We start from the raw sequence: 72089 nt of genomic DNA on the forward strand, positions 1-72089 counted from the left end.
TGTGGTATCCACTTTTTTTCAGGTTATTCTAAGAAAAAATGTCAGAACCAATGCATATAAATATACCGGTATTGTTTACAATTACTATAAAAAGGAACTTCAATGAATTTGCCGGCTGGTTAAAAATAATAAATAAATGTGCCGATATAACAGGTTTAACTTCACTCTACGCCCCCAGTATAGGGGTAAGGGCCTGGAGATAATTGAACCAATCACAATAAGCTGGGCAAATCCAACGGAGTAGATACAATGTAACAAATGAAACATCAAATAAATTGGACAACTTGCTTCAAAAGATGCAAAAGATGCCTCAACGTTTGACTTGCCATATTAGGGGTAGGATCTTGAAGTATTAATCCTAAAGGCAAAGAAAACATCCTACAGTTTGATTAATATGCCATCAGCCCAAAAATGACTTACACTGACAGTGGTGTTGCTTTATTCTCCATCACACAATAAGTTCACAGGTCAACAAAATTAACTTACTTTACATACACAGAAATTGATGAGGACCATGTGGGCATCTTAGGTTCTATCGACAAATAAAATGAATGCACTAATTCATTTTGTCCACACACAGACATATGATGATCAGTTACATTTCCAAAACACCTACCTGTACAAACACATTTGTGAAAGAGTGAGAACAGGGGAGGGGGGTGGGGAGGTTTAAGGACAAAGAAAATGTACAAACTACAACAAGTACCAAAGAGCCTATTATTAGTTTCCCGAAAAGCTAAACAAAGGTCCATAATCATATAGAAAATTAACTACACATCTCATCACTACAACAGTGTTCAACATATTTAAAAAGGTGATTTAGTCTAAACATTAAATGACTGGAGCAAGAGGAAAACCAAGGCACTGTTTCCAACATTGGAACCCCCAATTAGCATGATGTACTGACCTTCACTAAACACAGCACGGAAACCCACCTGGACCAAGTTCATTTGAGCCTGTTTTTTTTCTTATATTTATTTTTTAATTCTAAAACAAACTGTCAAATCACTAAGGCTACTAGATATAAAGGTGGATGTGCCCCACGGTGGACCCTACACTGTAGGAGGCTGGCAGTGTGGTCCAGTAGGGACACTGTATTAGAAGACCCACGACCACTACAACCCTGCTGCCAGGAGACGAGAGGGAAATTAAATAGTTAGAATCCATAGAAATATAATTAAAACAGAGGTCTGTTCTCGTAATTTTATTTCTATGGGACCGTCCTTACCCAGGTCCTGGAAAACAGCAGTCTGCAGGGCCTTCAGTCTCAGAGCTATCTGCATAGTTTGAAAAGAAGCATGCCCGTCAAATATCTCCCATCTTTTTGTTAGCTAGTTCATTCAACTGTGATATAAACCTGAGGTGCTGAGGCTACAGATGAATCATTTCCATCAGTGATATTGATCTCCTGACTGAAGGGCATGGTTGGTAGGCCGAAGCCAAACAGTCAGGTACGACACAGGACAAAGAGAAGGATTTAACAGTTACCGCCGGTAGAAGATGCAGAGCTATAGAAATAAATCAACCTCAAAACACGAGGGACAGGACTCTTCAGTGTGCATTTAGTATTTCAATTATGGTTAGTAAGGCTGCTGTGTTTTAAAATGCCCATGAAACCAAAATGGCACACCTATTCCCAACCTATTGCACTAGTTTCAACCAAATCGCCATTAGCCCAGGTCAAAAGTAGTGCACAATATACAGTAGGGAATAGGGTGAAATTTCAGATGCAGCCATGGTGGTCAGGCTATGCAGCAGTTGTCCAGGGGGGGATGCTGTCTGACACTAGAAGAACGTTGCACGTTGCCAGACAGACTACGGCATGTTGCCAGGCTAAACGTCTTCACTAGTGTCAAAAAACTTGCAGCAGCATCAAAATGGAAAATATTTGCATAAATATACATCAACAGCAGGAGAACACAGCAGGACAGGGTTTTCAGTTCGAAAGAAAGGGTAAATAATACTGTGAAGGTCAGAAAAACAGTCCTTTACTTCATAACATTATAAATAAAATCAGAGTGTGTTTTCTTCTTTAACTCTCCTTTCCTGGTTGCATGCAGGTAGGCATCTTGGGTCCATACAGAGGGTAGGAAGATGGAAAGGAGAAACGGAAAGGGCAGCCAGTCCACTGGGTCTGATGAGTAGAGTAGAAAGGTCGGAGTTGACTCAGGAGGTCTGGGATAAAGAGGATGTGTTTGGAGGAATGACGACTTCAGGAGGAAGGGAAGGCGTTTCTTTCAGGAGGTGGACATGGAGAACACGGTTCTTATGGAGGACTGGGGGGTTGGGGTGATCGTGACGACTGACTGGTTTTACCGCTGCAGACACAAGGGGAGACAGAGACATAAAAAGGAAATTTAGTAATAAACCGAAGGACCAAAACAAACTGAAAAAGGATACTGTCACTGATCCACACAGCACAACAATTGGTTAAGACAACAGGTAAAAAAAAGAGAGTAAGTATTAACAAGAGGTTATGGGACTATGTGGTGCCATCAGTAGACAATCGATGTATTTTGCTTGTCTACTTTCTCTAACTTGGGAAACATTCTTGAGCACTTATGCTGATAAAACTCCAAAGTGTCATTGGTTGTGTGAGCGTGATCCTCTGGGCTGTGAACTACAAGCCCTGGCTGGTTGTGGGTGAGGAGGATCACTGGTGACCCTATAACTAGGCCTACTCAAACGACTCTGTGATTCTGAGCCTGGGGCCCGTCTGGTCCTACTGGACTGACTTGGGAGAGAGAGGGGAGTTGCTGTAAGGCACCTTGGGGTTGGAGAAGAATTGGAAGATCTTGTGGACACCACCTCTGAAGAACTTGATTTGTAAACAACGTTTTGTTGTTTTCTATGAACAGAAACCTCCAAGGTTGGCTTCAACACTGGCTTAACAGTGCCCTGTGGGTCTAATATGTTGACAGAAGGGATAAAGAGAGACCTGGAAGAGGCCAGATTCTCTATCGATCTGGAATAGGAAGACTTTACTCTGGAGGGAGAGGACGAGGAGCACAAAGTGCGATTGGTGAAAAAGGTGTCTTCATGATTAGGGCCTGAAGCCCATCTGGCACCCCTTACAAGAGCCCTCCCAAAGACTGCGCTATCCAGGGAGCTGGAAGATCCTATACAGGAGTCAGACTGGGCGTCATCCTGTTCCTCCCAAAGACGCAGCCCTGCTTGGAACACATCAGTGACACTACGACTTCTAATGAACGTGGCATCCCTGGGGAGCTTGGCTGCTCTGCGTGGTCGGGGAGTGGTACGGGTAGAGGAGGAAGGGGTATGTATAGGAGGAAGAGGGTCAGGATGGAAGGAGGTAGTGGTGGAGGAAGACCGGGTTCTTACAGGGCTGGTGTGGAGGCTGCGGGTAAGGGCTCGGAAGTGGTGGCTGGCGGTGCTGGACACACTGTTGGTGAGGACTGGGCTGGAGCGGGGGCTGTTCCTGCTCCGTACGGGGCTGTTGCGCCGGGGGCTCCGGCCCGTTTTGGTGCCCAGCTCCTTGGCCCTTGCGCGGCGAGGGCTGTTGCCGAGGCCGTGGGGGGACAGAGGGGCCTCCAGGTCCTCCAGGCGCTGGGTCAGGGCCAGCTTCTGCTGGATGGCCATGCGGAGCAGGGAGTTCAGGGTCTTCTTCTCATCCTCAGCCGCTGCTAGCTGCCTCTGCATCTCATCCAGCTGGGTGACATACTGGTCACACCTGGAGACACATGCATGTTAGAGCAACACAATCACACACATTTAGTAGACATGTTAGACAGATAAAAGTTACAAACTGTACACACATAGAAAACATGATCTGAATAATGTACTGCTCATCATCAACAGCTATGACAAACACACAGAGGAAGATGACACAGCCATTTATAAGAGAAGACAGACAGTAAAGATCCCATGGGTCAAACCCAAGAGAAGAGAGAAACCCAAGAATATACAAAGAAAGCATTTAATTTCTGAATTTGTTGAATAATAGTTTGAGTTTCTGAGTGTGAGGCACTCTATATTACCACATGATGGCACCATTACAAAACATTACCCAAATCAAATTTCAGTCAGGGCCTCTGGCCGTAGCAGCAGACTGTAGGCTTCTGCCGCACCCTGCATTAGAGGGCCTGTCATACACCAGGCTTAACCAAATGGCAGCTCATTTAATGCCTAGTGAAGAGACAGAGCTTAATGTCTTTCCAGGAAAAAAAGCATATTCAGAGAAAACACTCCTTTCCTTGAAAGCCCTTCTGAGCTTGGAGTACTGAACAATCGCTAAATTAACATCCCTCTAAAACTAACACACAGATACATTAAAAATAACACATCCACATATGGAATCACTACAGTAACAGTAGCTACAGTATTCAATACCGTACAGAACTGTGCAAGCAACGACAACAGACACTATCACAAATAACAAATGCCTTTGTCCCGCCACACACTAGTTTAGGACACACATGCCAACACTGAAAAACATCTGCCTGCCAACAAACAGAGTATCACACGTGAGGCAGGCTCTGCATAGGTTAACTCTGTCTCAGTCCATTCTTGGTTGCTAGCAGCTATCCCTACAGAGACTGTTGGAGGTGGGGTAGAGGGGGAGAAGGGGCCGTTGCGTGGAGAGTCTCCCTGACCCGACGGACAGGTCGGTCCAGGCTGAGGCTCCAAACAGAGCAGTAGCACGTGAGTGCTAACCTGCACGTGAGAGGGATTGTGGCGGACTGCAGGGGGGTAATCTGATTAGATGACACTGTAGTGACGGTAGCTCTAGCATGCGTCCCAAATAGCACACTTCCCTATTTAATGCACTATTTTTGACCAGGGTCCCTAGGGCTCTGCTCAAAAGTAGAGCACTATTTAGGGAACGGGTTCCATTTGGGTCGCATCCAAGCTCTAGTCTACCATGTCATGGAATGTCTGACTGTCTCATCTAAACATGAGCCACAGGAGCACAAACATGACGATTAGCTGCTTAAAGATGGAGAACAATTAGTTCCACTGGAGTGTCTACTGTCCACTGCTAGGTGTAGATCTGTTCACAGCAGCAGAGGGAGGCTAGTCTGTGGATGTGTAGCCGGGTAGAAAATAGGCCTGGAACGCTAATCTCAGAGTAGGCCTAACACAGGAATTTGGACATCATGAAATATGTATATTTTTGATTGCAGCACATCACCAATTGACGCACACAACTGAAATCCTTTTTGTGTTTGTTTTCCTCAGAGACTTGAAATACAGTTTATCCACTTGTGATGCTGATTTCTGGTTTTAAATTGTCAAACAAATAGAGGTTACTGTACTCCTCCAATTCAGGCCTCTAGATTGCTGCTATTCTTGGTGATTGGGAATATGAAAAGGACAGTATATAAATGACTGTACCGGCTGGCGAACATCACCCTCAGTGAGGAGAAGGTGGCAGCGTCCTCCTTCAGGGCCTTAAGCTCGTTCCTCAGCTTCACCATGGTCTCAGACACCATGCTCTTCTCTGTCTCGTACTTGGTCTTCAGGTTGCTCAGAGCCAACTCTGCTGTCTGGAATAGAAACATTAGTATTCATTGTTACAGCTGGGGAAAATACATTAAGTACATAACAGACGGCAAAGTTGACCTCTCATCTGGTAGTGCAATGTAAAAAAAAAAACATTTTTAGCAATGAAAATATCAACCCTTTATTTAAATAGAAACAAGAAATACAGCATCGACCCTGTCTAAGCAAATTACCAACAATTAACTGGCAAATATCTTAATTCTAAAGTGAAAGCGTATGCCCTGTTTACTGTAAATCGCTCAGGAGTGTCTGGTAAATGACTAAAATGTAAATAAAGGCCATATTTACATAACTGTGCGAGAAGGGAACAAAGGTTAACCACACGTTTTATGATAGTAATTTATTAAAATATCATAGTTCTGTCAATCTTTGTGGCAGTGGAATAGAAGAGAGCCAGACATCTGAATTCAGAGGCTAACCCGTGACAGAGAGGCTCGCCTAATCGAGCAGAGATTAGCCTTAGAGTTTGTGTGTGTGTGTGAGACAGAGCGAGAAAGAGGAGAGGAGAGAGAGAGACCGTGAAGGGGTTGACAGAAGAAGGTCAGCCAGGGCTGGAGGCGTACAGAGTAGAGGGGGAGGAAGGAGCAGTGTACTGGAAGATCTCTGGGGAAGACGTCATCATACTCCATCTCTGACTCAGTCTACACTCAGACCGTCCAATCATGTCTCACCTACCCCTTCCCCCCTATTTTTAGGGAATATCATTTGTTTTTCATTGAAAAATATATATAGATCACAAAAAAAGATGAGACAATTGAACAAGGAACATCCCCTTCAGGCAGACTGATGGTTGTAGCAGTCAGAAGACAGACCTTACTGGTGTTGCTATGGGTCAGATACCCAAGGCTTAATTGACAAGCCAAGAAAACAGAACAGGATCCAAAAAATAGAGAGAAAGACCAGAGGAAAAGTCTGATTGAATGTTCAGTTGTTATCGAGTCAGGACATTATCAAGTGACTTTGGTCTGAGGATTACAGGTCATGGACACGTCAGGCTGAGAGTCAGTCAGCCCCAGACCCTCAATGGAAAAATAGATTCAACTTATTTTCAAGACAAAAATAGAACTACACCTGATTGATGCCCATTTGGTAAGAGCAATTATGATAGTGACGTCTGCACATCTTGTTACACAGTACGTGACCCATCTGAGTCTGATGGTTGTGTGAGTGTGTGTGTGTGTGTGTGTGTGTGTGTGTGTGTGTGTGTGTGTGTGTGTGTGTGTGTGCGCGTGTTCAACTTGACGTGTCCATTGCATGACCTTGTTTGTTGTTGTGTGTTACCTGTTTGTTGGCTTTGAGGACAGTCCTGAGAGTGGCGATCTGTTCTCTCTTGGTGCTGAGGAGAGACTTGAGCTTCAGCACCTCCTCCATGAGGGCCTCACTTTCCAGCTCCCCTCCACAGCTGATCCCTCCCGAATAGGGCAGCGTGCCACGGTGGCGACAAAGGTCCACCGCCACCTGAGGGAAACAGGCATGACGAGTGCTTATTGCCCTAGTGATGTTATTCAGCATACTTTCAGTTTCACTGACATGATGGACCACTCAGGAAACACCGGTGTCTGAATAGGTCTTTCAACCGAACTAAAGCAATGTAAAGATTATCCAAAATATCTCTCATACGTAGTATTAGTAGTCTAGTACACTACAGTTCCCAGATATCTACTTCCCAAATAATACCAAGCATCAGACATTGTGCTTAACAGCTTTCTGAAAGAAGCCAAATAATGCATTCTGTACCATGGGACCAGAATTCAGCACGGCATACTATGACAACCTCTTCAGGATCCAACCCTTTTTTTTTTCCAATTTTCACCTAAAATTACATACCCAAATCTAACTGCCTGTAACTCAGAACCTGAAGCAAGGATATGCAAATCCTTGATACCATTTGAAAGGAAACACTTTGTGGAAATGTGAAATGAATGTAGAAGACTAACACATTAGATCTGGTAAAATATAACAAAGAAAAATAAAAAAACGTGTGTTTATTAATACATTCAAGTTCAGAAGTTCATAACTGTACACTCTCCTCAAAAAATAGCATGGTATTCTTTTACTGTAATAGCTACTGTAAATTGGACAGTGCAGTTAGATTAACAAGAATTTAAGCTTTCTGCCCATATCAGATATGTCTATGTACTGGGAAGTTGTTTTTTGTTACTTACAACCTCATGCTAATCACATTAGCCTACGTTAGATCAACAGTCCCGCGGGGGGAGGAACACCGATCCCATAGAGGTTTTAATTAATGAACCCACCATTAAATATGTATGTTTAGTGGAAGACAATATGGCGGTGGCACTCGTACCTGGAGGTGTTTGATTTGGCAGCGGATGACAGCCACCAGGTTACGTACGTTGGAGGGGTCCCTGAAGTCCAGCGTGGGGGAGCCAGGGCAGACTGGGGCAGGGGAGGAGCAGCGTGTCGAGGGGGAGTTGTCACGGGAGTCCTGGGGAGTACCAGGCCTACTGTCTCCATCCCCTCCGTGCACTGCTTTCGCAAACAACTCGTTGGAGCGGCGCTTGTTACGTCCGTGATGGGGGTGCAGGTGGTTGGACCTCCCTCCACTCCCTCCTGACTGGCCCCTGGCCCCGTCGCGATAGTAGTCCAGGGTGACGCGTTTGGGCGTGAGGTTGTTGCACACACAGATGTGGTGGTAGAGGTTGGCCAACTCCTCAGAGAAGGCCAGCAGCTCCTCCTGTGCCACGCTGAGATGACCCTCAGAATCAGTAGCCACTTTCCTCGTCGCTCCAATCTCCTTCTCCAGCTCGCTGATGCGCTCCTGGTCCTGCCGGCTGGACTTGATGCACTGGCGGATCTTCTCAGCCAGCTCATGGGCCTCTCCCCTCCACCGCTCCTTCTCCTGCCGGCAGCGCTGCTCCAGGGCCGAGTAACGTTTCCCTGCCTGGGACAGCTCCTCACGCAGTTTCAGCAGCTCCTCGCCGGCCGCCTTCATCCGGGCCTCCAGCACCTCCGTGCTCTTTACGTCCAGCTCATAGTCGTAGTCATCCGCACCGTTCTCCAGGGTCCTGCTGCTGCCGTCCCCCCGGTCGCCTGCTGCCTTTCCCTGGGGCAGGATGTGTTTCTGCAGCTGCACGGCCTCCAGCTGCTGGGTCAGGGAGCCCACCTTGTCCTCCTGCTCACTAAAGGCCTGCTGGGACAGCTCCAACTGCCTCTGGAGGTCCTGGACAGTGTTGGCCAGACCAGTCTTATCCCTCTCAGCCTAGAGAAAGAGACACAGAGGAACAGAAAAAAGGACTGAAAACCATTTCTTAATTTTTATTTGGCTTCATACTGCTAAATATACACTACCGATCAAAACCTTTAGAACACCTACTCATTCAAGGTTTTTTTTTTCTTCCTATTTTCTACATTGTATAATAATAGTGAAAACATCAAAACTATTAAATAACATATGGAATCATGTAGTAAGCAAAAAAAAGTGTTCAACAAATCAAAATATATTTGATATTCTTTAAATAGCCACCCTTTGCCTTGATGACAGCTTTGCATATTCTTGGCATTCTCTCAACCAGCTTCACCTGGAATGCTTTTCCAACAGTCTTGAAGGAGTTCCCACATATGCTGAGCACTTGTTGGCTGGATGAGAGACTCATCCCAAACCATCTCAAATTGGTTGAGGTCGGGGGATTGCGGAGGCCAGGTCATCTAATGCAGCACTCCATCACTCTCCTTCTTGGTAAAATAGCCCTTACACAGCCTGGAGGTGTGTTGGGGCATTGTCCTGTTGAAAAACAAAGTATAGTCCTACTAAGCCCAAACCAGTTGGGAAGGCTGCAGACTGCTGTGGTAGCCATGCTGGTTAAGTGTGCCTTGAATTCTAAATATATCAGACTGTCACCAGCAAAGCACCCCCACATCATCTCCTCCATGCTTTACGGTGGGAAATACACATGCAGAGATCACCCGTTCACCCACACCGCGTTTCACAAAGACAAGGGGGTTGGAACCAAAAATGTCCAATTTGGACTCCGACCAAAGGACAAATTTCCACCGGTCTAATGTCCATTGCTCATGTTTCTTGGCCCAAGCAAGTCTCTACTTATTATTGGTGTCCGTTAGAAGTGGTTTCTTTGCAGCAATTCCACCATGAAGGACTGATCCACATGGTCTCCTCTGAACAGCTGATGTGTCTCTTACTTGAACTCTGTGAAGCATTTATTTGGGCTGCAATTTCTGAGGCTGGTAACTCTAATAAACTTATCCTCTGCTGCAGAGGTAAGTTTGGGTCCTCATGAGAGCCAGTTTCATCATAGCACTTGATGGTTTTTGTGACTGCATTTGAAGAAACTTTCAAAGTTCTTGAAATTTTCCAGATTGACTGACCTTCATGTCTTAAAGTAATGATGGACTGTCGTATCTCTTTGCGTATTTGAGCTGTTCTTGACATAATATGGACTTCGTCTTTTAACAAATAGGGCTATCTTCTGTATACCACCCCTACCACCTTGTCACAACACAACTGATTGGCTCAAACACCAAGGAAAGAAATTCCACAAATTAACTTAAGAATGCACACCTGTTTATTGAAATGCATTCCAGGTGACTACCTCATGAAGCTGGTTGAGAGAATGCCAAGAGTGTGCAAAGCTGTCAAGGCAAAGTGTGACTATTTGAAGAATCAAAAATATAAAATATATTTTGATTTGTTTAACACTTTTTTGGTTACGACATGATTCCTTCCAAATGTTATTTCATAGTTTTGATGTCTTCACTACTATTCTACAATGTAGAAAACAGTAAAAATAAAGAAAAACCTTGAATGAGTAGGTGTTCTAAAACATTAGATTGGTAGTGTATAACAGAAGGAATTACATATTTTCCAGCTATTTAAAAGTGCCACTTTGTTCCAAAACCATTGCTTAAAACAGGTATTTGCTTCATAGATTGCTAAATGTATAGTAAAAGCAAAACATGGCATTTTTAATTGAGTTTCCTGACAGATGATTTACTGAACCAAGAATTCAGGCGACTGCACTGAACAACACATTCAGCACTAGACAAGTGATGTCAGTTATATATTTCAGCAGGTTGATATTTCTTCTCACTGAGACAAGAGGAGATGTTCTCTCAGATGGTTAACATACATTTCACCCTGGAGTGCCTTTTCATCTAACTGTATTTATTATTCATGTAGTGGAGCAGCACTGGCTCAACCCACTCAAGTACTCTTATAACACCTGCTGGGCCTGTGTTGAGCAACAGCAATACCAACCCCCAGCTAAGTGCATTATACATTTACACAGTGCTGGACTTGAGCAGGAACTCACTGGAACGTACCGGCACCTCACATTTTCTAGTGCTCGAGTCCCTGCACCTCTTACAGAATATTAGCTCAAATGCATTGTGCATAAAATAAACAATACCGGCACTCAAAATGAATGCAAGCACCTATTTCAGTACAAGTCAAGCACGGCATTTATTTACATAATGGAAATAGCAGACCAACGGCAACAAGAGTTCCGAGCAGAGCTATAGGAATGTGTAGGAAAGACTGAGCAGAGCTATAGGAATGTGTAGCAAAGACTGAGCAGAGCTATAGGAATGTGTAGGAAAGACTGAGCAGAGCTATAGGAATGTGTAGGAAAGTGCCAATTTAATGTGCAATACGGTTTTTGTTGAGCCATTTGAACCTTTACTGTCAGTAGTCACGAGAGAGACTCATTGAGTGATCCAATTCTATTTGTAGCAGGATGTGGTCTATAGCCGGAAACAGCAAACATAGCAGGCCTGCCTCTCAGTCATGCAAAGCTAACCTGCCTGAAACCCTCATAATCTCATAGAAAGTACAAGCCCAAAAGACAAGTAGCATAATTAGAGCAGAGCTAAGTCTAGGCATTGACACGTGGTCTACAGGCTGTGTCTGTTTCAATGTGGTTGCATTTAAACAATTCCTCACGGAAAGAAAATGTAAACAGTTGATTCCTTGAAGTGAATTAGTATACATTACATACAGAATGTATGGCTGAACATAATCTTTATAATTCCCTTCTCCCGGCTGCCAATCATCGTGCGCCGAAGCACCTCTCACTCACAAGGCTCTCTAAAATATCTACATTCTTATTAGCCAATGCCCGTAACGTGATCGGGTCCTTCTCACAGGCATCACAGCTCCGAAGCAGGCTACAAGTGAAGACAGAAAACGGGACAGAACTGCAAACATCCCTCGTATTGAAAACCCTAGGTGCAAATTGAAGATGTTAGAAAAACTGTCCACATGTAAACTTCCGACTTTAAATAAATAATAAATAATAAATAATATATATATATATATATATATACACACACAGCATCGCTCTGGACAGGCTGTAGCCAATACACATTGACATTCACCTACACATACGCTAATTATTTATGTACATTAACATACACGTACAATATTTTTTTCTTAACAGAATAGCTAGTGTTTGTCCGTTTTCAAATAAATGTAATTGGCTATTTTGGTTAATGGTCTTGGTGCCCTAGGAGATGACCTCTGTGTCCTAAAAGATTTTTTTACCCTTATTTCACCAGGTAAGATGACTGAGAACACATTCATATCTACAGCAACGACCTGGGGGATATTTACAGGGCAGAGGCAGGTATGAAAGAACCAATTGGAAGCTTGGGATAATTAGATGGCCATGATGGTATAAGGGGCCAGATTGGGAATTTATCCAGGGGACCAGGGTTAACACCAGTAATCTTACAATAAGTGCCATGGGATCTTTAGTGACCACAAAGAGTCAGGACACTCGTTTAACGTCCCACATGAAAGATTGGGCACCTCTTGAAGCCCAAATGGCACTGCCACTAAAATCACGAAATTCTAGGCCTGCATATAGTAATTTAATGGAATCTCTGTTGATATGAGCCCGTTGTGTACCTGCATGAGCTGCTGTTTGAGCTTCTGGCTGTCTGAGAGGTGCAGCTCACTGAGAAGATCAGACACCAGGCCAGGGGCAGGCCTCAGGAACACATCACTGTTCCTGGGGGTGGAGAAGCGCTGGACGTGCCCGTTTGCCTTAGGGTTAGGATTAGTAGGAGCGCAACCAGACCCTGGGCCATTGTTGTAACCGCTGTCCTGGTCGTGCTCCTGGTCCTCAGAGCTCCTCTGGCCCCCTCCGCTGTCACCACTGTCATCCAGCTGCTCCAGGTGCAGCTCCAGGTTGCCCACAGAGTCAAAGGGGTTGAGGGCCAGGGCCGAGAGCTCCCTCCTCAGGCTGTTCTTCTGCTCCCTCTCCTCTTTCAGGGCCTCCAGGGCCTCGTCCAGTTGACGCTCGGCGATCTCCCTCAGCCGCGCCGCCTCCTCCAGCTGTGCCCGGAGAACCTCGTCCTGCTCCTCCTTGTGGGTGAGCTCCAGCTTCATTGCCTCAAACTCCACCTGCAGATGACAAGAGAGGGGGCATGTAAGGACAGAGACTCAGAGAGAGTAGGCCTGAGTATGTTAACACTGTGGGAGTAGTGTTTTGAATGTTCCAGACACATTTTCCTTAAGGGACAATAAAAGTGAATCTTATCTTGTCATGTATGTTGGGTGGTACTGGACTAGGAATGTGTAACTGTAAAATGCACAGATTATCACTACTCTTGACCATAGAACACCGACAGGAATGTTCTAAAATCGGTTACTTATGGCTGGCAGTTGGTAAAATATTTTAAAACCTTTTGAATAATTGATCTGCACTACTTGGCCAACTCATGAGTAAACTGACAAACGAGTTAGCAGAGTTTACGTCACATTTACAGTAGGCCTACGCGTGACCAGGATGAGAATCTTATCTCTCCTGAGTGTTCATTGACAAGTCCCACTGGAGCGATGCCATTGTCTCGCATCAACTGAGATGACTCCCCAACAATGAGTGTGTCAAGACAGATTGGCAGGGGAAAACACAGTCAATGTACTGTCAGCCAAACCCAGAACATACACCAGACAAGGCTAGCCCTTATTCATGAACCACTGGGAAAGAATCCTCAGACACCCTCAGATACTAAACCCAGCAGAAGATGGAGACTCAAATGGACAGGAACAATAGAAACCAACCAACCACAGAATGATCTGGAACCGCCTATTGTCCATTAAGAAATAAACACATTCCTACTGTTTGGTATGACATTGCACATTTTTCAGCGGTTACACAAGGTTCTGAGTAAATCTGGGTATGCATTCCATGACCCTTTTGGGAAGAGTAGGAGTATTCTGGCCCAAGTCCCAAACTGGCTGTTGATGGGAGACCAGGGTTGTGTTCAGTAGGGCACACTGCGGTTAAACTTCATTCAGTAGAATACTACAATCATATTGGACAAGTTCAGCTATATCCACCCTGTTTCAAAAAATGTTCTTCATACTGAACATGGCTCTGTTGTGTTACCCGAGTGTTGATTACATAGAAATAGAATGGGCTTGGAAGCTGTGACTGTTAAACTCATGGGTACGCTCGTAATAGTCTGAGTCGATACTCACGTAATAAGGAATTCCCCTCGACCACAAACATTCTTTCCCGTTGACCCCCCCAGTGTAAAAGAACCAACTTCGTTGTTCATTTTTGGTTATACAAAAATAACAAAACATGCCAAAAAGCTGCTGTGTTGTTCCATGCACATGTAACCAGGTCAAAAAACCCACGTAGGGAACTGGAGCCTGCGAGAAGAGCCCTGTGGCTTCAGGCAATTCGGCATGGGAGAGCAGGGACTACATGTAGCTGTATAGTCTGTTTGTGATGTTGGTCTTGGCAAACAATGTTCAGGTCGGTAGCTCGCTAGCACTCACGTAGCTGCTAACACCATCATGAAAAGGGGCATAAGGGAAGCCCTTCAATATTATGTTTTTCGAAGTAGTGAGCATGCCCAGGAGCAAGCAATGTTAAAAAGTAATTTTTAGACATGTTGCACTTTTCTTAAATTTCGTTTCGAAATTGACTAAAACAAGCAGACCAGAAAATTGTGAGCCAATGGGATTACCTAGGTAACCACAGTTTGTTTTCCCCACAGGCGGGCAGGGCCGCAACGTTCTATCTAATACTGACTGTGATTATGGCTGCCTGGTATTGTGATGGAATCATTTCCAGGGTATTTTGGAATGTTCTATAAACTGATGCTGGGTTGCCATGCTAATAAAGTAGAATGTTCATTCAAATGATGCTAACTGATGTGACTCATGTAATGGAATGTATTTTTTGTAATGTCAGTTGAGTTGACTCAACAAATCACAGCACAGATTGAAGGGTACACTTCCTGCTTTTACTTCCTGGCATTGGTACACTCAAAATGGCTGCCAGTCTACCCGTTACGTCATCATTATCCCATTCCCACCTACTTTTTTTACGTTACTATGGGCACAGCCAAACAACGGAAGTGATGGATTCGACTTCAGCTTTACTTCCGTACTGCAGCACGATGGTGGCAAACTTGCCAGAGTAAATTATTTTAAAGAGTCAATTTATAGAGTATAAAAGTCAAGTAAACAAGTGTATAAGTGCAATTTTATATTTATTTCATTCAAGTTCACTAACGTTAGCTAGACTTAGTAGTTGGCTAGTTCTGTTGTGATAATGTTAGTTGTGTTGGGCCATCCACCAAGCCAATAACTACAACAATAACTATAATAATAAACTACAGGCTAAATAACTTTAAAACGTTAGTGAGCATCCACACTAGAGTAAAGTTTATCATTCTACAGTCCTACACCAGTCAATCAACTGATCAACGCATCCTACAGCAATCTGCCTATTGTGGTAACAAGACCATTCATGAGGTCTAAAGCACAGATACTGGTTCAGACCATTCAGGGCTTTCATGGTGTTTTCATTGTCATAGTGACAACTGCAAATAATACTTCAATGTATCTGACAGATCTGGCTAATTAATCTATATGGGCCAAATGATGATGATCCACACTAATACGGTTTTAAGTACCTCAATGGATCATAAAGGAAATCACACTACAAACTATCACCCTCAAGCAGATCACGAAGATCATGGATACAATAGAACTAGTGGCTATATGGAGTCTGAAAAACCCTGACCTAGGGAGATATACATGGAGACTTAATCAAGCTAGCCGTCTTGATTACTTCCTAGTCTCGTTCTTGCTAGCGTCAAAAGTAAATTAAAAAAAAGACATTCAAAAAAAGTATTAATAGGAGACCAAATGCAATCGGAACACCATCTAATTGGCTTCCATATAACTCTTACAGAATTTCCACATGGAAGGGGATATTGGAAATTTAATCAAAGCCTATTGGATGACAATTTGTTCTCAACTTAGACAAAATAATTCAGAATTAACTTTTTTTGCACAATATAGGTACAGCAGATCCCCTTATTGTATGGGACACTTAAAAATGTACTTTTAGAGGCCATTCAATACAATACTCATTTAAACAAAATCAGTTTAGGTCAAAAGAGATTAGACTAATAAAGGAAATGGAGAAAGTAACAGTGCATGTAGATGGTAATGGAAACTGTACTAGAGGCACTAAATAGGTTAGAGGAAAAACAAAGAAATGGAGGTACTTATTCAAGAACAATTAAGTGTAATGTATGACAAAAATAAAGGAAATTGGACGGAAAATTGTGAAAAACGCACAACCTTTTTTTTCTTTCTTTAAAAAAAAAATCTTCAACATAGAAATGCTACCAAAAATAATTTACAGAAACTCGTTAAATGGAGTCATTCATGAGTCACCAAATTATATTTTGAAAGAGGAAGCAAAATATTTTCTGCATGTTTTTTTTTTCTTTTGTCTCCATTTCCACTGAATGATGTTAACTAAGGATTTCTTTCATAATAATAAAATGTAAAATGAACAAATTTACAGAAAGACCTGTGTGAAGACCAACTTACAGAAGACGAACTTTGAAAATATTTTATTGCCTTAGTCTGGAAAAACAACAGGGCTTGATGGTATACAAATATCAGACCTTTTTTGATGTACTCAAAGATCCATTATTAGCATGTTTTAATTACTCCTATACAAATGGTAGACTTCCAGGTACTCAACAAGGTCTGATTTCATTACTACTAAAACAGGACCCAGGTGGTAAGTATAAAGATCCAGTCTATTTAAAAAACTGAAGGCCTCTAACACGTCAATAATGTGATGTGAAAATCTTGGCGAAATGCATAGCGCACAGAATAAAAAAGGTTTTACCAGATATTGTTCATCCTGATCAGACAGGTTTTATACATGGATGATATATTGGAGATAATTTACTTGAAAACAATTGAACATTATGAAATATCAAAAGATACCAGGCCTGGTCTTCATAGCAGATTTTGAAAAGGCGTTTGATAAAGTATGACTAGAATTTATATATAAATGCCTGGATTACTTTAATTTCGGTGAATCTTTTACACAATGGGTTAAAGTTAAATACAGCGACCCCAGAAGTAAAATAGTAAATAATGGTTACTTCTCAGAAAGTATTGAGCTTTTAAGAGCAGTAAAACAAGGATGTCCATTGTCTCCATATCTACTTATTATGGCCATTGAAATGCTAGCTATTAAAATTAGATCCAACAAGAACATGAAGGGGTTAGAAATCCAGGGGATAAAATGTTTTTCTTTTAAAGTGTCAATGTATGCCGATGACTCAAGTTTTTTCTTAAGTGCGCAATCTGGATCCCTGCAGTCTCATTAAAGATCTTTTTTTTAAAATTTTTACACCCGTTTTTTCTCCCCAATTTCGTGGTTTCCAATTGGTAGTAGTTACAGTCTTATCTCATCGCTGCAACTCCCGTACGGACTCAGGAGAGGCGAAGGTCGAGAGCCATGCATCCTCCGAAACACAACCCAACTGCTTCTTGACACAACCCACATCCAACCCGGAAGCCAGCCGCACCAATGTGGCGGAGGAAACACCGTACACCTGGCGACCTGGTCAGCGTGCACTGCGCCCGGCCTGCCACAGGAGTCGCTAGTGCACAATGAGACAAGGATATCCCTGCCGGCCAAACCCTCCCTAACCCGGACGACGCTGAACCAATTGTGCGTCGCCCCATGGACCTCCCAGTCGCGGCCGACTGCGACAGATCATTAAAGATCTTGATCACTTTTCTAGACTATCTGGACTAAAACCATATTACGTAATGGATTGTAAAAAAATAAATTGTGTACACTACCTTGCAGTTTACCAATAAAATGGGCGGATGGTGAAGTAGACATACTTGGTATTCATCTCAAAAACATAAATTAACTTACCACAATCAATTTCAATAGAAAGTTAGCAAAAATAGAAAGAATTCTGCAACCATGGAGAGGTAAATATTTCACATTGATGAACTCTTTGGTCCTATCAGTTTACTTATTTACTAAATGGCACTGCCTACTCCAGACTCATTTAAGTCATATGAGCAATAAATATTTATTTTAATTTGGAATGCTAAGCCAGACAAAATTAAACGTGCCTATTTATATAATGAATATGAGTTTGGGGGGCTAAAATGATTAAATATTAAAGCTTTAAACCTCTCACTAAAAGCTTCACTCATATATATATATAAAAGTTATACTTAAACCCAAAATGGTTCCCATTAGATTATTAAGAAAGGCTCATCCTTTTAAAATTGCCATTTTGCCTTAATACAGATAACTTCTAATTTCCAACTAATTGAAAATGACATTTTGGTTAAAGTATCGGCCTTTCTTAATTACAATTTCAGTTTTGTCCTCCAGAAAAAAAAATATAAAAATATTACAACAAATGTTATGGTTAAACTCAAATATAATGATTCATTAAAAAAAAGCATTATTTATGGAAAAACATTTTTTTCAAATACCAGTTTCTTTTGATGACAAAAATGTTGACAGCTGCACCATACAGGTTGCAAAAATATATATTTTCGATGATATTTTATGAACTGGTACAAAAAAACATCACTTGATTTAAATTCTTACATAAAATTATTGCTATATACATAAATATATATGGGGCATGCGAATAGAGAGAGAATCAATAGATCATTTATTCTGGTATTACCCCTATGTAGCTTGTTTCTGGTCGAAGGTTCAGGAATGGTTGGGCGATTTGGAAAGCCATAGTCAGTCAATAAATAATATAACACTTGTAGGAAATGTTTATCTTTAGCTCACAATCTGTGGATACTATACGATTAGAAAGGTTAAAAAAAATTACGTAAAACATCACAGTGCAATAGAAAAACATATGGCACATGGAAACCAAATGAGCGTCGTCTATTTTTTTACATTTTACCTTTATTTAACTAGGCAGGTCAGTTAAGAACGAAAATTATTATTTTCAATGACGGCCTAGGAACAGTGGGTTAACGACAGATTTGTACCTTGTCAGCTCGGGGACTCAATCTTGCAACCTTTTGGTTACTAGTCCAACGCTCTAACCACTAGGCTACGCTGCCGCTCCAAATGGTGATGGTGGGAAACCTATCTACCCATCTATCTATGGTGATAGGTGGCATGGGTTGAGTGTGGCTTGGGATTAAAGAGCTTATGTTTGGTAATGTATTATTGTTATGTGACTGCTTTATATAAAAGTACAATGTATGTAAAATGTGAATGCAAAATATATGTATATGCAGCAAGAAAAAAAGAAATGTATATAAAAATATAAATAAATATTTATATATTTGTGCAAAGCTGTCATCAAGGCAAAGGGTGGCTATTTGAAGAAACTCAAATATAAAATACATTTTGATTTGTTTAACACTTTTTTGGTTACTACATGATTCCATGTGTTATTTAATAGTTTTGATGTCTTCACTGTTCTACAATGTAAAACATAGTAAAAATAAAGAAAAAGCCTTGAATGAGTAGGTGTTCTAAAACTTTTGACCGGTAGTGTATATTACACACACTTCAACATACAGTGCATTCAGAAGGTTTTCAGACTTACTCTAAAAATGATTAAATACATTTTCCCCCTCAATCTACACACAATGCCCCATAATGACAAAGATAAAACAGGTTTAGACAGTTTTGAAAATGTATTAAAAAAAACAGAAATACCTTATTTGCATAAGTTTTCAGACCCTTAGCTATAAGACTAGAAATGGAGCTCCGGTGCATCCTGTTTCCATTGATCATCCTTGAGATGTTTCTACAACTTGATTGGAGTCCACCTGTGGTAGATTCAATTGACTGGACATGATTTGGAAAGGCACACACCTGTCTATATAAGATCCAACAGTTGACAGTGGATGTCAGAGCAAAAACCAAGCTATGAGGTCGAAGGAATTGTCCGTAGAGCTCCAAAACAGGATTTTGTTAAAGCACAGGTCTGGGGATGGGTACAAAAAATGTTCTGCAGCATTGAAGGTCCCTAAGAACACAGTGGCCTCCATCATTCTTCAATGGAAGAAGTTTGGAACCACCAAGACTCTTCCTAGAGCTGGCCGCCCAGCCAAACTGAGCAATCAGGGGAGAAGGGCCTTGGTCAGGGAGGTGACCAAGAACCAATGGTCACTTTGACAGAGCTCCAGAGTTCCTTTGTGAAGATGGAAGAATCTTCCAGAAGGACAACCATCTCTGCAGCACTCCACCACTCAGGCCTTTATGGTAGAGTGGCCAGACAGAAGCCACTCCTCAGTAAAAGGCACATGACTGCCCACTTGGAGTTTGCAAAAAGGCACCTAAAGGACTCTGACCAATCCCCAGAAACAAGATTCTCTGGTCTGATGAAACCAAGATTGAACTCTTCGGCCTGAATGCCAAGCGCCACGTCTGGAGGAAACCTGGCAACATCCCACAGCATGCTGGTGGAAGCATCATGCTGTGGGGATGTTTTTCAGCAAAAAGGAATGGGAGTCAGGATCAAGGGAAAGATGAACAGCGCAAAGTACAGAGAGATCCTTGATGAAAACCTGCTCCAGAGCTCTCAGGACCTCAGACTGGGGCGAAGATTCACCTTCCAACAGGACAATGACCCTAAGCACACAGTCAAGACAACGCAGGAGTGGCTTCGGGACAAATCTCTGAATGTCCTTGAATGGCCCAGCCAGAGTCCGGACTTGAACCCAATCTAACATCTCTGGAGAGACCTGAAAATAGCTGTGCAGCAACACTCCCCATCCAACTTAACAGATATTGAGAGGATCTGCAGAGAAGAATGGGAGAAACTTCCCAAATACAGGTGTGCCAAGCTTTTAAACATACCCAAGAAGACTCTCTGGCTGTAATCGCTCCCAAAGGTGCTTCAACAAAGTACTGAGTGAAGGGTCTGAATACTTATGTAAATGTGATATTTCAGTTTTATATTTAATACATTTGCAAAAATGTCTAAAAACGTGTTTTTGCTTTGTCATTATGGGATATTGTGTGTAGATTGATGATACATTTAAAACAAATCTATTTAAGAATAAGGCTGTAAAGTAACAAAATGTGGAAAAAGTCAAGGGGTGTGAATACTTTCCGAATGCACTGTACATACAGGCCTAATGAAAAATATAGTAACTCGTATTTAAACATAGCAATTCAGCAACAAACGCAGTTTACCCTGCGCATCTTTTACAGCATGTCATTCCCACGGGGGACCAGTACCGGGGGGAATGTATGAAATGTATGCATTCACTACTGTAAGTCGCTCTGGATAAGAGCGTCTGCTAAATGACTAAAATGTAAATGTCATTGCCTCGATGCTCAACTGGTTAGCAAGTGATTCATTTTCCAATGGTTGTCAATTCCTTTAGGTCTTCTTTTTAAGCAATTAGCAAGAGCAAGCCTGCTTCTTTCCCCGAATAGGCCATTAAGCCAAGCATAAAAAAGTATCAAAAAAAATATCCTAGAGCTTTTGTAGCCTATAGCTTTTCCTGGGATTTAATGACAAGAGGAATGGCCTATTACGGAGAGGCTTGCGTAGCCTACAGCCTGTTGCGCATGGGAACAGCTGGAAGAGAGAGGCTACTGATGTGTAGCCAAAGTAAATATTAGGCCAGTCATTAGCTAAATATTAGGGATATAAGCTAAATACTTCCATATCAAAGTGTAAGAAATAAGTTAACAGATTATGAAATGGCAGATCTGTAGTGCGTTCCGCCAGGCTGCGGTCCATGGGCACACAAAGCTCCACTATTATTTAGGCCTTGGCCTACATTTTTCTACAAGGAAATTACTATACCTGGGCTATAACACAGCACAATGAGGAATTTATTATTGTTATCAAGTGAATACACAATTATTGTAAACTGAAGTGATTTAGGCTGATTTGAATAACCACCGAAATAACTGCATATTTGTATCAGTTTGGGTCTATTCTCGACAGATGATCCAGAAAGGTACATTAGCAGGCCACTCATATGGTGTAGGCCGATTTCGTCAGGATGTAGCACGGCGGTAAGACAGGAAAATATGGGCTCCTCTTTTAATGCTGTAGCCTATTTTACATTTAGCAAGCAAGAGCAAGCGCGCATCTCTCCTCCAATACACTATTAGTAGGCTAAAGGAAATAAGTGTCCAACAAGCTTTTGTAATCTGTCTTTTCCTGGGACTCCACAAGATTAAAAGGGAATAGTTGTGGCAGCGGAGAGGCCAGGTGCGTAATTGTGCAACAGAACAAAGACAGGCTCGAGATCTAGCCTATAGCGTAAGTAGAAGCATATGCATATTAGACTGTAATTCATAAGCTCAATGTTATGCTTAATAACGCAGTGAATGTTACTCAGATAACAAAATCATAGGTAGCCTTCAGTATGTGGGCTCCTGAGGCTGCGCTGAGTGCACGCCCTCACAGTTCCCGGGTACGCAGCTCGAAAAGCTACCCTATCATTTCAGTTTTTTTAGGGACAAGAAATATATCCTCCTAGGCTACAACAAGACAATGTAATGAAGAATGTTATTGTTTTCAAGTGAGTACAAAACGCTGGTCTACGCCGTCAACTGCAGTGAATAGCGTGTCATTTGAATAACCTCTCAAAAGCCTGGCGTTTTGAATGCATATTCATTTTGAAATAACTTGCCTGCCTGCGATTGGGCACCCATTTGGACCAGTTATGTTTTTTTTCTCTACAGTTTAGGCTACAAGGTCCAGGCACATTAACAGGACAGTAATATGGTATTTTTTTGTCATGATGTATCAGCTAACAGAAATGCTAATGGAAGAATTTCTAGTGAGGCACATATGAATTATGATAATGCGGAAGCGCGAAGGAAATTATATCTATAGTTCCCACGTTTGGCTTTAGTCTTTTAAAAGAGTTTTAAAAATTAGGTGGATACACAGAGCGTACATATCATTAGGAACACCTCTTTCCATAACATAGACTGACCACGTGAATCCAGGTGAAAACTATGAACCCTCACCTGTAAAATCCACTTCAAAAACTGTAGATGAAGGGGAGGAGACAGGTTAAAGAACAATTTATTTTGCCTCGAGACAATTGGGACATGGATTGTGTATGTGTGCTATTCAGAGTGTGAATGGTCAAGACAAAAGATTTAAGGGCCTTTAAACGGGGTATGGTAGTTGTCGCCAGGGGCACCAGTTTGTCAAGAACTGCAACGCTGCTGTGTTTTTCATGCTCAACAGTTTCCCGTGTATCAATAAGGTTCCACCACCCAAAGGACATCCAGCCAACTTGACAACTGTGGGAAGCATTGGAGTCAACCTGGGCCAGCATCCCTGTGGAACGCTTTCGACACCTTGTAGACTTGTAGAGTCTATGCCCCAAAGAATTAAGGCTGTTCTGAGGGCAAAAGGGGTGCAACTCAATATTAGGAAGGTGTTCCTAATGTTTTGTACACTCAAGTGCCTATCATTACCCATTATGCCATCTTTCTGATTGCATTCTGTATTTATATTTTGATATGTGTATTTTCTGTAATTCAGGGCTCATCTGTAAAAAGAGACCTTTGTCTCAGTGTGACTCCCTGATAAAATAAAGGTGAAATAAAATGAAATTGACTTGAATGGAGACACCCTTTCTATTCATTCTATTTCTATGGTTGATTATCAGTGAGGTGAGAAGGGAGAAACTGACCTGGTTCTCCTTGAGTACAGACACCTGTTTCTGCAGACAGGTGTTCTCCTCCTCCAGCTCACTGTTGTCCTGGAGCTGCCGGAGCTCCCGCACCTTATACTCCTTCATCTCATTCCTCATGTGGCCCTTCTCCGCCTCCCAACACTCACACTCCTGTGAACACAAACACGCTCTCAGTGGAACTACACATTAACGTTATGGAAGCACTGCACATTGCTCCTTACTAAACATTAACACAAAAGAGACTAGTAGGAATTAAGGGCGTAAAGTATTTCCTTATTTGACTAATACTAGGAATACCTACATTTGAGTTGAATGGAGAGATTAACAAATGACATTAAATAGAGTTTTATCTTTCCATACGCAAGAAAATATTGGTGTGTAAAGCATTCAGTATCTCAGTGAATGGATAGGCCGTATATTTATACCTTCTTTAGCTGGGAGGAGAGGCCAGCCAGACGGTCGATCTCTGCGTGAGCGTTGCCCAGAGTGATACGTGCCTGCCGTAACTCGGCCTGAAGCTCAGCCATGCTGGTTGCCATGGCAGCCTCCTTGCTGGCAGTCTCCTGCAGCAGGCACTCCTCCCGGGTCTCCCCATCTGCTGCTGCACGCTTGTGGTGGGTCACAGAGTCTGACAGAGCCTAGTACACACAGATGGAGACAAAGCAAAGAGATAGGCATTTATTTCAGTGTCTATTTATTTCAGTGTCTATTTCGGTGTCATGTAGACTCTGCCAGAGCCTACAGACACAGACAGACAAAAGCAAAAAAGGGCTCCATTTATTTGTATGGAGAGTTGGTTGGGTGACCACCATATGGTGGTCTGTATGGCACAAGGTCTATCACTGGGGTGAAAACTACAACACAGTGCCAAGTGGCACATCTACTGAAAACACAGCACTTTTTACTTACACCCAAAACAAAGATGTATATCTGTGCCAGTGGAAATAGGACTCCACAGACCAGCTGTCGAAATCTGAGCAGTCTTGAGTACATCCCATGCATAACTTAGGCCTACATTTCCTCAGTTGAGAATGTGGTACTACAAACCAGTTTAATCTATGGGACAAGCCAAAGAGGAATATATTCTTCCAAATGACGTCACCAGTGTGTCTAGAAAATCAGTCAATGAAATAAACTGTCACTACGGGATATGGACCACACACAGAACCACTGGCCATGACTATGTGTGAGGGTTGGATGGATTGGAGATGGTAGGAAAAAGATTGTAGAATCCCATGAGAAGCTGTCTCTAATCATGTCTGTTGAGCAGCCATGCACAAAGACAACGCCCCATATCACTAGCCAGGGAAGGATTACTGCGACTGCCTGGTGCTGCTACTGCCCTAGCTCAAACCAGTCTGGTATGATAGATATCGAACTAATTCGAATTTATGTTTTAGTGCGATGTTTCAAATGCTTGTATCTCCTTCGCTCCTTCTGTGCTGAGTAAACTGTGCACCTTCCCACTCGCACACAGATACCAAGCCCCTCCCCCTGCCACTCAACAACAAAGACAAAAGATCACTTCTTCCTCTCTGACAACAAGCAGTTTCAACTCGCTATTTGCACTTGATGTTGTTTGGTCCATCAGAAATCAGTCAATTTCCCTTCTAACGAAGCACTTTACATGTCTCAACTTCCAAAATTTAGAACAGAGCAGACCCTACTAAAATGGGAGTATCAAAGAACATGATTGTGGAACATTTATTTTCTGTTTCTTTCGCGCGCTAGCAGCATTTTAGCCACATACTGTTGGGTGCTAGCGGTCTAGTCCGTGTTTTATAAATGTGCAAGGAGCATAACATGCATTTATATAAGGAATTGACTTGACAACTTGTTCTCATTCTGAGAAATGCTAATCTTCTTATCCAGGTAGGCCACTTGACTTCAAAATCTAAACAAAGTGAACAGGCTGTTGTTCAAACAGGTTGCAGATGGACAGGATGGTGTATTCATAACAATTAAACCACAGATAGAACAATGAGACAGATATTTCACCCGGACGTATCAATGTGAAGCATCCATATGGTGTTTACACTCACTACCATCCAGAAGGCAAGGTCAGTACAGGTGCATCAAAGCTGGGACCGAGAGACTGAAAAACAGCTTCTATCTCAAGGCCATCAGACTGTTAAATAGCCATCACTAGCCGGCCTCCACCCAGTACCCTGCTCTAAACTTAGTCTCTGTCACTAGCCTGCTACCACCCGGTTACTCAACCCTGCACCTTAGAGGCTGCTGCCCTATCTACATAGACATGGAATCTCTGGCCACTTTAATAATGGAACACTAGTCACTTCAATAATGTTTACATACTGCTTTACTCATCTCTTATGTATATATTGTATTCTATTCTACTGTATTTTAGTCAACACCACTCCGACATTGCTCGTTCAAATATTTAATATTTACTTTAGATCTGTGTATTGCTGTGAATTGTTAGATATTACTGCAAAATGTGTGTGTGTGACCAATACAATTTAATTTGATTTATATAAACTAACAATCCCTTAACATGGGTAATCTCTTAACAAGGACATGCCGAGCACAGACATGTAAACCCTTTCACCTAACTTCCTTCTATTCTCGCTGGCCTCTACCCCACTAATATCATTTGGTCGTTACGCTAGGCGAAATATCTGTTGAATCATTCAACATCAAAACGTATTACAGGGGTGGTAAATAGGCCTATATCTCATGATTAGTCAGGGCTTGACATTAAGGCTTGTCCAGGGCAAGTACATATAAAATATATATATATTCTTTTTTAAATCAGACAACCAGAAAATAGTTTTCAGTAAAAGAAAATATACCAATATCAAACAATTACTCTGATCAGAATTGGATGAAGAAAACATTTTAGACAGAGCTAGTCTTAACAAGGCAGTGCAAAATAACCGGTCAGAAATGTTTTATTTTCTTTCTCCAATAAATGTAGGATGATCTGGGCCAATAGCCGAAGTCTATTTTATAGCGGACACTCAGGTGTCATATTGTTATAGAAACTCAAATTGTCTATTTTCTCTACATTTTATATGATTATGACTTGGCCTAGTAAGCCACTCTTTCAGTTTAACGCATGATAGATTTATCCTACCGCATTATTTCATGATCAGTTCTAGGCCCTCAGAAAGTTCAAAGTTGTTTTTGAATAACCCCAAAACATGTGAGGCCTATGGTAATAATGAGAGAGATAGGCCAAATAGCAAGATATAAAAATCAAATGAGAAATTTGAACAAAGCTTACAGTTGAGCAAAGCAGTTAAGACAAAAATGATGCATGTGAGACCAGAAGAAAAGAAATCCCTCCTTGCTGTTGCGAATCAAACAACCAAAAGCCTAATCCTACTATCTGAAATATCATAAAACCATACATTTCTGAAGAATATTTTCAAAACTAGTCTAATAGGTGTTTAATGTCCTAAAGTTGCAGGTTTTAAATGGGAATAATTATGGAAGTCAGAGTCCATGCAATTTTTTTTTTTATGACAAATATTTGGGGCGACAAGAAGTGAAATTTAACAAAAAATATCAAGATGACAAGTCAAAAGAAAACAGGCTACAGCTGAGAAAAGCTTATGAAATAAATGCCTAGTTGGTCTAAGCCTATTTCCATATTATTTTAGCAATGTGCAACCTACATAAAATGCATATAGTAGCCTAATAAGAGAAGAGGATGAGACAAACATGTGAATCAGTTTATAATGATCCAGTTCTGAGGACAGCCCATGATGACTTTACAACCCATCACAAGACGCACAGCCAGCGAGGCTCGTTGACTGGGTCACTCACTTCATCTATACACTTCAGCACACAGAGATAGCCCTCGGCTACTTCGTGCCACAGCTCTAGCAGAGTTGAATAGGCTATTCGAAAAGATTTGGCTCAACTAAATATATTGGGTGTTTTGTCTATGTCATGATTCCTCTCGTCTATGGGCAAGCGCAGAAAACAAATTCTGATCTCTGCCATGTACTCAACCCTTTTGGCCAATGGTGTTACTGGCCTTTTTGGGGGATGACAAGTGACTTCAGCTTCGGTACAAGTAATAAAAAAAAATATATATAATAATCTGTCCTACTGGTCCGATTATGTAATTTACTAAAGAATGTGAACAAGCAACCTTTGCTGAACATGCAGTTACATAAAATATGGTATTTACTCACAACATGCAATGCATGATGGGAAGTTCCACTGTAACAGAATTACACTGAGACTCCACTTTAAAATGTATACCAAACAAAAACCATTGATTTCAAATGCAGTAGGTCTGGGTGATACGGCCTAAAAAAAATCATATCCCAATTTTTTCCAATTTCAAACAGTGAGCAATAATCAGATAAATTAAGGGCTTATGAAGTTATACATAGGCTAAATATAAACCTTCCAACCAAGACCAGGCAGGGAAATCTTATTTCTTGTCCACCAGCGGCTGTGGCAGATGAAAAAAAAAAAAAAGAATCTAGCAGCCACCGATTTTTTTTTTTTTACCAGACAAAATATTTTTGACATAAACAATAAAAAGGTTGTCCCGAGGGGCACAGCGGTCTAAGGAACTGCATTGCTAGAGGCATCACTTCAGACCCGAGTTCATACCCGGGCTGTATCACAACCGGCCCTAATCATACTTGGCTCATCGCGCTCTAGTGACTCTTTGTGGTGGGCTGCGCACCTGCAGGCTGACTCCGGTCGTCAGGTGAATGGTGTTTCCTCCAACACATTGGTGCGGCTTCCAGATTACGAAGCGCGGTTTGGCGGGTCATGTTTCCGAGGACGCATGACTCGACCTTCAGCTCCCGAGCCCTTTGGAGAGTTGCAGCGATTATACAAGATCGAAATTGGGGAGAGTACATGATGTGCTCCTAAGTAGAAATGTAGACGCAAACAAATACATTTGAGAACAACTAAAGTATTTGGGTGTTTTAATAAACGTTTTTAGGAGTGATCCATGCTCAATCAAGCACAATCATCAGGTGAGACAAATGCGCAACTGCCACTTTAAGGGACTGGCCATTACCATGGTAACTTGGGTACTCGCTTATCTGTGATGGAAAAAAATCTGATTACGATGTCTTCCTAGCAGAAATAGTAGTGCACAACTCCAGGATATTTGGAGTCGAAGGAGAGGACTCTTGCTCGACTCCCAAAGCACGCTGAAACGGATTTGCACATACCATATTATTGCAGAGTCCTACTAGGAAGACTACATTTGCGTTTTAGAGGACTGACATGAGCATGATGCTGCCTATTTACTCATCAACTTAGCCTATAAAAGGCCTATTTTGTTTGAATATCTAAAGGTGATGTGTAGGAACTAGAGGTCGACAGATTATGATTTTTCAACGCCGATACCGATTATTGGAGGACCAAAAAAAGCTGCTGCCGATTAAATCGGCCGATTTATTTATTTGTAATAATGACAATTACAACAATACTGAATGAACACTTATTTTAACTTAATACATCAATAAAATCAATTTAGCCTCAAATAAATAATGAAACCTGTTCAATTTGGTTTAAATAATGCAAAAACAAAGTGTTGGAGAAGAAAGTAAAAGTGCAATATGTGCCATGTAAAAAACCTAACGTTTACGTTCCTTGCTCAGAACATGAGAACATATGAAAGCTGGTGGTTCCTTTTAACATGAGTCTTCAATATTCCCAGGTAAGAAGTTTTAGGTTGTAGTTATTATAGGACTATTTCGCTCTATACCATTTGTATTTCAAATACCTTTGACTATTGGATGTTCTTATAGGCACTATAGTATTGCCAGTGTAACAGTATAGCTTCCGTCCCTCTCCTCGCCCCTAACTGGGCTCGAACTAGGGACACATCGACAACAGCCAACCTCGAAGCATCGTTACTCATCGCTCCACAAAAGCCGCGGCCCTTGCAGAGCAAGGGGAACAGCTACTTCAAGGTCTCAGGGCGAGTGACGTCACCGATTGAAACACTATTAGCGCGCACCCCGCTAACTAGCTAGCCATTTCACATCGGTTACACCAGCCTAATCTCGGGAGTTGATAGGCTTGAAGTCATAAACAGCTCAATGCTTGAAGCACAGCGAAGAGCTGCTGGCAAATGCACGAAAGTGCTGTTTGAATGAATGCTTACGAGCCTGCTGCTGCCTACCACCACTCAGTCAGAATGCTCTATCAAATCATAGACTTAACAACACACAGAAATACGAGCCTAAGGTCATTAACCTGTCTGGGCTAGGGGGCAGTATTTTCACGGCCGGATGAAAAACGTACCCAATTTAAACAGGTTACTACTACTCTGGCCCAGAAACTAGAATATGCATATTATTAGTAGATTTGGATAGAAAACACTCTGAAGTTTCTAAAACTGTTTGAATGGTGTCTGTGTATAACAGAACTCATATGGCAGGCAAAAACCTGAGAAGAATCCAAGCAGGAAGTGAAAAGTCTGAGAATTGTAGTTCTTTTGATTCTCTATCGAAGCTACAGTGTCTGTGGGGTGACGTTGCACTTCCTAAGGCTTCCATTGGCTGTCTAAAGCCTTCAGAAAGTGGTTTGAGCATTTTCCTGTCACTGGGCAGATAATAGGAGCTCAGTTACTGAGTGATCTGCCTGGCAACAAAGGGATTGGATATGCTCGGTCCTGCGAGCGTGCCCCTCCTTTTTCTTCTTGAATGAATACGCTATTGTCCGGTTGGAATATTATCGCAATTCTACGTTAAAAATACCCTAAAGATTGATTGTAAACAGCGTTTGACATGCTTCTAAGTACGGTAATGGAACATTTTGACTTTCCGTTTCTCGTTCCGCGCATCATGCTTTTGGATAGTGACCTGAACGCACGAACAAAACGGAGGTATTTGGACATAAATATGGATTATTTGGAAGAAAAACAACATTACTTGTGGAAGTAGCAGTCCTGGGAGTGCATTCTGCTGAAGATCAGCAAAGGTAATACAATATTTCTAATACTAATTCTGAGTTTAGGTTGCCCCGAATTTGGCGGGTGTCTGAATAGCTCACCGAGATGGCTGAGCTATGTACTCAGAATATTGAAAAATGTGCTTTCTCCGTAAAGCTATTTTAAAATCTGACACAGCGGTTGCATAAAGGAGTAGTCTATCTATAATTCTTAAAATAATTGTTATGTATTTTGTTAACGTTTATGATGAGTATTTTTGTAAATTGATGTGCACATTCACCGGACGTTTTGGTGGGAATACATTTTCTGAACATACACACGCCAATGTAAAATGCTGTTTTTGGATATAAATATGAACTTTATCGAAGAAAACATACATGTATTGTGTAACATAATGTCCTAGGAGTGTCATCTGATGAAGATCGTCAAAGGTTAGTGCTTCATTTCGCTGTTTTGGGGGTTTTATTGACACATGTCCTTGCTTGGAAAATGGCTGTGATTATTTTTGTCTATGTACTGTCCTAACATAATCTAATGTTTTGCTTTCGCTGTAAAGCCTTTTTGAAATCGGACAATGTGGTTACATCAAGGAGACGTGTATCTTTAAAATGGTGTAAAATAGTTGTATGTTTGAGAAAGTTGAATTATGACATTTTGTTGTTTTTGAATTTGCCGCCCTGATATTTCACTGGCTGCTGGCGTCCCACCTAGCCCATAGAAGTTAATATGGTCAAATCCGGAAACTATCATTTCGAAAACAAAACGTTTATTCTTTCAGTGAAATACGGAACTGTTCTGCTGCACACTCTACGCTGATAAGCCTATTCTTGGCCATGTTATATCCCGCTTCGGAAGGGTATTACTAGAGACTTTGGTTATGTAATCACTATCCAAGCATGTGCGTTATTCTAGAGGCCGATTGACACAGTAGTTTTTCCAGACTGCACCCTGTAATTCTTCATTTCTTCTAACTTAACTGACTGTTATGATGGAAACCTGGAGGTTTTTAATTCTAGTGGTGAAAATATTTCACGTGGCGTTGTCCTTCCTAATAACAATGCCCCCCATCCTGCTGATTTCAACTGCTGAACCGTATTTGTACTTGAGATGCATTTATGGATGAGAAAGTGAACTTGCCATTTCCAAGAAGTTTAGCAGAGATAGCCTGCTTTGCGATCTATTACCTAGGACAGGGCTCTCCAAACCTGTTCGTGGAGAGCTACCATCCTGAAGGTTTTCACTCCAACCCTAATCTAGAGCATCTGATTCCATAATTAGCTGGTTGATAAACTGAATCAGGTTAGTTACAACTGGGGTTGGAGCGAAAACCTACAGGAAGTTAGCTCTCAAGGAACAGGGTTGGAGAGCCTGACCTAGGACATCAACAGCCAGGGTTTCATTAAAAAGATATAGGCACAATACTTTTTATTGCAGATTTAGGCCTAATTAAAGTGATGCATTTGGCGATGTTCAACTTCAATTCACTGGCATTATAAGGAATAGCTTAGCCACTCATTGATAGCCTAATATATAGTTTAGGTGAATATACGAGGCATTGCAAGATACAGATTACCAAGATATAGCCTATGCGCACAGTTCCGACTGTGTCTGCCTGCCCTGATCCTCCCTCCCCCTGGCTCACCTGCTCTTTGCTATGAAAAACGCTAGTGTGTTTGGTCTTCGGTCTGTTCCATGTAGAATAGCTTAGCTTATTCGTTGATAGGCCGTACTTAAGTGAACTTGCGCGAGACATTGCAAGTCAAGAAATTGAGAGACACAGCATTGCGATAGACTATACATCTTTTGATTACCGATGCATGGTTTTGACTGTATGCCCCTCCCCTCGCTCTCTGCTGTAAACAAAGTGACAGTATTCTCGAAAGTAGCCTACGGCAACTAGTTTCCTCAACTGCAAAAATACTGAATCTTAGAGGAGTCGGTTCTTAGCGTAATCGAAGCTTGACACCCAGAAATGGGAGTTGATGGGCAAGGAATCTATTATTTTGGGGTCGACTCCCCACCACTAAGCAGCAGAAAGTTGAGGAAAACTAAAACAATGAAAAAAACAACCTAGCTGTGAACAAAATTATATAACTGGTCAAAAAACATGAGGAAAAAGGTCACACTTTAATAGCCATCTTGTCAACTCAACCAAACTTCTACATATGGCCTTTGGACAAAAAACTATTCCCAAATGATGTGTGACCACCCGCGAACGTGGCTGGTGAAATAGACATTCTTACCAGCCAATGACAATCTTCCCGGATTTGGAAGGTGTTAATTTCCAACCCTGCATAAGAACTACTAATAATTTAATATAAATAGTTTAACCTGCTTTTTTGCAATAATCACTTAGTTAGCTTTCAAGTCTATGAAAATGGCCTTTCTGCTACAAATTTTACCAGAACCATGCTTAATGCACATTCACTAATAAATACTAACTTTTTGTCGCAGGCATTATAGACACTGGTCTCAATCTCTCAAGCACAAGGCCACGTGCTAGTGAGTTGCCAGTTAATCTTTATATTCAAGTTTACTTGGATCTATTTGCAAGCTAACAAGGCATAATAGTTTAAATTGTTATGATTGAACACACCCTACTGTCCATCTCCCAACAGTTTGAACAGCATGCTAGCCTGTCCACATGTTGAAATCAAGGGGCCTAACTTTTCTCAGAATGAGAACGGGTGGCCAATTCCTTATAGAATTGTGTTTTATGCTTATTGCACATTTACAAAACACAGACTAGACAGCTAGTAAAACAGTCTTTGGCTAAAATGCTGTAAGCAGTACATGGTACCGCAATGCCGTGCGTGACAAACTGAGCATACATTTCCCAGAATCAATGTTCAATGACAATCCCCTTTTAGTAGTGTCGCAATTGGCGGAGTTGAGACATTAAAAGGGTATTGTTAACTTCTCTATTATAGTAAAATAATATTTCAATGTGTTTCAGTGTCCATATGACCAATTCTGTTGGACCAACCCTCAAATGCAAATAGGGAGTTGAAACCGCTTGTCAGAGAAGAAGTGATCTCTCATATTTGTTGTTGTGAGTGGCAGGGGGAGGGGCTTGGTGTGTTTGTATGAACAGAGAGGAAGAAGCGAGGGGTTTCACGCTCGCCAAAAATCGGTCCAAAATAAGCCCAATACATTTTAATGAACTTATTTTGGATCTAAGCTTATTGCCTACATTCCCACATTTGGGACAACGACTCCCCATTGTTAGGGTAAAGACATCTCGTCATTATAAACAGATCTCTGGTGTAAATGGTAAAGTGCACACAACACCGAAGGAGCGAAGGAAACAAGACCAAAAAGACAGAACAAAACAGACATAAACGCCCATGAAAGGGATAAATAAAAACGTGATTCTTGCGATACGGTAATTTGCATTATCACGCAAAAACATACATTTGAATTAATCGATTTCAATAGATATATTGCCCAGCCCTACAATGCAGCCTTTTTTTTTTTTTTTTTAAATCATAATATAAAATTATTTCTGGGTAACAATTAAGTACCTTACTGTGTTTTCAATTAAAATGGTCAAAAACAAACAAATAGATTCTTAGCAAAGAGCAATTCCTTAAGCAAGATTTTGCTAGGACTGTCTGGGAGTGGGGAGGGGAAAACTGAAAACTAGCTGTTATGGCAGACAGATTTGGAAGTGTCTTGTTGGTCTATCAACTAATTTACCGCCTGGTGATGTCTCCAGGCAGGCCAAAACTTCCATCCACCAAAACAGGCTGACATTTCAGGCGGTCTTTTCAAACAGCTCTTACACTAAAAGGGCATTATCATAATTTTCACAATTTCACAGTATTATTCCAGCCTCAGTGTGGAAATATATTTTCAAAAAACACAGGGAAATTACATTTGACTGCACTGGGCCTTTAACAAACCATAGAACTCTATGCACAAGGACTACTTTAACAATTTACACTGAACATTTTATAAAAACACATTTATAGGACAAACTGAAGATACAAAGTTTGGTAACAATAAAACTGAGGGAGTTTTACCGTAATTCTGCACAGTTTTTCCAGTAAAATGTTAGTTTTTTCCCCTGTGTAAATTGTTCAAAGTCGTCATTGCGCACAAGAGTTATGGTTTGTTAAAATTTGAAATCATTTGTTTTTGTTTTGCATATATTTGAAAGTGAAAAATAATATTACTTTAAAATGAGGCATTTAAAACAGAATGGTAGACCTATTTGTGCAGGGTCTATGTTGGATGCTACTAGCTAGAATAATGAATTAACAAAAGCAATAGTCAGAATGTGACTGTACGTCCCATTACAATATACATTTTTATGAGATGATCTATTTACATGAATGCCGCTTAACCTTAATACCAGTGATAATAATTTGCGTGCTACGAATAATATATTTCTCTGCCCTGTTCACCCCTCTAATGCCATGCAGTCTACATTCAACAGAGCAGCTTAAAATTAATTCCAGTTTCCACTTCCAACATGGGATATGCTGACTAATGTGCTCTCATCCCTCCATCACAGATCCCTAGCAGAGATAAACAGTATCACATCTATACACATCAACATCATACGACACTACAGGAGCAGAAACCGACCTATCCTCCTCTATCACACAAACTGAATGATTCATATGAACCCTTGGCTATGCCTCTTGAGTCTTGGGGAAACTGTCATTCAGCCAAGTTAGTAACAGAGTTCAACATGATAGGTTCCATAAAGATACTCTATCAAATGTTCAGTAGGCAATTCATACATTTCTATGTAACACTGGATTAAGAACAACTCCCGAGCAACATTATGATTGTGATTAATTCTTGGTGTAGAACAGTTTATCTAAAAGCTTCTGTCCTAACAGGAAGTCCATTGTGTGGCTAATCCCAGGTTGGTCAATACAGAGCAGCGCGTGACTCGCACTTGTTCACACTGAAGTAGTTCGTGTGGAGCATGATTAGACAAAGCAATACAAAATCTATCACAGAAAATGTCACCACCGTGCACACGTAGTAGTAGCTGTAAGGTTGGAATAGCTATAGACATTGAACATTTCTGCTGACCTCTTTGAGTTGCTGTTGCTCTTGTTTGAGGGTCTCGTACTCCTCCTCCAGCTGGGTGTGTTTCTTCTTCAGTTCAGCACTCTCCTCCAGCACCACTAAGCCATAACGGGCCGCCTGTAGTTTCTCCTCGTTGGCCTCCCGGAGCTCCAAATTCAGCCTCACCACCTCCGCCATCAGGTCCATGCCCCCCATCTCCGTCTCATCTCTCTCCGCCTCAGTCCCTGCTTGGCCTGCCTCCTCAAGCATCCTGTCCTCTTCCACCTCCTTCCCCAATACTCCGCTGAGACACCTGCTTCCTCTTTCAATCCTCCTGCCTCATTACTTACTGCTAGCTGTGGGGGAGGAGGAAGGAAACAGCCCAGGAACATTGATTGTGTCATTGGACTGTTCAAAGCCACAAATAGTAACCAATGAGTTGAAAGCAACTTCAAACTAACCTGAGGTTTAACAATATGATTTGCTATCCAAAGAGTTGCTGGCAGCTGACAACTGGATAAAATGGCGTGAAGTGAATAATAAACTTGGCAGCCCAGCCACAGACGGTCAAGAGTCAGATGAGTTTAACTGGCTCCTCTCAGTCATTTTACTTGTGATCTTTGTTGTCAGGGTAAAGAAAAATGCAACTGTCCGTCTGTAGCTAACGTTACTGTGTGCTGGCATTCAATCAGCTTATAGGCTAACGTTACTTTCCAACATGGTTGGCAAGTTATCTAGAAGCATTTCGGTGCAGCTGCAAATTATGTGTAGGCGACCAATACAATTATATTTAATTTGTTAGCAGTAGTTAGCGAAATAGCTAGTTAACGCTGATTCTTAAAGCGAACTAACAGTTAACGTCACCAGACACGAATATTCGCAGATAGCTAGCTAACGTTCCCATTTTCTTAGCTAGCTACACTAGTTAGTTGTCAGAACTGTCAAAACAAAGACCTATAGCTATCTGTGGTCAGACTAGCTAGCTAGGCTAATTGTCTACCTAGAATTCAGCCGCTAACATACCAATCAAACGCATAGCTAACATTAGCTAGCTGGCTATATTACTCACCTCCAATATCGATTCACGTTTGTGGCCAAAAGTACAGTTTGTTATTTCAAAATCTTGTGTTTAAATTAAGCTAACCGGCAACCCTCAGGGAGAATTTGACACTTCGTCGTCGAGTTTCTGTGTGGACAAGCTAACCGCCCCGGTTTTCCAGCCAATGTGCTTTTTGCTTTCTAGCTTGAGTTAGCACTTTGAAAGTCATTGCGCGCCGAAGCAACGAGAGTGAGTAGACACAGACCAGTGAAAGACTGCCCCCTAGCAACGTCCAGCGTCACAACATTTGGAATGACTTCAGACCATAGACTTACAGACATTGCATCATTGAATCTGTACTGCTATGGCGTCCGTGAGAGCACGGGCAGTGATATTGAAGCCATTTCCATTTTGAAGTAGGGGTTGGAACCGGTTCAAGGAACAAAATAGAAAAAAATAAGACATTTTTGAGGAACAGAATCAGAACTGGGAATGAAAGTGATCTATACTGTTCCGGAACTGAACCATTATTTTAAAAGCATGGGAAACGGTTAATCATGTTATTTTACGTTCATGGCATGTTTTTTTCAGTCCCACAAATAAACGCAACAAAGTACCTATACAAAGCCCTGACTCTGTCACTCAGTGCCCGCCTGTCAGATGGAAATCGTTTATTGTCTGTTTATGCTACCTGCCCCTCCCCCTGCGAAGGCTAGGTTACTGTATCCTACTCGCGAAGTTACAAGCGTGATTCAGAAATTAGGGAGACATTTTTAATTAGAGAAGAATTGATTACCTTTTTCATTGCTAGTTAAGGATACTGTAGTTATCACGTTTCACATTGGATGTATTAACTACAAAAAGGTAAGACATATTTTTTATTCTGGTGCTGCTCTGCACACACAAGCTTGTTAGCTAGCTATCTAGCTAGCTAACGTTAGCTCTGGTCCAATGTTAAGGCAACTCTCAGAAGTTCAAAGACATTCAAAGTTACTTCATAGAAGCCTCTCATCCGTAGATATAATTCTGTGGGCCTAATTCACATAATCCATATCATAACAAGATTCTCAGTGCTTCAAGCCAAGCCTCCTCCTCCCTCTCTTGCTCTCTCACCACCCACAAAATGTAAGTCTCATCTTGCGCTGTACACTTGTCTGTCTATCATGCATATAAACCACTAGGCTATTGCTTGCCAGCTCCATAGTAAACTGCTCTATCAGCACTGATTGGTTAAGTAATTTAATGTTGAGCTTCATGTAAAAAAAATAAAAATCTGAGGTTTAAAAAGGAATAGAAAGTAACAATATAAACAGGTACTTTTTGGGGCGCTCTAAACGGTTCAGAACTTTTTTTTGGTAGTTGAAAAAAAAAAGTTCTGTTCAGAATGTAAAAATTGACAATAATTTTGGTTCCAACCCCTGTTTTGAAGTAGTCAATAATCTTCTTCTATTACTACTTCTATGAGTTAGCAAAGAAACTGAAAAGGTGCATACAGTCCTGGAGTGTGTTGTTTGAACAGGTATAAAGCCAAGGTTGGCGATTTAGTGCCACCTGCAGTTATGGAGTGTTTGCTCACGAGTATACTTCATTGGCTGATCCTTCCTTAACCCATTCGAAGTCCAACCCAGTTGACTATTTCAAAATGGTGAAAGTCGTCATGCTGAAACAAGGTTTTGGGCACTAGAGTTCTCTATCTATCTATCTCTATGCGACAGACAGACAGACAGACAGACAGACAGACAGACAGACAGACAGACAGACAGACAGACAGACAGACAGACAGACAGACAGACAGACAGACAGACAGACAGACAGACAGACAGACAGACAGACAGACAGACAGACAGACAGACAGACAGACAGAATTATATTTTATCAAATCAATTGTTACTCTGTTACAAAAAGTTATCATTCCAAAGATAATGTCAAATAAACAGTTAAAAACAACGCATACAACTCGTTGCATGCTTCTCATCCATGTTCTCTTTTTCTTATTGGACGAGCATAAACTTATTTAATTTTTTTAATTCATTATACAAAATTATCAACAACTTACATCACTACATCAAACATGTCTAACAAAACAAAACACAGCTATAAACAAGAAAATACAAAATACATACAAAAAATATATATAAATAAGTAAAATATATATATAAAAAAAAATATTTAAAAAATATGACAATTCTAGTGCAATTGTATTCATTCAGAATTGTTTTAAATTATAATGATTCAGGACATGCTAACTGGTTGAATGCGACGTGTATAACTACAATGAGGTAGTAAGTCTGACATTTCATTTCTGAGTTTGCTAGTTTGGACTAGCACGTGAACGTGACATAAAACCGTTATGGTAAGGTATTTGTATTTATTTTGGATCCCCATTAGCTGCTGCCAAGGCAGCTACGTTTCCTGGGGTCCAGCAACATTAAGGCAGTTTATACAATTTTTAAAACATTACAATACATTCACAGATTTCACAACACACTGTGTGCCCTCAGTGTCTTACTCCACCGCTACCACATATCTACAGTACAAAATCCAAGTGTACGTGTGTGTATAGTGCGTATGTTATCTTGTGTGTAAGGATGTGTCTGTGCCTATGTTTGTGTTGCTTCACAGTTCCCGCTGTTCTATACGTTTTTTTTTTATCTGTTTTTTTTTTAAATGTAATTTTACTGCTTGCATCAGTTACTTGATGTGGATAGAGTTCCATGTAGTCATGGCTCTATGTAGTACTGTGCGCCTCCCATAATCTGTTCTGGACTTGGGAACTGTGAGGAGACCTCTTGTGGCATGTCTTGTGGGGTATGCATGGGTGTCCAAGCTGTGCACCAGTAGTTCAAACAGACATCTCTACCACTCAACACACCCTCTAACTCTTCTGAAGTCAAATCTCGTACCCCCAAGTACTTCTCTGCAGCTGCCACAACAACATCTATTTTGTGTGACTTAAGTTCCATCTCTGCGATACAGTTTATAACCATTGCTATGAACGCTAAGAAGCCAACCTTACTGAAACATAGGCTGTATCACTCATTGGCCTATCCCTCTGTTCTGTTACAGATCTACTATTCACAAGGATCCTCTCAGAATCCCTCACCCTTCATCCACCCTCCTCTACTTTATTCACTGCCTCAGCCTACAACATCTTCTGCTCTACTCTGACCCTGGACACCTAAACCTGCCTCTCTCGCACCGGACACCTCTGATCCCAGAAACATGGACACCCTTAAAGTTGACAAATCAAATCGAATTGGTCACATACACATGGTTGGCAGATATTACTGCGAGTGTAGCGAAATGCTTGTGCTTTTAGTTCCGACAGTGCAGCAATATCTAACATGTAATCTAACAATTCCGCAACAACTACCTAATACACACAAATCTAAGTAAGGAATGTATACATATAAATATATGGATGTGCAATGACAGAGTGTCATAGGCAATCTGCAAAATATGGTATAAAATACAGTATATACATATGAGATGAGTGATGCAAGATATTTAAACATTATTAGCCCGATCAACCAGTGCCCCCGCACATTGGCTAACCAGGCTATCTGCATTGTGTCCCACCCACCACCCGCCAACCCCTCGTTTACGCTACTGCTACTCTCTGTTTATCATATACGCATAGTCACTTTAACCATATCTACATGTACATACTACCTCAATCAGCCCGACTAACCAGTGCCTGTATATAGCCTCGCTACTGTTATTTTTCACTGTCTTTTTACTGTTGTTTTTATTTCCTAACTTACCTATTGTTCACCTAATACCTTTATTTTATTTTGTTTTAGAAATTGCACTGTTGGTAAGTAAGCATTTCACTGTAAGGTCTACACCTGTTGTATTCGGCGCACGTGACAAATAAACTTTGATTTGATTTGATTATTAAAGTGGCATTATTAAAGTTCCAGTGATCCATTTATAACTTTTCCCACCAAAACTACACATTCCTCGGTCCCATATCCTCCTGCACACTTCCCACATCTTAGAATCTCCCTCCTACACACTGCTGTGACATGCCCATAAATCTGGCACCTTTAACACGGCAGTGTATTCGGCACAAAAGCTCTAACAGCATAACTCCCCACAGAATCTGCATCGCAGTAAACGGCGGGCGTCACAAACACCAGGAATCTTCAACTTAAATTGCTCGACCTCCACACTTAACACTACCCCAGAAATCACTCCCTTCAATGGTGCCATGTACTTAAGCGCAAAGCAAGATACAGGTCTTTCCCCAAGTTACGTCACATGGAGCGCCTGCTCCCTCTAATCTGAAGAAACACAAACAAACATCACAAAAGGCCTGGTCCCACCCTCTTCAAAACTCTCACTCCCACTGGACCAAACATATCTTTATCATGACCATGACCATCGATGCAAGGCTCGGGCACCAAGTTCCTCACAACACCTTCTACCCATTCCATTTCATCTCCAGAACTTGAACTGGCGTCCGGCTCACTCTGTTTAAACTTGACACCAATCTTCCTCAACATACCCTAACCCTTGTTATTTCTAGCTTCAACAGATTGAAACCCGTTCCTCTGCCTCCCTCAATCTTTTCAACCTCCAATCCACCTCCCTTAACCAATTACCCAACTCCTTCTGAAAATATTCAACTTTTCCAAGCCAAAATCTACTTTTTGCCTCCTTTTTTTTAACTAGGCATGTCAGTTAAGAACAAATTATTATTTACAATGACGGCCTACCCTGGCCAAACCCTAACCCGGACGACGCTGGGCCAATTGGGCACCGGGACTCCCAATCACGGCCGTTGTGATACAGGCTGGAATCGAACCAGGGTCAGTAGTGACACCTCTAGCATTGAGATGCAGTGCCTTAGACCGCTACGCCACTCTCAGTTTGACGTTCCAAACCATCTAAAGATTGCAATCACTACAATGAATGGCTAAATTACTTCAGGACACGAAGGGTCCACAGAGCTCCTCCTGACCGCTCTATCACATATCAATCAATGTTACAAAGTGCTTATACAGAAACGTTACAAAGTGCTTATATAACCACAAAGAGCAAGCAATGCAGATGTACTTTGACCAAAGACAGTACAGTATGAAGATAGGCAAAAACTGCTTCTCCAATAGAAATCCCAGATCACACTTGTATGCGATGTCATGGCGACGTTGGCTAGCTAAACTCATGTGCAGAAATACGTCATCCGGTCTACAGTTACTGTCGTCTCGCTCCAAACTGCGCATGTGCAGGCCGTCATATCAAAGACACTCCTTCGATAAAACATTTAAATTTTTTGACGAAAATGAAAACGTGTCAATTTGTCACTTTCAAAAAAGCAAATCTAAGAAGGTAGTAGATGTGTTCTATGCGCGCTATTTCTGTGCTTCCCGTTCTTATGTTTCGTTTTTTCATCTTTTACTTTTAGTTGTGTACACCAGCTGAAAATAAAAGATTTTTGGTTATGGAAAATATATTTCACAGCGGTTTAGATGGTACAATGATTCTCTACACTAGGGGTGTCAAACTCATCCATGGAGGGCCTAGTGTCAGCTCTTTTTTGTTTTTTCCTTTCAATTAAGACCAAGACAACCAGGTGAGGTGAGTTCCTTACTAATCACTGACCTTAATTAATCAATCAAGTCCAAGGGAGGAGCTAAAACTCACACACACTTGGCCCTCCATGGAATGAGTTTGACCCGTACTTGCTTATTTTGTCACAAACTGAAATTAGGGTGAACTACTTGAATTTTAGCAACCAGGTAATGGTGGAGTGATTTCTGCATAGTACATCTAAAAGACATTGGCTCCTATCTAGGTTGTGTTTTTAGATTTCAAGAAAATTGAACAACTAAGGAAGAATTGTTTATTTCTCTCGTTGACTTCTCAAACCCCGGCCTGGTCTGCTTGGTTTGTTTTGCAAGCTTTCCCGGAAGTCTCGCGATTTTGTGCCTCTGGGTTGAGAAACTGTCGAAAATGTTCTTATTCGATTGACGTACTTCCGGGTCACTTCCGTGTTAACCAGTCGTCACATTTCAAGTACAATTTTTGTAAAGCAAATTGTAAAAAATATTTGAACAGTTGGTCACGAGTGCCGTAAAACCATGAAGATTGTCAGTTGGAACATTAATGGCATAAGGACTTTCAAGGGTGGAATTAAAAAGGCGCTTGAGTCGCTGGATGCTGACATCGTATGTGTCCAAGAGACAAAAGTAACAAGTAAGAATTGTACGCGGGAGATTCTACAGTATAAGAAGTTGGCAAGCATGATAGGGCAAACAGTTTGGCACTCGGGCTAACTTGATAATGTAACAGAAGCTATATGATAAATATGTGATTGTATAATACATGTGACATTCTCTGCTACAATTTGAACTGACAATGTTACAGCTAGGCTAGCTACTGATTCTGTCATCCTGTGTTTGTCTGTGACAGGAGACCTGCTGGATGAGAAGACTGCTATTGTTGAAGGTTATAACTCCTATTTCAGCTTTAGTCGCGGACGCAGTGGCTACTCAGGTTGGGACCATTCATAATTTTCCAAAGTATTGAGCTTCGGGATCATGCAAGCCCTGATTCAGTCATTTTCATCTGAACAAAATAGCCACATAATCCCTCTTATATCAGAGAACAAGACACAATGACCCTTGGGTCCCCTGAAACGGTGTCCCCGGTCTGTTTGAATTAGTTCCCATGGATTGCATTGATCCATTAGTTCCATTATCACAAATTCCTGACAAAAAAAGAATGAACCACAGAAATAGTATTCCCATTGCGCCTTCACATTCCCACATTAATATGTACCTCACTAATCTGTTTATTAAATAGGAGTTGCTACTTACTGCAAAGACAGTGCCACCCCATTTGCTGCAGAGGAGGGCTTGACCGGTCTGCTGACCACCAACCACGAGGGAACCATTGGATGCTATGGTGACCCGAGAGAGTTCTCCAGTGAGGAGCTGCAGCTCCTGGACAATGAGGGAAGGGCTGTTCTCACACAGCACAGAGTCATGTACGGAGGAAAAAAATATAATTTTATCACATGATTTGTCCCATGCTATTCTTTAGGTTTTCTGAAATAATGTCATGAAATGTATCAATTGTTAACTTGTTGTGGCACTGAAAAGCCATTGTTTCCCCAATGATCTGAGTGTTTGTTTGTTTTTGTGTGCCCACTTGCTTTTTCACAGGTGTGAAGACACACCTGAAACAGTTACGGTTATCAATGTATACTGCCCACGAGCTGACCCAGAAAAGCCTGAACGTAAACATTTCAAACTGCAGTTCTACAAGCTGCTTCAATGTCGGGCTGAAGCAATTTTGGAAGCTGGGAGGTGAGTGGGCTATATGCAGGAGGGTTTGGGTGGGTATCATAATAGGGGACAAACTGATATGAGATTTGTTCAATGCATTTTATTGGAAGTCTAATTTCTCTTTGTTTATCTGACTCGTTCACCCAGCCGTGTAATCATCTTGGGAGATGTGAATACATCCCACCGGCCCATAGATCACTGTGACCCAGATGACATAGTAAGTGAAGTAATCAGAATTCTTTCAGGTGATAGGTTTGATGTCCTCATTCAGACATAATCACATTTACTTTTGAGTTTTGACATCTGTTTATTAATAGCTGATGTTGTTACTCCTATCTGTTTACTTTTATTAGGATGATTTTGAGGATCACCCCGGGAGGAAATGGCTAAACAGTTTACTGGTTGATGACAGTGAAGGAAAGGATTATGAAAAAAACCATGAGGAGTCTGAGAATACCTCATCAAAACCCCTCAGCAGCGGCAAGTTTGTGGACACCTTCCGCCATTTTCACCCAACACGCTCCAAGGCCTTCACCTGTTGGAACACTATGACTGGAGCCAGGCAGACCAACTATGGCACACGTATCGACTACATCTTCGCAGACCATCCCTTGGTTAAAATGGGGTTTGTGGCAGCAGACATCATGCCAGAGGTGGAGGGGTCTGATCACTGCCCTGTCTGGGGGAAACTGTGCTGCCCCCTCCTGTCCAGCTCCAAGCTGCCTCCTCTCTGTACCCGCAACCTACCAGAGTTTGCTGGCAGGCAGCAGAAACTCTCACGCTTCCTTGTCAAGATGGACCAACAACAACCTGCCAGAGAGGCCTGCAGGGACCCACTACCAGGATCTCAGGAGACTGGGGAGACCCGAGAGAACCTGAATCCACTGGGATCAGCAGGGACCAGCTCCACTGGAAAGAAACGGAAGTTGGCAGTGGAATCTGGTGTCCCAAAGAGCAAAAAGATTATGACACTGAAGGCTGTTACCCCAAAGCCCCAGGGCAACCTCCTAGCCTTTTTTAAGCCCAAATCCATACCTGTGAGTCAGTGTGAGAGGGGAGAAGAGAGAAATGAAGTGACCCCATCACAACCACATACCTTCAAGGGAGGACATTCTGCAGTGATGGGACAAGATGTCCCATCACTTCCAGGCCCGCCGTGCACAGAAGATCCCCAGGGTGTCTGTATGGGAGACAAAGTCCATGTCCCGGGCAGCAACATACAGGATGCCAGTGTCAATAGTCAAAACCAGGGGAAGGATGCAGCCCTGGCTTCAGAGGCTACTGTAGACCCCCCATGTCCCAGGAAGGGGGCTTCACTGGGCGGGTTCTGGAAGACGGTCCTGCGTGGGCCACCCCTACCGCCCCCCTGTAAGGCTCATGGGGAACCCTGTGTACTCCGCACTGTCAAAAAGGCAGGTCCAAACATGGGCAAGCAGTTCTTTGTGTGTAACCGCCCTCAGGGCCATGCATCCAATCCTGAGGCTCGCTGTAATTTCTTTTCCTGGGTAGATAAAGGAAAATAGTGACTATGCCGTCGAAATAAACTGACATTTCCTTCATGTAGTGTTTTTATAAGCATTCTTAATCTGTAAATTTGATATATAAGTAAAATAAAGACAGTAGTTTTATAAATGACGTTTTAACTTCTCTAACGTATTTCACGTAATCACATTGAGGCCTTTCTCACCATATGACAAGCATCCAAAGAGACTGTTGTGTATATTACTGCTTATGAAATTACAATGGATGCTAAACTTAGTCACAGAGTGATCTGTTTCTCTTCATCTATAGTGCAGCATGAATATACAGTGTTTGGCAGAAAATAGTATTCCTTGTGTGCTGCGGGGTTCTTTATGAACTAGATGGTAGCAGGACTCAAGTATGATCATCATAGGTCTGCATCATTATTTATATGGAGTTGGCTATGCCAAGGTTTCATATCCTTCCTATGCTTACGAATATTTTATTTTTTATGGTCTTTCAACTTTGCATGTGAAGAGCTGAGGAGGCTCTTGTGAAACCATTAGAGTCCCCATATTCTTCCTATTCCCCCTATTTGATTTACAACACAGTGCTGATGGCAGTTGTTTCCATTTAAATTGGTCACCTTACTATAGAAGTTCTAGTTAAGACGGCCCAAAATAATTACTATATTTTTGTCTGATGACAACTTTATTCTCAGATCAATATGTTTAACTTACAGATGTGATGAAACATCTGTAATATATTAGGACGCAGAGCTTCATTGTCTTTGCATTTAACATGTATCTGTTTGTAGTAAGGAATTTGAAAACCTGCTGTAGGTAATAATCTGCCTCTGAATGAATTTTCCCCCATGTACTCCTCATAGTGATGCTCTTCTTGATTGTGTTGTGGAACAGAACACCGCAAGGCCTTACTCCTACTTAGCCACTCCCAACATTTACAGTATCTGCTTCTACTCCCATGCAGTTTCTCTCTCCTCCCCAACCCAGCCCCCCTCCTCACTTCCTCTCGCAAGGAATGTGTTTCACTGTACTTGTGCATGTGACATTGAAACTCCTCTCATGCATTTCCAAACAAGACTCCTTGGCTTACCGGTATAAATTGGGACATCATGAGCAGCACCTGTATCTGCAACTGAAGCATTTGTGCAGTATATCGGCTATCATTCCCTGGCAGTCTCTCAGAGACTGTCTTCATTTAATAGACTAAAATATGAAATCACAATGTGTTTTTGGGCCACATAATCGAAGGTAGGCTTACAACATTACATTCTGAAACGGTAGCTGTCCCTGGTGCTGATATCCCATTGGCCACATGTGGGCACGGGCTTGCCCACACCAAGCCCAACACAGGGTTCCAGACCTTTCTATCATGCCAATGTAGGCATGTTTGCTGGGATGTTTCGCACTGTTCAAAGGTTGACATAAAGCTTCCTATGACCTAGCTTTTTGTTCAAACTAATCTGTTTTGTATTCTAGGGCCTACTGAGTAGACAACCATGTTTTTATGGACACACACACAATGGATTGTTTTTCCTGTGCAGTGCTATATTTGTACCCTATTGTGTCCAGGCACCCCACTTTAAGCTCTTTGACCACAGTAAAAGTCCAGCAACACTTGCTTTGTTCAAATATACCTGTTTTGTATTCTAGGGCCTCTGTCCAGTCTACTCACTAATGGTTTTATGGAGTCGCAACTGTTTTTCCTGTACAGTGCTAGTAGCCTATGTGCTGTATACAGAAATATTATTATTTACATTTAAAACATGTTTCAAGGTCAAATAATGTAAATGTCTTAAATATGAACAAATGTCAAGCATTGTTCATGTTTCGAGATATTTTCTTTCACATCATAAATAGAAGTTGTTAACACTTCTACTATTATGTGAGGGACCTTTATTCAATCAAAATTCCGTGATGGGGAAGTGTTTTCTTATTGCTGCAGACGACACCATTCTGAAGACGACGTCATATCAAAGACCATATTTTTTAAGTGGTCAAAGCAGAGATGATGCGTACATTTCTCTGCCGCCTCTGGCCAATGTAGGTTATCAGTTGATCTACTGTAGCTTATTGTATGCAATTGTTTCTAGAAGAAAGATCCTAATCTATAGTTATCTGATTTTTGCAATTTATAGACACAGTCAAAGATTTCTCTGGGATGATTGATGGCCGTTGTTTTTGTTGCTAATGTATCCCTGTTTATGCCTTTAGCATACTACTAGTGTGTTTTTCTATGATCATGTGACCGTCACTATATATTGTCAGTAAAAGGGAAACAAATTGCACTCCTGTAAGTATTTATTTGGACAGTGAAGCTAAAATGCTTTAAAGTAACTGTCCAGTGTTTCCAGATTTCTATGAAATATGACCAATTAATTACAATAAGTGAAATGGTTTTCCTTTAAAAAAAAAAAAAAAAGGTAATTAAGTATGTTTAAAAAGCAGCAGTTATGTGTTGGAATGATGTGGGCATACACCAACAACAGAATGGTTTGGTCATTAAACATATTAACGTGGGTATACTGCTGATGGGCCATCTTATCCTCCTCACGAGGATGACATCATCATTAGGACTTTTAAAAAGTGAGATCGACTCGTTACTTTAATTTGTCTATACTCCAGCATTTTGGATTTGATATCAAATGTTTTATGATATGACAGTACAGAATGTCACCTGTTATTTCTGGTATCTGTTTTAGCTGTGTGGGGGGGGGGGGGAAAGGCATTGTACATTTTTGTCTTTAAATTAGACTACTTTTAATTATAACACAGAAATTGATTACTTTAGTAATTTTTTAATCACCCAAGTTTGATTACCAATATGCTGTCAGATGCTCTTATGGTCATGGGAATGGTTGTTCATGAGGTGGTTACAATGTATTCTCATAGGTCTGCAGCAAAGCAAAGGAGTTTACCAGCGGTACAGGGATAGACATCCTTTTAACATGCAAATCGGATTGGATACAGCTTTTGATTATTGAAATATCAACCTCAATTTAACTTTATAGTTTATTTTTTCTTTCCCAGTGCTTATTGGGGACATTTCCGGGGACAGGCCACCAAAATCAGAGACGTAACCATACAGTCACCATGGCATCACTTGTGGATGTCATTGTGGTGGGAGCTGGGAACAGTGGGGAGACGTACTCACACGTTGCCTCCGTCCTCAACACATGAGAGTAAGACTCCCCAACCGCTCTCCACATCTGATCTTGTCAATACTGACTGAAAGAATTTAAATGAGTTGACCATCTGATCTTGGTAAGATATAGGATTTCCCACTAAATCATTCACAACTTCTTTCCATCAGAACTGAAGTGTGCTACCAGCTCTTGACTAAGTTTTCACGTAAAAGTGATGATAATGATAACGGCAACAGTGATTACTCAAATTCATAGTAGGTCGTTGGAGTGGCTGATCCCAGGAAATTTGCACGAGAGAAACTTCAGAAGCAACACAGAGTAGCAGATGAAAACGTGTTTGCTGGTGTGAGTGTTAAGTCAATGTCAGCCGACACCCATTTTTTCCCTCTCCCTTATTTGGTAGCACCTCATTTGAACTATACTTCATAACCAATGTCATATTGCCATAAGCTTGACATAACAATTTCCTTAAGCTATCATGGTGTCTTATGTCACTGAATGTCAAGTACAAGCAAGTGTATTTTGCATGCATAATATGACTTAACACCTGTCTTAACAGTTTGCAATTAATGCTACTGATTATATTCCTCTTTCCCAGATTGGCATGGTATAGTAGCAAGAGAGAAGTTTGTGGATGCTGTGTTCATTTGTACCCCAGACCGTCGTCATAACCATATAGTAGAAGAGGATACATGTTACTGAATCAATCAAATTTGCTAGCTATGTCACAGAATCTGATCAACCATTTCAACAGAACTATTTTAGGATGCACAGGGCTACTCCAAAACGTTTTTTGTCCTTTGATGCTACAGTGTCAAAAAGGAGAATGACACTCATGTTAACATTGAGAATCCATGATTGCTGTTCTAGGATAGTGTGTTTTGTCTTTTTGTCCAGGACCCTGCCATAGCACTGGCAAAGAAAGGCTGCCATATTCTTCTGGAGAAGCCCATGGCTGTGAGTGTTCTCCAACCTCTGTAAAAACGATGTATGTTGTTTGTGTGTGTGCGTGTGTGTCAGTGTTCCCTCTAAGCTGCAGCACAGCTCCCATCAGACTGCCTCGCAGAAGAAATATCCGCCCGCGCAGAGAAGAATTACATTGAACTTCACTCATCTTATTTGAGTTTTCCCCTTTAGTTAACAGTATCAACGTTTTGCTCTACTCTGGGAATTGTGATCAATGCAATGTTAGGCAATTTCAATGTAACATACAGACACAAAACGAACTATGCAAGACTTAGTAATAATAATAATTTATTTGATTGACTGACAGCCCTAGTAAAAAAAACAAGCTTGTTCTGCATAGGTGTTTAAAAGTTTCATATCTTGGATCTCTGTCACTTCCGCAAAGAGCATGAGGTGTATAGTCTACTCATCTCATCAGAAAGGATGTGGTACAACTACAGTGCCTTGGGAAAGTATTCAGACCCCTTGACTTTTTCCACATTTTGCTACTTTAGAGCCTTATTCTAAAATGGATTAAATAAAAACAATTCCTCAGCAATCTACACACAATACCCCATAATGACACGTTTTCTCACACGTGCACTGATTTAAAGCAATGATATTCAAGTGAAAGGCTGTTTTAATACTCTGGAGCTGCAATTAAAAATATAATAACCTTTACCATTAAAAAAACAAAGCCAGATGGAGATGGATAAATTAGACACGCATTCTGTCTTTATATTACTGTAACATACATAGGCTATGCTGCAGCAAATGTAGGCCTACCTATCACAAGAAAAAAAGTTACCATGATGAGATGACAGGTCTACATGCATTGTGAACTGCGCTCTGTACTGAGATGGGCTGTCTGTCCCCACCCTGCGAGTTGATCCATCATGCAGAGACCATGGAGAAGCCAGATTTAGACATTGCATATAATTTAACAGTTCCATTTCACACCATGCTGCTCATAAACTCAGCAAAAAAAGAAACGTCCTCTCACTGTCAACTGCATTTAGTTTCAGCAAACTTAATTAACGTGTAAATATTTGTATGAACACAACAGGATTCAACAACTGAGACATAAACTGAACAAGTTCCACAGACATGTGACTAACAGAAATTGAACAATGTGTCCCTGAACAAAGGGGGGGTCAAAATCAAAAGTAACAGTATCTGGTGTGGCCACCAGCTGCATTAAGTACTGCAGTGCATCTCCTCCTCATGGACTGCACCAGATTTGCCAGTTCTTGCTGTGAGATGTTACCCCACTCTTCCACCAAGGCACCTGCAAGTTACCGGACATTTCTGGGGGGAATGGCCCTAGCCCTCACCCTCCAATCCAACAGGTCCCAGACGTGCTCAATGGGATTGAGATCTGGGCTCTTCGCTGGCCATGGCAGAACACTGACATTCCTGTCTTGCAGGAAATCACGCACAGAACGAGCCGTATGGCTGGTGGCATTGTCATGTTGGAGGGTCATGTCAGGATGAGCCTGCAGCAAGGGTACCACATGAGGGAGGAGGATGTCTTCCCTGTAACGCATAGCGTTGAGATTGCCTGCAATGACAACAAACTCAGTCCGATGATGCTGTGACACACCGCCCCAGACCGACGGGCCCTCCACCTCCAAATCGATCCCGCTCCAGAGTACAGGCCTCGGTGTAACACTCATTCCTTCGACGATAAACGCGAATCCGACCATCACCCCTGGTGAGACAAAACCGCGACTCGTCAGTGAAGAGCACTTTTTGCCATTCCTGTCTGGTCCAGCGACGGTGGGTTTGTGCCCATAGGCGATGTTGTTGCAGGTGATATCTGGTGAGGACCTGCCTTACAACAGGCCTACAAACCCTCAGTCCAGCCTCTCTCACCCTATTGCAGACAGTCTGAACACTGATGGAGGGATTGTGCGTTCCTGGTGTAACTCGGGCAGTTGTTGTTGCCATCCTGTACCGCAAGTGTGATGTTCGGATGTACCAAATCTGTGTAGGTGTTGTTACACGTGGTCTGCCACTTCGAGGATGATCAGCTGTCCGTCCTGTCTCCCTGTAGCGCAGTCTTAGGCGTCTCACAGTATGGACATTGCAATTTATTGCCCTGGCCACATCTGCAGTCCTCATGCCTCTTTGCAGCATGCCTAATGCACGTTCACGCAGATGGCAGCATCTTTCTTTTGGTGTTTTTCAGAGTCAGTAGAAAGGCCTCTTTAGTGTCCTAAGTTTTCATAATTGTGACCTTCATTGCCTACCGTCTGCAAGCTGTTAATGTCTGAACGACCGTTCCACAGGTGCATGTTCATTAATTGTTTATGGTTCATTGAACAAGCATGGGAAACAGCGTTTAAACCCTTTACAATGAAGTTCTGTGAAGTTATTTGGATTGTTACGAATTGTCTTTGAAAGATGGTACTGAAAAATTGACATTTCTTTTTTTGCTTAGTTTATAAATAATTTATTATAATTAACTGGTTTTCGCAGTTATTTATCCCAGGAAAAGGGAGTGGTTTTGGGCGGTAAATCCCGGTAGATCTCGGTAACCTGGTTCCAGCCATTCAACTTGACATGCCATGGAACAAGAATACAGGCCCTGGAGTGATGACAACTGTAGTTGCATATATAGGTGCCCCGCACACAGCCCCATGAGCTTAGCTGATATTCAGTACCAGTGAAAAGTTAGGACACACCTACTCATTCAAGGGTTTTTCTTTATTTTGACTATTTTCTGCATTGTAGAATAATAGAGAAGACATCAAAACTGAATTAACACATGGAATCATGTAGGAATGAAAAAAGTGTTAAACAAATCAAAATATATTTTACGTTTTAGATTCTTCAAAGTAGCCACCCTTTGCCTTGGTGACAGCTTGGCATTCTCTCAACCAGCTTTACCTGGAATGCTTTTCCAACAGTCTTGAAGGAGTTATGCTAAGCACTTGTTGGCTGCTTTTCCTTCACTCTTTTCCTTCACTCTGCGGTCCAACTCATCCCAAACCATCTCAATTGGGTTGAAGTCAGGTGATTGTGGAGGCCAGATCATCTGATGCAGCACTCCATCACTCTCCCTCTTGGTCAAATAGACCTTACACAGCTGTAGGTGTGTTGGGTCATTGTCCTGTTGAAAAACAAATGATAGTCCACTATGCTCAAACCATCGCTGCAGAATGTTGTGGTAGCCATGCTGGTTAAGTGTGTCTTGAATTCTAAATAAATCACTGAAAGTGTCAGCAGCAAAGCACCCCCACACCATCACACCTCCTCATCCATGCGTCACGGTGGGAACCACACATGCGGAGATCATCCGTTCACCTACTCTGCGTCTCACGAAGACACGGCAGTTGGAACCAATTATCTCAAATTTGGACTCATCAGACCAAAGGACAGATTTCCACCGGTCTAATGTCCATTGCTTGTGTTTCTTGGCCTAAGCAAGTTTCTTCTTCTTATTGGTGTCCTTTAGTAGTGGTTTCTTGGCAGCAATTTGACCATGAAGGCCTGATTCACGCAGTCTCCTCTGAACAGCATTTATTTGGGCTGCAATTTCTGAGGCTGGTAACTCTAATGAACTTATCCTCTGCAGCAGAGGTAACTCTGGTCTTCCTTTCCTGTGGCGGTCCTCATGAGAGACAGTTTCATCATAGCACTTGATGGTTTTTGCGACTGCACTTGAAGAAACTTTCAAAGTTCTTTACGCATTGACTGACCTTCATGTCTTAAAGTAATGATGGACTGTCATTTCTCTTTGCTATTTGAGCTGTTCTTGCCATAATATCGACTTGGTCTTTTACCAAACAGGGCTATCTTCTGTATACCACCCCTACCTTGTCACAACACAACTGATAAAGATTAACTTTTAACAAGGCACACCTGTTAATTGAAATGCATTTCAGGTGACTACCTCATGAAGCTCATTGAGAGAATGCCAAGAGTGTTCAAAGCTGTCATCAAGGCAAAGGGGTGGATACTTTGAAGAATCTGAAATATAAAATATATTTGGATTTCTTTTAACACTTTTTTGGTTACTATATGATTCCATGTGTTAGCTCATAGTTTTGATGTCTTCACTATTATTCTATGATTTAAATTTTTTTATTTCACCTTTATTTAACCAGGTAGGCAGTTGAGAACAAGTTCTCATTTACAACTGCGACCTGGCCAAGGTAAAGCAAAGAAGTGTGACACAAACAACAACACAGAGTTACACATGGAATAAACAAACGTACACTCAATAGCACAGTAGAAAAGTATTTTTAAAGTGTGCAAATGAAGTACGATGCAGAAAATAGTCAAATTAAAGAAAAACCCTTGAATGAGTAGGTGTGTCCAAACTTTTCACTGGTACTGTAGCATATGAACAAGTCATATGCCATGAAATAAATCATTAGAATTACAGGAAATTAGCTGCAGAATTTTTTTCTCAGCCTCATGCAAAAATGTGTAGAAAGGCAGGAAATTAGCACAGAGATTCTTGAAAGTCGGAACAATCATTGTCTGGCAGGGAAATGTGATTTTTCAAGTTGAAAAAAAAAGATTTTGTTGCATTATTTGAGCTTAAAATCTACATTTAGGGTAATTTTATAAGGGAAAAGATTTGTTTGGGAATTTTTGGGGTGGGGCTGTATGCTCTGACTAGGGAAAATATAGAGCAGTAAAAAAAAACATTACAGCAAAAGCTGAGACAACTTTACACAGAGTCACTGTGTCAGCATAACAGTAAACCACAGATACTGTTGGAGAACAGATACTCCCCAGTAAGACTGAGAACCGACTCTAACTAACTAACTTCTAGTCATTCTCATTCTAGGAAAACATGACTGACAAAAGCATCCTACTCCCACAGCCCCAGTTTTCCAGCCTTACATCCAACTCTCCCGAGGCAGCTGATGTCCATGCTTTACATTTGATTCCCACTTTTGGATTTAATAGAAAGAGATTGGATTGGACACACACCAACTGCAATAGTTTATTGACGTAACCTGAATTTCTGTGTCATGGTTTATGAACTTTCTCCAGAATATTTATCCTTATAAATAATCATCTGTATTTGCAGTACCAGTAAAGCTAGAGCCAGATGTAAAGTGCATTCGGAAAGTATTCAGACCCCTGCACTTTTTACAGCCTTAATAGTTACAGCCTTATTCTAAAATGGATTAAATATTTGTTTCCTTCATCAATCTACAAACAATACCCCATAATGACAAAGAGAAAACAGGTTTTTATAAATTGTAATAATAAAAACTGAAATACCTTATTTACATAAGTATTCAGACCCTTTGCTATGAAATGTGAAATTGAGCTCGGGTGCATCCTGTTTCCATTTATCATCCTTGAGATGTTTCTACAACTTGATTGGAGTCCACCTGTGGTAAATTCAATTGTTTGGACATGATTTGGAAAGGCACCCACATCTCTATGTAAGGTCCCACAGTTGATAGTGCATGTCAGAGCAAAAACCAAGCCATGAGGTCGAAGGAATTGTCCGTAAAGCTCTGAGACAGGTGTGTGTCTAGGCAAAGATCTGGGGAAGGGTACCAAAAACCTTCTGCTGCATTGAGGGTCCCCAAGAACACAGGGGGCTCCATCATTCTTAAACGGAAGAAGTTTGGAACCATCAAGACTCTTCCTAGAGCTGGCCGCCCGGCCAAACTGAGTAATCGGGGGAGAAGGGCCATGGTCAGGGAGGTGATCAAGAACCAGATGGTCACTCTGACAGAGCTACGGAGTTCCTCTGTGGAGATGGGAGAATCTTCCAGAAGGACAACCATCTCTACAGCACTCCACCAATCAGGCCTTTATGGTAGAGTGGCCAGATGGAAGCCACTCCTCAGTAAAAGGCACATAAAAGGCACTACATCATCATAGCCCAACGTATGTTTATTGTTGTTGAACGCTGTCGAATGCCAAAACCTGAACTAAAGACCTCGGTTTAAAAGCTGACCGTGTTTTTATATACTTATATTTTATTTGGAATCCTGCGGCTCTGTTGGGCTAAATTGCTGTGAGTGCTGCTATCTGTCCCGGGATCCTGACAGATTCTGTACAGGGGGAGAGATGCGAAAACCCAGCTATCCTAGCTGGCTCGGCGGCCTCAAATGGAGGCCGCTATTGAACATTTCCAACGTTGCAGGGGCTGTGTTTACTTTGCTTTGTTCCGGGACAATGTGGACCGCGCTGACTTTCAATGTAGCAACCGCTTGCTTGCGGAGGACTACAGGCGCGAAGTAGCTACTCTTAGCAATCAAGTAGCAAACCTACATAAGCTACTGGGGAACCCATGCCCACCTACTCTTAATTTTTCTTCCACCCCAGTAGCCGCACTCTGGTCTGGTGGAAGTTTTGCCGCCGTGTCGGCTCTCCACAGCCGACTGGCCAGTACTAGGCAGGGTTCTATCCCCGAAGGGGTCGCCCCCTCCCTGGAGAATGGAGCTGTTCTCGACCCAACCAACCAGCCATGGAGGTACGTCACTCGCCATGGAAGTCGAAAAAGGCGTCCTCTGGCAACGGGGGTCTCCATGGAGATGTTGAGCTTGGAACTGACACAGACCAGAAACAGCTTTGCCGCCCTGGATCCAGAGGTTCCAGCGCCTTCGTCCTTGGTGGCTTTCCAATCAAGATCGGATCCGGAGGTACCTGCGTCTTCGTCCTCGGTTCTGTCTCCCTCTCTGGTGGCTTCTACCTTGGGTTCAGATCCTCGGAGCTCCCAGCCTCACCAGACAGTAAGGCTGCCTGCGAGACCGGCCCATTCAACATCACCAGCTGTCATCAGAGGCAGCTCTATGGTGAGAAACATCTTGGTCCCCGAGGAAAAAACCCTGTGCTACCCAGGAGCACAAGTACTGGACATAAAAAGGCTGCTTCCGACTGTTCTACCACAGATGTCGGGAGCTGACACTGTCATAGTCCATGTGGGGTCAACAAAATCAGGAGGCCTAGCTCGGAACATTTGAAATTTGATTTTAAAGAACTGATTTTAGCATTAAAAGACTCCAAAAAACAGCCAATAATTTCAGGTCCAGTACCATCGTCCAGTACCATTTCGAGTCTTTCGCGTCTAGGGTGTGAAAGATTCAGCAGACTGCTGGCATTACACATCTGGCTAAAAGACTACTGTAGCTCTGCTGGAGTCACTTTTATTGATAACTTTGACACCTTCTGGAAACAGAAGATACTCTACAGGAATGACGGAGTCCATCCAAATCATCTCGGCTCCTGGACTCTGTCCACGCATTTCAAGGCTGCATTGAAACAATGACTGGTAAATGATCCAGGACCAGCTCAGTTAATCCCTACCATTGTGACAATGAGTCGTCATAATGCTGCAGCAAATGTAAATGATCTTAGGGGCATTGGCAAACACAATGTAAGTAATTTAATTTATGTACCCCTAATTGCACCGAATGCACCTGTTTATCCTACAGCTATTGTAAGCAGTAATCATGAGCCTATAAACCTGAGTTACACTGTTAGCACTGAGGCGGTGTGCAATAGTGCAGGGTGAGCTGCATAATGTGGTCTTCCTACTATCAGCTCCAATGTAAATAACATGAGTAAGTCTACCTCTGATAAGCTTCCCAGTAAAGCATTAAAAACAAACAAGCAACACTGAAAAGTGCTAAAAATAGCCCATATTAACATAAGTACCCTGAGAAACAAGGCCCATGAAGTCAATAACTTGCTTGTAACAAATAACATTCATATTCTGACTCTCTGAAACTCACTTAGATAATACCTTTGATGATACAGTGGTAGCAATACATGGTTATAACATCTACCGAAAAGACAGAAATGCTAACGGAGGCGGTGTTGTGGTCTATATTCAGAACCATATTCCTGTAAAGCTTAGAGACGATCTAATGTTAAATACTGTTTAAGTAATATGGCTACAGGTTCATCTGCCTCACCTAAAGCTCATTCTTGTGGGAAGCTGCTATAGACCAAGTCCTAACAGTCAGTATCTGGATAATATGTGTGAAATGTTTCATAATGTATGTGATATCAACAGAGAAGTATATTTTGTGGGTGATTTTAAGGTTGTCAGTCAACCTACTAGGGTAGTTACAAACAGCACAGGAATTAAATCATCAACATGTATTGATCACATACTTACTAATGCTGCAGAAATCTGCTTTAAAGCAGTATCCAAATCCATAGGATGTAGTGATCACAATATAATAGCCATATCTAGAAAAACCAAAGTTCCAAAGGCTGGGCCTAATATAGTGGATAAGAGGTCATACAATACGTTTTGTAGTGATTCCTATGTTGTTGATGATGTAAATAATATTTGCTGGTCTGTGGTGTGTAATGAGGAGCAACCAGACGCTGCACTTGACACATTTATAAAACTACTTATTCCAGTTACTAATAAGCACGCACCCATTAAGGAAATTACTGTAAAAACTGGATTGATGAGGAATTTAAAAATGGTATGGTTGAGATGAGGCAAAAGGAATGGCAATTAAGTCTGGCAGCCCAATTGATTGGCAAATGTACTGCAAATTAAGAAATCATGTGACTAAACAAAATAAAAAATAAACTACACTATGAAACAAAGATAAATTATATAAAGAATGATAGTAAAAAGCTTTGGGGCAGCTTAAATGAAATTTTGGGGAAAAAAGCCAACTCGGCTCCTTCATTCATTGAATCAGATGGATCAATCACCACAAAGCCCACTGATATTGCCAACTACTTTAATTACTTTTTCATTGGCAAGATAAACAAACTTAGGGATGACATGCCAGCAACAAACGCTGACACTACACATCCAAGTATATCGGACTAAATTATGAAAGACAAGAATTGAATTCCGTAAAATCAGTGTGGAAGAGGTGAAAAAAATGATTGTTGTCTATCAACAATGACAAGACACCTGGGACTGACAATCTGGATGGAAAATTACTGAGGATAATAGCAGACGATATTGCAACTCCTATTTGCCACATCTTCAATTTTGTGCCCTCAGGCCTGGAGGGAAGCTAAAGTTATTCCGCTACCCAAGAATAGTAAAGCCCCCTTTACTGGCTCAAATAGCCGACCAATCAGCCTGTTACCAACCCTTAGTAAACTTCTGGAAAAAATGGTGTTTGACCAGATACAATGCTATTTCACAGTAAACAAATTGACAACAGAATTTCAGCATGCTTATAGGGAATGGACACTCAACAAGCACAGCACTTACACACATCACTGATGATTAGCTGAGAGAAATTGATGATAAACTGATTGTGGAGGCTGTCTTGTTAGACTTCAGTTTAGCTTTTGACATTATCGATCATAGTCTGTTGCTGGAAAAACTTGTGTGTTATGGCTTTACACCCCCTGCTATAATGTGGATAAAGAGTTACTTGTCTAACAGAACACAGAGGGTGTTCTTTAATGGAAGCCTCTCAAATATAATCCAGCTGTTTAGGCCCCTTGCTTTTTCAATTTTTACTTACGACATGCCACTGACTTTGAGTAAAGCCAGAGTGTCTATGTATGCGGATGACTGCAACACTATACACGTCAGTGTCACGTCCTGACCCTAGTAAGATGTCATTTTCTATAGTAGAGTAGGTCAGGGCATGACAGGGGGTGTTTTTGGGTTGTTCTATGTTTTCTATTTCGATGTTTAAGTTCTAGTTTTTCTATTTCTATGTTGGGATTGTTTGGGTTGATCTCTAATTGGAGGCAGCTGATCCTCGTTGCCTCTGATTAGAGATCATATTTAAGTAGGGGTTTTTCTTCCTGGGTTTTGTGGGTAGTTGTTTTCTGTTTAGTGTATGTCACCTGACGGAACTGTTTTTGGACGTTTTGTTGTTTTGTTAAAGTATATTAATTAAAAGTAAATATGAGCACTATACACGCTGCACCTTGGTCCCCTTTATACGACCCGCGTTACAGAACTACCCACCATGACTGGATCAAGCGGCGTGCCCGGGCAGAAATGGACACCTGGTCACATCAGGAGTGGATTGAGAGGAGAGACTGGACTTGGGGCCAGGTAATAGAGCAATATCGGAGCCTACCTGGGAAGAACGAGAGGCAGCCCCCAAATGTTTTTGGGTGGGACACACGGGTAGTTTGGCTGGGACCTGAGCCAATTCCCCGTGCTTTTTGTGGTGAGCATGTGCCTGCCTCTCGCACTCTCTCTCCAGTGCGCCTCCATAGCACAGTACGTCCTGTGCCTGCTCCTCGCGCTCTCCCTCCAGTGCACCTCCAGAATCCAGTACGTCCTGTGCCTGTTCTTCGCACTCTCCCTCCAGTGCGCATCCATAACCCAGTACGGCCGGTGCCTGCTTTGAGCACTCGGTCCTCAGTGCGTCTCCCCAGTCCGATGAGACCGGTTCCTGCTCCATGTACAAAGCCTCCAGTGATAATCGATGGTCCAACGCCTGTAGAGATGATCCATGGCACTAAGCCTCTAGTGATGATCCATGGCCCAGAGCCTGTAGGGATATTCCATGGCCCGGAACCTGAAGAAATAATCCTTGGCAAGAAGCCTGGAGGGATTATAAATGGTCCGGAGCCTGTAGGGATAAACCATGGCACGAAGCCTGTAGGAATAATCCATGGCCCGGCACCTGTAGAGATAATCCATGGTAAGAAGCCTCCAGTGATGATCCTTGGTGCGGAACCTGTAGAGATGATCCATGGCATGGAGCGAGCAACAACGGTCACTAGTCCGGAACCGATTATGACGCCTCCCAGTCCGGAGCCTCCGGCGACGCTTTTCCGTCTGGAGCCTCCGGTGACACTCCTCAGTTCGGAGCCTCCGGCGACACTCCTCAGTTCGGAGCCTCCGGCGACGCTCTTCAGTCCGGAGCCTCCGGCGACGCTCTTCAGTCCGGCGCCTCCGGCGACGCTCTTCAGTCCGGCGCCTCCGGCGACGCTCTTCAGTCCGGCGCCTCCGGCGACGCTCTTCAGTCCGGCGCCTCCGGCGACGCTCTTCAGTCCGGCGCCTCCGGCGACGCTCCCCAGTCCGGCGCCTCCGGCGACGCTCCCCAGTCCGGCGCCTCCGGCGACGCTCCCCAGTCCGGAGCCTCCGGCGACGCTCCGCAGTCCGGAGCCTCCGGCGACGCTCCGCAGCCCGGAGTCTTCGGCGACGCTCCGCAGCCCGGAGTCTTCAGCGGCGGCCCGCAGCCCGGAACCTCCAGCGGCGGCCCGCAGCCCAAAACCTCCCGCAATGATCTACAGTCCAGTTCCTTCGACAACGATCCACGGTCAGATGGTAATAAAGCAGAAGGATCAGCGGGTGGAGGGGGAGTACGCCCAGAACCGGAGACGGCTCCTATGCTGGAGGTTAAGGTTATGTAGACTGCATGTGAGCCGCCATAGACTTTTGTCACCCTCCCTACCCTCCCTTTGTGTTTTGTTGTTGTTTTGTTGGGTTTTGTTTATGTTGCATTCGGGGTCTGCAACTTTGGGGGGGGTACTGTCATGTCCTGACCCTAGTAAAATGTCATTTTCTATAGTAGAGTAGGTCAGGGCGTGACAGGGGTGTTTTTGGGTTGTTCTATGTTTTCTATTTCTATGTTTAAGTTCTAGTTTTTCTATTTCTATGTTGGGATTGTTTGGGTTGATCTCTAATTGGAGGCAGCTGATCCTCATTGCCTCTGATTAGAGATCATATTTAAGTAGGGGTTTTTCTTCCTGGGTTTTGTGGGTAGTTGTTTTCTGTTTAGTGTATGTCACCTGACGGAACTGTTTTTGGTCATTTTGTTGTTTTGTTAAAGTATATTCATTAAAAGTAAATATGAGCACTCTACACGCTGCGCCTTGGTCCCCTTTATACGACCCGTGTTACAGTCAGTTACTACAGTGACTGAAATGACTGCAACACTCAACAAAGAGCTGCAGTTAGTTTCAGAGTGGGTGGCAAGGAATAAATAGCCCTAAATATTTCTGAAACTAAAAGCATTATATTTGGAACAAAACACTCACTAAACCTCAACTAAATCTTGTAGTAAATAATGTGGAAATTGAGCAAGTTGAGATGACTAAACTGCTTGGAGTAATCCTAGATTGTAAACTGTCATGGTCAAAACATATTGATGCAGTAGTAGCTAAGATGGGGAGAAGTCTGTCTATAATAAAGCGATGCTCTGCCTTCACAACACTATCAACAAGACAGGTCCTACAGGCCCTAGTTTTGTCGCACCTTGACTACTGTTCAGTCGTGTGGTCAGGTACCACAAAAAAGGACTTAGGAAAATTGCAATTGGCTCAGAACAAGGCAGCACGGCTGGCCCTTGGATGTACACAGAGAGCTAATATTAATAATATGCATGTCAATCTCTCCTGGCTGAAAGTGGAGGAGAGATTGACTTCATCACTACTTTTATTTATGAGAGGTATTGACATGTTGAATGCACCGATCTATCTGTCTAAACTACTGGTGCACACCTCGGACACCCATGCATACCCCACAAGACATGCCACAAGATGTCTCTTCACAGTCCCCAAGTCCAGAATGGACTATGGGAGGCACACAGTACTACATAGAGCCATGACTACATGGAACTCTATTCCACATCAAGTAACTGATGCAAGCAATAAAATTTGATTTAAAAACAGATAAAAAAACATCTTACGGAACAGCGGGACTGTGAAGCAACACAGATATTGGCACAGACACACACATACGCACTATACATACACATGGATTTAGTACTGTAGATATGTGGTAGTGGTGGAGTAGAGGCCTGAGGGCACACAGTGTGTTGTGAAATCTGTGAATGTATTGTAATGTTTTTAAAATTGTATAAACTGCCTTAATTTTACTGGACCCCAGGAAGAGTAGCTGCTGCTTTGGCAGCAGCTAATGGGAATCCATAATAAATACAAGTACAGCCCGCTTGGAGTTTGCCAAAAGGCACCTAAAGGACTCTCAGACCATGAGAAACAAGATTCTCTGGTCTGATGAAACCAAGATTGAACTCTTTGGCCTGAATGCCAAGCGTCTCGTCTGGAGGCAACCTGGCACCATCCCTACGTGGAAGTATGGTGGCGGTAGCGTCACGCTGTGGGGATGTTTTTCAGGGGAAGGGACTGGGAGACTACTAAGGATCAAGGGAAAGATTAACGAAGCAAAGTACAGAGAGATCCATGATGAAAATTTGCTCCAGAGCGCTCAGGACCTCAGACGAGGGCTAAAGTTCACCTTCCAACAGGACAACGTCCCTAAGCACACAGCTGAGACAATGGAGGAGTAGCTTCGGAACAAGTCTCTGAGTGTCCTTGATTTAACTAGGCAAGTCAGTTAAGAACAAATTATTATTCACAATGACTGCCTACACCGGCTAAACCCTAACCAGGGCGATGCTGGGCCAATTGTGCGCCGCCCTATGGAACTCCCGATCACGGCCGGTTGTGATACAGCCCAGGATCAAACCAGTGTCTGTAGTGACGCCTCTAGCATTGCGAAGCAGTGCCTTAGACCGCTGCGCCACTTGGGAGACTTGAACACGATCGAACATCTCTGGAGAGAGCTGAAAATATCTGTACAATGTATTCAGACCCTTTACTCTACGAAGTATTGAGTAAAGGGTCGGAATACTTATGCAAGTGTGATATTTCTGTTTTTTTTTATTTTAATACATTTGCAAAAATTTCTAAAAACAAGTTTTTCCTTTGTCATTATAGGGTATTTTGTATAGATTGATGAGAAAGAAAGCACTATTTAATCAATTTTAGAATAAGTTTGTAACATAACAAAATGTGGAAAAACTCAAGGGTTCTGAATACTTTCCGAATGAACTGTATTTGGCTACTTTCTGATGTTAGTTCATAAAGATGATCTGCAATTTCGAAAGGGGTTGTGATCATGTAATGATTGCTTGGTCCCTATAGGAGGAGCTGTTGTATAATGGCCTTGAGATTCGAGTGTTTGACATCCTCATGAGGAATGCCACCAAGTGCTGCAGAGCCCAGCGCCCTAGTGGCCTTTGGTATGGGCGGGAAGTCTTCATCTTTGCTATGGTGGTGAGTGCTGGAAGCCTGTGTGAATGTCAACACTGAGGGCCGAATAAAATCCTAACTTGAGACCTGTGCTTGTGACTTAGGCTTTTGTGTAAATCATAGATCGATGTCGTGGCATGAAATTGAATTTGAGTGATCTAGATCTTTGTTAGGATTCAATCAAATCCACATTGTGGTATTTACGCTGTTGAAGTACCTGGTTCAATAAAATCATAGAATGGTTTTGGTTGCTGTAAAAACACTCAACTCTACTTGAAGGGGGTATACATAAGGCATTCATTAAACATTTACAAAACCAGTCATGACACATGTTGAGTGTTGCAGTATCATTCATAATAACCTTACATTACACTCATGTGGATGGGGGAAAAATGTGACGTGTGTGTGTGTGTGTTTGCCGCGAATAGAGTGGAGATGCATCTTTTATCCGTTTGGGACCAGAGGAGACTCTACTGAGCAACAATCAGGAGTTTGAGGCTGAGCGAGCTTGACTGAAGTACATGGTGCTCTGTGGGACTGACTTGGACTAGAGGGCTACATGAATCGGTGAAGTGAAGAGACATCATTTTAATCATAAACGTATAAATATTTCAACACTAATTATTATGACAGAGCTCACTCAGGCAGCACATGAAAATGATGAAGTAACTGGATATTTAATTTTACTGTATATAATTTGTAGCTAGGTCTAGTGTTTTGACTGTTTAATACCCTATGAAAGTCACACCTACTTCCTTGTTCCCGTACAGTTTTTAAATGGGCTTCAAGCTTATGTCATCAAATGTATGAAAAAGTGGTCATATGAGATATATATAAAATAAAATAACGTGTCACATTCTTCGTAAACAACATGTGTAGATTAACAGTGAAATGCTTTCTTACTTTTCTGAACAATGCAGAGTTAAGATAAAGATTTTAAAAATAATAATAACTGAAATAGTAACAGGAAGAATAGTGACACACAGTGAATAATGAATAACGAGTAAAAGTAACATGGCTATATACATGGCGTACCAGTACTGAGTCAATGTGCAGGGGTACAAGGTAATTGAGGTAACTATGTACATATAAGTAGGGGTAAAGTGACTAGGCAACAGAATAGATAATAGATAGTAGCAGCAGCATATGTGGTGAATGTGTGTGTGGGGGTATATGTGGCATCAGCATGTGGGTGTATGTGTGGCATCAAAGCTCTAGCCTTTAGCTCAGTTCAGATGTTGCCTGTAATCCATGGCTTCTGGTTGGGCTATGTGCGTACGGTCACTGAAGGTACGACGTCGTCGATACACTTACTAATGAAGCCAGTGACTGATGTGGTAAACCCAATGTTAATGGATGAATCCCAGAACATATTCAGGACTGTGCTAGCGAAACAGTCCTGTAGCTTAGCATCCACTGCATCTGACCACTTCTGAATTGTCGTCCGATGAAGCGGTACTGGGACTTACTGTTTGAGTTTTTGCTTGTAATCAGGAATCAAGAGGATAGGATTATGGTCTGATTTGCCAAAGGGAGGGCGAGGGAGGGCCTTATATGTGTTTCTGTGTGTGGAGTAAAGGTTCTCTAGAGTTTTGTCGACTCTAGTTGCACAGTTGACATGCTGGTAAAAATGAGGTAAAACGGATTTCAGTTTTCCTGCATTAAAATCATTGTCGACAAGAAACGCTACCTCTGAATGTGCATTTTCTTGTTTGCTTATGGCCCTATACATCCCGTTGAGTGCGGTCTTAGTGCCAGCATCAGTTTGTGATGGTAAATACACAGCTATGAAAAATGTAGATTAAAACTCTCTTGGTAAATAGTATGGTCTGCAGTTTATCATGATGTATTCTAACTTAGGCGACCAAAAACTTGAGACTTCCTTAACATTAGAGATCACGCACCAGATTAACATACCTGAATTTGTCCAATAGAAACTCTCATTTCCAACTGTTGGACTAATGATTACACCCTATATCAGCTAGATGCAGGCGGTATTGAATGTCACTGTCTGTCACCTAAAATATGTCTCTCGACCTGTGGGCACCTACAGTACGTTGTAAACTTTCATTCATTGGCTAGGTATTAGCAACCTCATAATGGGTATCTGGAAAATGTGAGTATCATGTAGTAGCCTAAACCTATCGCTGTTACATTGAATTGGGTGAATGGAATATGAATGAGAGTCATCCAATATGCTGTAATAGAAATAAGGCCATGCTCATGAAAAAAATTGCCCTCCCTCATCCTAAACGGCACAGACCGCCACTGGTAACTTAGTGCACATTCCATGAAAGTGACGTTCTTTAATAAAATGTGATGATTTGCGGATTTGGCCAGTTAATAGCCTAACCACGATGACGCAACATCGACTACACCTTCAAATCCTGTTGCTTCTGGATTATTTTGTTTTGACAATTCTGGTCAAATTAAGATCCTACATCTGTATGTAGTGTTTGTCATGTTAACAGCTGTTTTCATGTGAGAAACATTAATGTCTTGTATGGAACTGGAGTCAATGCCCCCTTGAAAGCGTTTTTGAAATATTTGACACATCTAGACTGTCTATGCAAACTATCTATCTGAAGTTCTACATCTATATGGACCTTTGCCATTTTTATTTGATTTTGATTAGTGGAGAGGCTGACACACTTATTCAGATTCAAATAATGTATTTTATTTTACATCTTTAAATACTTACACCACAGGATATTTAATTTGATTAACAAATAATGAAGACTTCAATAAAATGTTGCAACTAATGGTTTGCAATGTTATAAAAGTAACAGATCAATTAATGGCTTATGAAAGCAGGGCTGTGATGCTGCTTTCCACAGGAGTGGGCCTCCTGCTTTCCCCCAGTTTGCAGCTACCAGGGATGAGGTCGGACTACTAGGGATGAGGTCGGACTACCAGGGATGAGGTCAAACTACCAGGGATGAGGTCAGATTACCAGGGATGAGGTCAGATTACAATGGATGAGGTCAGACTACCATAGATGATGTCAAACTACCAGGGATGAGGTCAAACTACTAGGGATGAGGTCAAGCTACCAGGGATGAGGTCAAGCTACCAGGGATGAGGTCAAGCTACCAGGGATGTCAGATTACCAGGAATGACATCAAGCTACCAGGGATGAGGTCAAATTACCAGGGATGAGGTCAGATTACCAGGGATGAGATCAAACTACCAGGGATGAGGTCAGATTACCAGGGATGAGGTCAGACTACTAGGGATCTATTGTGGACACTATTTGGCTACTAATTCAGGGAAAAACTAGAGTCAGGCTGGCCATCCATGGCTATATGGCTGAGATGCTCCGTGTTGTGTGAATGGAAGGCCTCACCCTCGTCATGACCAGCAGGAGCAGCTCGTCCATGGAGAGGGGCTTCACCTCATCTGTGCCATTGTCATCCCTAAAAGAGTAGTAGTACGTTACAACAATAAAGTTGTACTATACATTGTATTTGTATGGTTACCACACTTCCAAGTCTTGCTTTCACTTACTATTTACTAGCAAACGTGAGAAACCTAGCAAACTAGGTTCTTAAAATAGTACACTCATTTGTCCTAGATAACAAACTAGTTTGTCCTCCGGCAAGGTTGTAAATACTGTTGTTAAAAAGTTTCCCTATGCTGCAGCACAGGTAAAAAAAAAACATGAGCTGCAAAGTGGATATACGTCACGACTTCCCCCGAAGGTGGTTCCTCTCCCTGTTCGGGCGGCACTCGGCGGTCAGCGTCGCCGGCCTACTAGCCATCACCGATCCTTTTTTCCTTTTCCGTTTGTTTTGTCTGTGGTTCTTTCACACCTGGTTTCATTTGCCTTAATTGCTGTGTGTATAATTATCCCTGTTGCCTGCCTAGGTTTGTGCGTGATTATTTCATGTGATGTTGCTCGTTAAGGTTGTGCCTTATTTGTTTTCACGTATTATACCAAGTGTGTATAAGTTTAGGAGCGTTGTTACTTTTTTTTCTCCTTCCGTGAGTAACTGGTTTCTCTGTTGTCAAGGGCGTTTATTTTGGTATTGTACCTGACCTGTATGTTTGTGGACTTGCCGATTTAAATTAACGCATCTCGGACATCTCTCCTCTCCTGTGCTGGTTCAAATTGAATGACTTTGAAAGTGTCCCTTTCACTCAATGCAAACAGTCATCTTTTTTTTATTGGTGGTAGTGGTGACCCTCTTACAACACAAAAAGGCTTTTTCCAGAGAAACATACTGTATGTCATTGGTAGATAAATAGATTGGGTGTGCTGGCAAAACTCATATCTCTGACTGACTTATTTTGAACTTACGTTGCCACCATTGAGTTAAACTACACATACCAGAACATAGACAGACTAGACATGGTCCATGTCCTCTTTAACAGCTAAATAAATTACTTACAGTACATGTTGCATGTGTTCTAAGGCTGGATGAGAAGTTAGGCATTCTCCCAAGCAGAACCCAAGGATTATAAGATCATTTCATCTATGTATTCAGTTCAACACTGCTTGTCTATGTAGGCCTAAATGTGTGGCCATCTGTGTTCAGGCACATGATCAAGTGTTAGCGTGTGGAATGTTTACAGTCTTAAAGCAGAAGTACATGCAGGTAACCTTAAAAAAACACTTATCTCCTAAGCTAATTAAGGTGCTGTGGCCTTGATCTATTCTAGCAGGATGCAACTCCCTCGCTGTCCCCATCTACTCAGTACCACCCACGCTTTCTTTCAGAACACCTCAAATGGCACTGCTTACTACTCATTTTGATAGTATTACTTAGCTCCCCATCATTATACTGTACTGTTTGCTTCCATGTTTCATAGTTATGGACCATAAATATGGAAAATATAAGGTTGTTGTTTTGCTCTTGTCACATCCATAAAGTTAAACATGATCTCTTGAATGTAGACCTGTAGCTACCACTAGATTATATTTTCAATCAGGCTGAAAGTCAACACTACCTGTGAAAGAACAGACAGGTTTAACATAGGGTTAAAGAAGGGAGGGGTGTCATCAGACTCCCTCTCCCTTGCTACCTCTCAAGCATGTCCTAAGCTCTCTCTCTGTCTCCCTTCCTCAGCCCTAGGAGCTTTATAGAGGGGAAAAAAAGTCCCCAGTGGATGTTAAGAACACAGAAATTGGTGGATTTTAAAGGGATATCCATTTTAGGGTAAAGGAAACAGAAGTTCCTCTCCACTATCTGAGTAAGTAGCTGTGTGAGTTGTAGTAGTATTGTGAGCTATTAAAACAAGGGAAGGGCAACTGTCAATAGAGAGGCGGTCTTGCATCAGAAAAAGGACATGTGTTAGGAGTCTGAAGCACAGCACTGCTACTGTGGTGGACTGGACTGGGAGGCTCATGGCACACTGATGGTTTTTTCTACTAATGTCTTAATGGCTTAGTAAACTGGTAGTATCAGACACTGTTTTATAAACTTTTCACATAGACCATGTGCTGTAATGTTATAATTTGGTGATACTGGCGTAGCTGTTCAGAGGAATAGGTTATAAGTATGTTTGGAGGTGTTTTTTTGTAAAGAATCTTTGGGTGGCAGGTAGCCTAGTGGTTAAGGACGTTGGGCCAGTAACCGAAAGTTTGCTGGTTCGAATTCCCGAGTCAACTAGGTAAAAACTCTGTCGATGTGTCCTTGAGTAAGGCACTTAACCTTAATTGTTCCTATAAGTCGCTCTGAACAAGAGTATCTGCTAAATGACTGAAAAGAAATGTTTCATATGTGGTTGTTTTATAAACCCTGGGTGATCAACCCCTTCATTAAAGGATGGAATCATGGTCTCTTTCCTGCTGATTACAACTACACTAAAACAGAACTGGTAGCTAACTAGTAGCCAACCAGTTCTGTCTAGTTTGTCTCATTTTCAAAAGGATAAAAAGCATATATGACCCATAATAACCTGTTGATGTTGTTGATTTTTCAAATGACAGTCTTGTATAGTTAGTTCATCATTAACAAAAACCATAACAAACTCAAATGACAGTCTTGTATAGTTAGTTCATCATTAACAAAAACCATAACAAACTCAAATGACAGTCTTGTATAGTTAGTTCATCATTAACAACAACCATAACACACTCAAATGACAGTCTTGTATAGTTAGTTCATCATTAACAACAACCATAACACACTCAAATGACAGTATTGTATAGTTAGTTCATCATTAACAACAACCATAACAAACTCAAATGACAACTGTGATTCGCCCCAAATTTTGGTAATACAATAAAACATTTACCAAAGCCGAAGAGAAAACTCTTATGTAAGTACATCGCAGACAGACAATTGGTTATAAATTCACCAATCCTGGGCCATGTTTGTTGTGTTTTGGTTGATCATTGTGGTTCCGAGGAAGTGAAACATTTGGTTAGGAAGCTGTTCTGATCTGGACCACCATTTGGGGGATGGTTTTCCTTGAAGCTAGGCACCTGGGGCTAACACTAACTAACTCTTAATTAGTGGTCTTTTCACAGCAGCCCATTATTGCCTTCCTGATAGATTACTACTGTTGGACTACAGCCAGTAACATGCTCTGTTTCTAGTGAAGAGGGCTTTTTCAGTGATTAGGGAAGTTTCAGTCAGGTTCATGCATTCACATTGTATGACACAATGTCCATAGAGGCAGTCAGTCCCCAAAGGTTAGGGGTCAGAGGCCATCAGAGTTGAGAGAGTTTAGGGCTCCGACCCATGACACAGTGGCAGTGAGAGTAGGGAGTGTGAACTGTGAACACAGGAACTACTCTCCATGCTTGCGTTGTGTTGCCCAGAGCAGATTAGCATAACATTAAGTCCTTTGACAACATTTGTTATTTAAAGCTTTTCCCGGCACATACGTTTTAAATAGCTTTACGTTTCTCCCCATGCTTCAACAGTATTTCCCTTTATCTTATCAATAGGTTTTACATATTGTGGACGCCCTTTGGTTCGTCAAACAAATGTTAGGATAGTTGGGTCTGGTTCCTCAGTCTAAGAGTGATCCTCAAAACAACCTATACTACAAGTACAGTTATCTTATGTTAAATGTCACACAGAGAGCACAGTGCTGTATGATTGAGGGGGAAAGAAGATCATCCAGATTATGCTAAAAATCAATCATGTTTAGCATTGTGTTCACTGTCCAGCATTTCTTTCCGAACCCAGAGGCCTTTCCTTTCCATGGTCATATGTAAACTACTGACTCCATCCATGGTCAGGAGATTGAATAGTTGATTCAAACAGCTGCCACGGTTTAGGCTTAGTCCAATGTCATGACTTTATACATTTGATTAGCTTTATCCTGATGTCAGTTGTTATATTCATCTCATTACACACGTACCATGTTTTCCACATTAGATCGCTGCTTTCCACAACAGACTTTCTGTCTGGACAACCCACAACTTCTCGTTTATTCTAAGAGCCAAATATAGACCATCAGACAGTTATCCTTCATGTGTTTGTTTAACAAAGTATCAAGGTTATTATAGTAAACTAAAATTGAAACTAAAACAAAAACGAATCATAAAAAACTATTTAGAAAACCAAAATAAAATAATTGACAAACCCGTTTGAAAAACAAAAATTATACTGAAAATACTATCTTTGACTATAAAACGAATTAAAATAAAATAAAAACCATCATGAATTATGTTCAATTTTAAAGCTTCTGAATCTGTCACATCACACTGAGATTGACTTTAATTTAAAGGTAGACTCAATGACGTTGCCACGAGCAGCACCGCAGATATTGGTCGGGTTCCACTGCTTAGATGTTGCATGCATCAACCAATGATTGTGTATGTCAACGACTATACAGTTGGGCACCAGATTGCTATAACATGTTGGTCGTGTTCCTCTGCTCACTTTAGAAACCCCTTCAATTATTACAAAATAACAATCTGAGGCAGAATTTCCATAGATTGCATTTGAGACTTGGCTCTTTCTTAGTCCATAGGATCTTCATTCCCAGCACAGCCATGGATGTAGGGAGAAGTATGGAGCTCCAAAAGATGAACGGGCAACATAGCAGAGACCTTGGCCCAGATAAGCTCAATTTAGAAGAAGGGTAAGTCTCTGGCTACACCAGATACCCTAACACTGAACACAAGTGCATCAACAGGCTATACCTGTCTGCATATAATTACTCACAGCAATGCCATTGTGATTTTGTTATATACGTGTGTAGTGCCACAGTGGTACCACAGCTTTCATGTTTTTAAATGTGTTTCTTTTCGCTCAAGGTTTGATGGGCTGGAGTTTATGGCAGAGAGGGATGAGTTCCTGCCAGGGATGAGGCCAGGAATAAAGGCACCTCAGTTCACTGATGTGAGTGCTCAGCCTTAGTTTAAAGGTCATTAGTGTGAGCATCAGAGATCTGTTGTATGAGAGTAATTATATTGTGGTATAAAAACAACTTTATGTAAAATGTTACAACTAAAGTTAGATATTGTATTGTTTTGCAGATTGTGTGTGTGATTCTTTCCTTTCATTTCCCACCCCAGTTTGAGGGTAAGACTTCATTTGGAATGTCCATCTTCAATCTCAGCAATGCCATCATGGGCAGTGGAATTCTGGGATTAGCGTACGCCATGTCCAATACCGGTATCATCCTCTTCCTGTGAGTAACCATACCAACACAACACAAGTCACACTAGTCCTCCTTTTTTGTCAAGATCACTGTGGTTCCCTAAGGCTTGATGTCACAACTCTACTATGACCTCAGATCAGAACGCTGTCGCTGTGTGTGTCTGGGTCCAGGCTATATACCCAATAGGGTTAAAGAATGACACTGGTTGTGTTTATAGTATCACCATGCTGTGATGACACTATAATGATGAGACTATCCAGGCCACA

The 72089-nt window shown here is 41.8% G+C and overlaps 3 protein-coding genes across 5 annotated transcripts in view; 2 read left to right on the forward strand and 1 right to left on the reverse strand.

Moving 5' to 3' along the window:
• Positions 1–422: 422 nt before the first annotated feature.
• On the reverse strand, positions 423–36724 carry LOC106572386 (protein bicaudal D homolog 2). Of its 3 annotated transcripts, XM_014146475.2 has the most exons (11): positions 36478–36619; positions 35870–35921; positions 35433–35764; positions 23902–24114; positions 23474–23626; positions 12410–12907; positions 7832–8746; positions 6805–6981; positions 5356–5507; positions 3343–3691; positions 423–2318 (listed from the first exon to the last, which is right to left on the reverse strand). In XM_014146475.2, the coding sequence occupies exons 3-11, from the start codon at positions 35676–35678 to the stop codon at positions 2313–2315; spliced, it is 2709 nt and encodes a 902-aa protein (XP_014001950.1). In that variant the 5' UTR covers positions 35679–35764; positions 35870–35921; positions 36478–36619; the 3' UTR covers positions 423–2312. The 3 variants fall into 3 exon arrangements, with proteins under 3 accessions (XP_014001950.1, XP_014001949.1, XP_014001953.1); XM_014146474.2 differs by lacking the exon at positions 35870–35921 and having other exon boundaries at positions 36478–36724; XM_014146478.2 differs by lacking the exons at positions 3343–3691; positions 35870–35921 and having other exon boundaries at positions 36478–36724.
• Positions 36725–42408: 5684 nt separating this feature from the next.
• Positions 42409–47514, forward strand: apex2 (APEX nuclease (apurinic/apyrimidinic endonuclease) 2). Its single transcript, XM_014146473.2, has 6 exons — positions 42409–42648; positions 42865–42948; positions 43258–43441; positions 43620–43763; positions 43890–43959; positions 44096–47514. The coding sequence occupies exons 1-6, from the start codon at positions 42534–42536 to the stop codon at positions 45263–45265; spliced, it is 1767 nt and encodes a 588-aa protein (XP_014001948.1). The 5' UTR covers positions 42409–42533; the 3' UTR covers positions 45266–47514.
• Positions 47515–68275: 20761 nt separating this feature from the next.
• LOC106572384 (sodium-coupled neutral amino acid transporter 3) overlaps positions 68276–72089 on the forward strand; it is a 24731-nt gene continuing 20917 nt past the window's right edge. The window contains exons 1-4 of the mRNA XM_014146472.2: positions 68276–68451; positions 71184–71301; positions 71477–71561; positions 71738–71853. Of these exons, the coding sequence (XP_014001947.1) occupies positions 71213–71301; positions 71477–71561; positions 71738–71853 (290 nt within the window). The 5' untranslated portion in view covers positions 68276–68451; positions 71184–71212. The remainder of the gene's footprint in view (positions 68452–71183; positions 71302–71476; positions 71562–71737; positions 71854–72089) is intronic.

Source organism: Salmo salar, chromosome ssa15 (genome assembly GCF_905237065.1).
Source record: "Salmo salar chromosome ssa15, Ssal_v3.1, whole genome shotgun sequence".
Classification (NCBI taxonomy): Eukaryota; Metazoa; Chordata; class Actinopteri; order Salmoniformes; family Salmonidae; genus Salmo; species Salmo salar.

Excerpts from the sequence above, each read along its gene's own strand:
- apex2 (XM_014146473.2), top strand. The coding sequence starts at position 42,534 with ATGAAGATTGTCAGTTGGAACATTAATGGCATAAGGACTTTCAAGGGT. Across the intron at positions 43,442-43,619 it reads CTCACACAGCACAGAGTCAT|GTGTGAAGACACACCTGAAA; the intron begins GTACGGAGGAAA and ends GCTTTTTCACAG. Across the intron at positions 43,764-43,889 it reads GCAATTTTGGAAGCTGGGAG|CCGTGTAATCATCTTGGGAG; the intron begins GTGAGTGGGCTA and ends TCGTTCACCCAG.
- LOC106572386 (XM_014146474.2), bottom strand. The coding sequence starts at position 35,678 with ATGCTTGAGGAGGCAGGCCAAGCAGGGACTGAGGCGGAGAGAGATGAG. Across the intron at positions 12,908-23,473 it reads CTGTACTCAAGGAGAACCAG|GTGGAGTTTGAGGCAATGAA; the intron begins GTCAGTTTCTCC and ends TGTCATCTGCAG. Across the intron at positions 8,747-12,409 it reads TCAAACAGCAGCTCATGCAG|GCTGAGAGGGATAAGACTGG; the intron begins GTACACAACGGG and ends CTCTTTCTCTAG.